Raw genomic sequence first — 72,089 nt, forward strand, 5'->3', positions numbered from 1 at the left:
TACCTACTGGGCGTGGCAAGCGTGTCTCACACTGCCATTTGCACATTAAAGGGAACCCATTTTATAATAGCAGTTTGCCACTAAAAACGAAATTCAGAATGTCACAAAGGGAAACCACATTCTCAGATCTAGTGCAATATTTAGAGGCAAAGTTATTTGCACATGGGAATTGGTCTTCGAATAGTACGTTAGAATGGAGTAACCGCATTCAGGGTGAGGTGCAGAAAGAAAAACTAGACAATATTTTTGCAGAAGGCAGCATAATTCAGGTCTGCCTTACAAGATTATTGAATGCAGCCGATAAAAGTGCAGAGAAAGACTGTTTAATACGGCTATGCGGCAAAATATGTTTTATTTTAAACAAATCCCTGCGAATGCAAGAGAATGATACTCAGCTAATTATCAGGTTAAAGACTGAATTAGAGGGGGCAAGTAAAAATCAGGAAATGTTGAGAGCAGAATTGGATGTATGCCAAAAAGACATGCAATTAAAATGCAGAGACTTTGATACTCAGTTATCCAAAAGCAAGAAACAATTTGAAGATAGTGAGCAAGAATTGGCACACTTAAAAGCCTTAGTGGATCACATTAGGCAGGATAAAGATGAGGTTGTTTCAGAAATGCAGATTTTACAAAAAGAACATTGCGAAAAAGAAGGTGATCTCCAGAGTGCAGAACAAGAAATGATTAAAATGATTCAAGAAAGAGACAAAAGAAATAAAGAGTTCAATGAATGCCAAATGCAAATGTGCGACATGCAGGAGGCGATTAATAAAATGAGCGATGAAAATAATTATTTGCAGAATGAAGCAACCAGACTCCTTAAAAAGTGTAAGGACTTAGAACAGCAAATGTGCATTCCCAGGTCCCAAGAGAGGCGGCAGGGTACCACATTCAATGGAGTGGAGGTGAATTCTAGCTCTGCCCAAAGAGCTAGTGCCCCAGTGACTGGGCCGGTGACTGAATTTGGTTGCAGCGCCCTTGGGGGATTTGATACTCCCATTGGGGGCAGTCACCAATCTCATACACCTGAAAACAGGATTGACTCACAAAATAGTGCAATTCCATGCATTGCAACAAGTAGCCCCATAAAAATAATGAAATCCATTAAAGCCCTGATCAAACTATTTAAAAAGGGAGGTGAATGCTGCATTGAGGATCACTTAGAAGCGGTGCATGACATTTTTAAAGCACTCCAGATACCTAGGGAACAGTACAGACAATATTTTCATTTAACTTTAGATGCCCCGACGGCCAGCATCATAAGGGGATTAAATGAACAGCAGAATATGACATGGCTGGAGTTTGAAAAAGAAATTAGGCGTCATTTTTCTCCTTTTCAGTCATTGCAGGAGGCAAAGAAAGTCGCGTACACTATTACTGCTGGACCTAATACATCCCCTCGCCAATTTTTACAAGACTTAAAAAGAGCATTCTCTCGCTTTGATGTATCTTTTGACTCAAATTCCAATGAGTTTAAAACCGCATACTTCTATGGGCTACAGAAAGACATCATATCCCAATTGGTCCGTGAATTTGACCGTGACAAGTCCCTTGAATGGATTGTACATCAAAGCACAAAGCTGTATGAGGTACTCTATTGTCAGGGTAGAGAAAGTGATAAAATGAAAGATACCAGGCCTAAATCTAAAGAACCCTCGGCCACAGTAATGGAAATCAGGTCAGCCAAAATGTCCCTTGAGTCTGCTCAAAGCCAAGGTAAAAATAATGTGACACCTGAACAAAGGGGTAATCAACAAAGATCGCCATTTCCTGTACCAATGTTCCAAACACATGATCCTAGTAATAGAGAGAGCTACATCAGCCCTAGATATTTAGGGGATAGACCCCGGGTAAGATACCGGTCTGATATGGCAGGTATGAACAATAACCAGAGACAAAATCAAGATCAAAGAAATGATGGTCCCTACCAGTCATTGGGGACACAGAGCAGATTTGATCCCAGCACCATGATATATGGTAATCAGGATAGGCCCCGATATGTGGATCGATTTAATGATAATGGAAATCAACATAGGGGCCAGTACCCACAATCTGAGAGACAGGACATGAGGCAAAACGTGAACTACAATCCACGCCAGTACAATGATTCCCCACCAGGGGACTATAATCAAAGGATGGGTGCAACCCGCTCCCCTCCACAAATGAATCAAGAGTTCAGAAACCATCCCAACCGACATCAATCACCTGAGAGGTATCAAAATAGATCCAATCAGGGGGAAAACAACCAATATCGACCTAGGCCACAGAAAGAGGATCCTAGAGAGATGGAAAGGTTCCAGTGCCTTGAGGCCCAAGTGAAAATGTTAGCTGAGCAAATAGGAAAGCTCTATACAGCGCAAAAACAACCTTCCAAAGAGGGGGCTGATGGCCATAGCAATGACCGGGGGGCTTCCGAAAAGTGACTAAGTACTCATGATAATCGCAGTGCCAAAATGACAGATTGCTCTGATATAATTTTGCATAACAACTCTGAGGTGACTAATGGATTAAAAATGAAAGTACCAGTAAATGAAATTGTGATAGAAAGTGCAAATACTTCTAAAAAAGAGATACGGTTTAACTTAGAGCTAAATAAAACAGTAAAGATTTGCACAAATGAAAAAGAAACATTAGGAATTCCAAAAGAACAAAGGGACAGATTTAAGAAAAATGACTCATGCATGGGGAATACCAGTGAACAGGGAGTAAGTGGGGATGCCATAGCTCCTTCCCTGGGCAAGCAAAACAATGACCAAACACAGACAGAAAAAGGAAATACTCACAAGGAGGGTACAAGTCAATCACCTGAAGAATTCTTTGAGCCACATATTCTTGAAGAGGCTGCAAGGGCTGGTATTACACTAAATGATCACAAATGCACAGAATTAAAAAATGACAAATTGCTGAATGATGTTGTTACACATGTTCAGTTGGAAGGTTGTAATGTGGTCTCTGATGTTACCCAGATGGATGGGCGAACAGTGGCCACACTCCAAAAAACCTCTGAACATGGAGAAATGAATAAAATATCTCGCACAGAAATGGGTAAAAAGGAGGGAAAAATGTCTTTTCATTTACCAATGTGCTTAGCCAAAAGTGAAAAAGACCTGAGAAAGGTGAGCCCTGAAATCAGTAAGAATTCACATTTCTTATGTGTATTAGAGGAAGTTGAGGACAGATATTATGCACCCATCACTGTAGAAGAAAAATGCCACACCTTCGCTATGATTGACACTGGCGCACAGGCCACAATTATGTCCAAGGAGCTGGTAAAGAGTATCAATGAAGGGAGGCCTCCACAGAGTCAGATCACAGTGAAGGCAAATCAAGGCCCAGTGCATAACTTTAATGGGGAGGAGGTGCCCATCATAGGTGTAACTGAGGTTGACATAAAAATAGGAAAGCACAGAATGAAACAAGAGGTATTGATCACATCTATTTGTGAAATTCCATTTCTGATGGGGACAGATTGCCTGAAAAGATTGTCTCCTCTCATAGATGGGGTGAATGGAGTGCTGTGGTCCTTAACCAAAAAACCATTCAGGCCTAAGAAACTAAAATCACAAAACAGCAATATAAAAGAATGTCACACCGTTGCCAAAACAAATGATGCTGTGGAGGTATATCTCCAGAATAGCTGCATACCTAGTGTCACTGTTATATTAATGTGTCAAGACAAAATGCAGAGCGACAATGAAAAACTACCTGTACAAATATACTTGGACCCAAGTAAAGATTGGCAGACTGCCATAGATGAGCACACATTACGTTTCTATTTAAAAGAGAAAACATGCAAACAGAATATTGTTCCTAAAACAGATTCAGAAAAACACATTACCACTCTGGCAGAAATACACATGGAAGATGAGCAACCATGGGTTCATGTTGGTATAAATGATTATCTTAAAACAATAAAAGCCACTTTAGCACTTGAACATGAAAGGAGTTTCATTAATGAGAGATTGTTGCAAAAAAATATGGAGAGGGAAGAAATCCCGAAATTTAGGATTAAAAACCAATATGTTTCTGGGTTGGACAGTCCAGACTTTGAAAACCGAATTGCAGGCAGATGCATGCTTAAAATTAGCATTGGGCAGAAAATAATTTACCATAATGTATGGATAGTGAGTGGAGCACAAAATGAATTTTACATGGGCAATGACATCATGCACAGAATGTGTATGGTGTTAGATTTCCTTAATCAAAAAATATGGTCACGCCTAGGTGGTCCGGCACCTGAATTTGAAGACAAAAGAAGGGCTTATCATTGTGCACAACTAGTTCCTTATGCAGTCGAATTACAAATGAGGAAAAATACTATTATTCCTGCATTTACAAAACAGTTTGCAATAACACTGAAATGCAAAAATGGACAGCAGATGAAAGGCTCTGATGCATTTGTATGCCTGAATGAATCCATAAAACAGCAAGGCCTGGATTATGAATACATTCCATTGGTAGACATTGGTGAGGGATCTGTAAAAATCATGGTAAATAATAAAGGTTGTCAGGATATTCATTTAGAGGAAAACTCCCCATTAGGAATGGCCATACAAAAATCACATTATACGGCAGATTTAAATAACATGGTGATTGGGAATATTCCTGAAAAATATGTAGATGCCAAGGGCGAGTTGCCAGAACACCTGGACTCTCAGCCCAAAGGAATATTTAAAATTCATTCTGTGTATCCTTATGATTCAAATGAGACAGTGTGCTGCCATCAAGAGGATTGCATAATATTTAATTTAAATGAAAATGAAACAGGAAATCAGCCCATTGAAGTGGAAGCTGATATGCCAAAATATTTAAAAGTGGCAGCTCTACAAAAAGATACAGCCACACAGTTAGAGGAAAGCGCTGAGATTCCTTTACCAGAAGAGTTTCCAGAATTTTCCAGAATGGTAGAAGAGCAGATCTCCTTAGCGGATGCATGTGACAGCGATGAGGATCGAGACGACCTGAGGGAAATATTTATGGAGTTTAAGGATGTATTTGCAAAAGATGCTTATGATTGTGGTTTAACTGATTTACATGTGGCCACACTACCAGAAGGTTGTAGCAGAAATCCAGTGTTTGTACGCCAGTATAGACTACCGCTGGCATGTTTAGAATCATTGGCAGAGATTATTAAAAATTTGGAATCACAGGGAATAATCAGGCCCATTCATAGCACATCCAATACGCCTATTTTAGGTGTGTTAAAGCCAAATGGTCAATGGCGGCTGTGTGCAGACTTAAGAGAGTTAAATAAAAGAGTACCAGTATCTAGATGGCCACTACCATTCATTGATCAGGGCCTAGCTCAGATACATGGTTCAAAGGTATTTACCACATTAGATCTCACCTCTGGATATTGGTGTGTGCCATTGGCAGAGGAGATACAACACTTATTTTCCTTTACATTTGACAGGACTCAATATGCCTGGCTTAGAGCTCCGTTCGGGTACATCAATAGTGGGAGTGAATTTGGCATATTTTTGAGAAAGGCCATGCCGGATGCAGCGGAAAGAGGAACAATAGTTTATGTGGATGATGTCCTGATAAAAAATGAAAGCCTTAAAAGCCATTTTGATGAAATAAGACATATACTTGGCCAATTGCAGAAAGCAGGCGCCAAAGTATCTTTGCAAAAAGCACAATGGTGCAAGAAAAAAGTGAACTTTCTAGGGCATGAAGTGACTGAACATGGGCTAAATCCACAAAGGAAGAAAATAGAGGCCATACAAAGATTAAAAGATCCTAGAAATGTGAAAGGAGTAAAAAGTTTATTAGGGATGACAGGCTATAACAGAAAGTTCATTGAGAATTATGCAGAAATCACTCAACCATTAACTAAACTGCTTAAACTAAATACTCCCTGGAGATGGGAAAGAGAGCAGTCTGATGCAGTGGATAGATTGAAGGAATGTCTTGTAAAGGCACCATGTTTAGCATACCCCATAAAGGACAGGGATTTCTTTATAGAAATAGGTTTTTCTGAACATTGTATGTCAGCAGTATTATCACAAAAACACGATTTGAATCACAAAACCATTGCATATGCAAGTAAGGCATTTTCTTAAGTTGAAATGAAATTTAATGAATGTGAAAAGGCCCTATTAACCACTGTGTGGGCGCTACAACATTTCCGCCCCATTGTTCAGGGAGAAAAGGTGATTATTGAAACAAATCATCAACCGTTGCAATTTTTAGAGAGTAAAAGAATTAGATCAGGCAATCTAGCGCAATCCAGAATCACTTCATGGACGCTGGCATTACAAGGTTTTCCCGTAGAAGTGAGATATGGACAAAATAAAAAGAGCCCAATTGCTCAAGGGTTAGCTGACTTACATGACTGTGCAGCTGAACAAATACCAAATGAAATGGAAGTGGAAACTAGTTTACAGGAATTTGAACAATCATCACACAAAGCTTTTGATGAAAAAACATGCAAGGATTTGCCAACTGTATATGTGGATGGTTGTGCTTTTCACATTGAAAATGACAGTAATAAACAGTTAGTGGCAGGAATAGGAAATGTCTGGTTGAAATGTGAGGGCGTTCCCAGCATAGGGATGAGGATTGGAGATAGGAGCAGTCAGGTGGCGGAATTGGCAGCCATTTATAAAGCAATTGCTACTGCAGTTGATAAAAAGTTCAGTGAAATTGTCCTGGTGACTGATTCTGACTATGCACGGAATAGCTTTGTGGAGTATTTGCCTGGTTGGAAAGCAAGAGGCATGGTTACATACAACAAAAAGCCACTTAAACATGGAAAAATGATACAAGCCATAGACAAATTGGTGTCAGAAAATAATTTAACAATATACTGGAGAAAAATTCGTGGGCATTTAAAAACACCAGGAGAGGATAAGGAGGGAAATGATAAGGCAGACCATCTGGCTAAGATTGGGGCTGTGATGGGAGAATTGCTACCTATTGATTATTTAATGGGTGAAATACAAATTGATGCAGTCACACGTTCTAAAGCACCAAAGGAGGTAGATCAACCGGTGGTGCAGTGGAGTCATGACACGCCAGACCAAGATTTGATTGAGGCACAAAAGAATGATCAAATTTTGGGAATCTATTATAATCATTTGATAGATCCTGAACAAAATCCTGTAACAGAAAAAGATTGTATGGGAAAAGAAGAGTTGAGGGTGTTATTAAAGAACAAAACACGAATTAGATTACAGGATGGGCTCATGATTAGAGAGTCCATAACAGGGCAAATACAGTGGGTAGTACCCCTTTCATTCAGAGGACTAATGCTACACCATGCACATGATGCCATAACTGCAGGCCATAGAGGTTCACAAAAAACATTAGAAATACTAAAAGATTATGCTTACTGGCCTCATATGTCCCAAGATGTGGAATTATATACTAGAGGATGTCTAGTATGCGCCCAATTTAAACCTGCTTCACCAATGCATAGAGCACCATTGATGAAAAGAGGCCTAACTCTCCCATGGTCAGATTTGCAAATAGACTATGTAGGTCCTTTAAAAAGGTCGAGCAGGGGACACCGTTATATTTTGAGTGTGGTATGTTTGATGTCGAAGTGGATTGAGTGCATTCCTGCACCAGATTGTAGTGCGCAAACAGCAGCCACATTACTGGTGAACCATGTGTTCTCAAGGTTTGGGTTGCCACAAAGAATTGAGTCAGACAGAGGAAGTCATTTTACAAGTACTCTAATGAGCAAGGTATGGCAAATACTAGGTGTGAAAAGGAAACTACATATCGCATATCGGGCGGCGTCTTCAGGTACAGTTGAAAGAAGCAATAGGTCTGTTGTGGATATTTTAAAGAAATTTGTGGCAGAAGCAGGTTCCAGCTGGGATTTGCGTTTACCATTGGTTTTGATGGCAATCAGGTCGACTCCTGCCAAAGCAACAGGTGTTAGCCCCCATGAGGTCTTAACAGGTAGGAAAATGGTGTTACCACAACACCTACTATACAGGACACATGAGCAAACCCTTGTGAGTGCATCCACAGTTCATGAATATATTGATGAACTGAGGAGACATTTGCAACATGCATTTGCTTTTGTGCAGAGAAATCTGGAAAGAGCCGCTGACAGTGCAAAGTCATATTATGATAAAAAGACATCAGTAAAGGAATACAGTGTAGGGGATCAGGTGTACAAGTTTCATTTTGGAAAAAGTAAACAGAAAAATTCTAAATTTCTAGCAGCCTGGCAGGGGCCATTTCGAATTATAGATAAGGTCTCTCCTGTAGTGTATAAAATTTTGAAAAATGAAGGTGAAACAGCAATAGAGCAGTTTGTCCATGTAAATCAAATCAAACCATGCCATCCCAGACAATAAATGGGTGTAATCAGGAGGCAGTGACAAAGAAGTTAAAAAAAAGTTGATTGTTATGATGGCACATAAACACTGTAGTATATGTAAAATATAATATAAAATAAATATAAATAAATAAATAAATAAATAAATGCACATATAATGGAAGTTCATGGTTGGTGTGCAGAGAGAAAGTGTGTTAAATATTGAATATCTGCTTGTTTTCTTTTAACTTGTGTTTAATTTCAGAAAAAAAAAAAAAATGAAATATTTTTACCAAGCATGTTTTATTTTTGGCAAAAGGATGAAGTTAGTATTGTGCTATGTACTTAATCTGTTTATTTTCTATTTTGATTTAGACAATTAACATTATTTGATCGGAGGTTCCGAGATCAGAGCCCACGGGAGAGACGATGGAGTCCTGGAGTCCCCTGGATGAAGACCAAAAGATGCCTGCCTCCAGGTGGAGGTGAAGACAAAATAACCGGAATGCCAAAAGAGATGACTGCTGTGGATTCAAGATTGCCAAGATGAAAGAATACTCGAATGAACCGAATAACATCGCTGGTCGGGACATACCAAAAGAGACAAAACAGAAGTTCCGGCATATGAAGTTCCACGTATTTATTATTTTAATTATTTATTTTAATTTGTTATATTAATTATTTGTTTTAGTTAGTTGTTTTATTTCGTCGTTTTTAATTGACTTGGAAAATTTAAACTTAAAGTAATGCCACTTCCACTGAGAAGACAAATGTGGAACATTTTATGGACTGATGGACTCAGATGAAATATTGATTGCAAATTTTCATTGATGCACATGAATATTCATTTTGTTGGATTGCTATATTGTAAAAAAAAAAAAAGAACAAGTTGTTTTTAGGAATTGGCTTGGATTATAGCCAAGTTCTAAAAACAAAAGGAGGGTATATGTAAGGATATTTGGAGTAGCAAACAGCACAGAGTACAGCACTACTGCACAAGTAGCACATTTTTTTTGCATTACCACCACAAGGGTGCGGTGCATTGCTATATGGGTTAGCAGATTAACAAGGAAAGACAGGCTATTCAGTCAAAAACGATTTTAACATATAAGATGCAAATCTATTTTTACAGTTAAAAGCACACGTGCTCATTTAAAAATGCACACTATTTTTCACCTGAAATGCCTATGGTGCGAGAGACACATTTGAAAATTAACAGCTAACCTATTAACCATTAACCTGACTAATAAAACCTTATTTAATATAACCCACTAATAAAATGTGTTCTCCACTGCAGAATTAGGCATACTCTGAAAACCATTTAAATGTGTGTGCAGATTTTTTTTTTCTTCTCTTCTCTGCCTGATTCTCCGTGTTTTTGTGCACAGTAACTGCAGGAAGAAGGAAGTCAGATTTGCAACAATTGCAAATGTATAAGCGAAGCTATTGTTGAAGAGTAGGAGGATGAGAGATGATGGATTTCATTGGGACACGTCATACAGAGGGCTGAGAGGAAAGTTTTAGTGGGCAGTAACGGGGAAAATTGAGGGCAGACATTTTTCTGCACTACTGGGGAGAAGACCTGGCTGTGGGGCTCCTGACTGAATGCAGATTCCTGTGTCCTGCTGCAGTCGAGATTGGGGAGAGCTGAAAGAAAAACCTTTCCACTGGCTGAGGCATTCCTATCTGAAAAAGCTGAGAATTCCAGGCAATGACCCCGGTTTGAGAAGGAAAGGCGATCCTTTTACTGGGGTTAATCTTCAAGGGAGCTACATTCAGAAAGAGAACAGCTGAAGAAAACTCAGATAAGGTAATAACATAAGCGTGGGAGCCGTGTGTGTGCACGAAAATATGCAGTCAGTGTAGGATTCCTGTGCGTGTCTTAATCAAATACCAATGTTGCAATTTGAGTTCTGTTCTCCGCCACGCTCTTTGCAGTGTGTCATAGACAATGCTTTTACTGTACCATTTTATTTATTTCTGTAAAGAATGAGATCGTGTCTAAATGCAACTTTTATAATACAGAAAATATTTGAAAACAGACGGGTGGTTTATTTTCTATTTACCATTACAATGCCGATGATGTGGGGAGATTTTTAAACAGTGCAATGGTCATTTTAAGACAGATGTGTGCATGTCAGAATCAGTATGAATAATTGTGAGTGACTGTAGCATAGCTTGTTGGAGGTACATGAGCCAACGGGAAGAGAGACTCTCTGAACATAGCTCCCTACCGTATATAAGGTAGTGGAAATTACCACAAGACTACCACATATAGCTCTCTGTCGTAAATAAGTCAGTGAGTTCGCCCATGGTGGCACACCAACACTATCACTGGAAATGTGGTATTCCTAGAATGCAGGTCTGAGGTCTCTCTAGTGATCACACGAAAAATCTAAGCAAAGATAAGGGATTCTGGACATTGGGGCCACAAATAAAACAAGGGAATTATGCTCACCAAAAATACCACCAACCACGTATACCAAATATGCAGGTCTGGGTGCTGAAATAATGCATGTCCATTGTATTATTGTTGCACATGGCCAAATCTGAATACAAAGAGTGATTATTGCTAAGTTATTTTCGGTGGTAATAAAATACCGTCAGGCCCCAAATCTCCACAAAATACCCTACAGGACACGCAAGAGCCTTGCGGGACACCACAAGGGACTGGTGAGGGTTCAGCCGAGTCAGTAGGAGAAAAGACCCTCATGGTTCTGTTAGCCAAGAAGGAGCTGATCCAGGCAGCGGCTGCGTCGGAAAAGTGAGCTGCAGATTTCAGGTGGTGGCAAAGCGTTTGGTGGTTGACCAAGTCAAAAGCTGCTGACAGATTAAGTAATAAGAGCAGTGCTAGTTTGCCATTGTCTTTTAAAATTTGAATCTGAGTAGTGAGATCTATTAGGGCAGTTTCCGTGCCATGTCTAGGCCGGAAGCTGGATTGCCTTAGTCCCAGAAGATTGTTTGTTTCTAGATAAGCCTGTATTTGCAGGTAGGCTGCTCTATATAGTATCGTTAGTAAGAAGCGTAACAGTTGTTATCGGCCTATAGTTAGACGGGTTGGCTGGGTCAAGAGTGGGTTTTTTGATTAGTGGGATGACCCAGGCGTCTTTTAAGTTATCAGGCACTACTTCCAATTTGAAGGAGGCGTTGATAAGGTTAGTAATGAATGGTGCCAGTTCATGAGCTGCTGCTTTGATATTCGGAGCAGGACAAGCGTCGCCTTGGCAATTCGATGGTTTAAGTTTCCTAATGATGTTTTCTACTTCCCAAATTGAGAGGGGTGAGAAACTAAATGGTTTACAGGTTGGCTCAAAGGTAGGTGACTTGTTAGGAAGTTGTTTGTGATCAGGGTCAGCGAGTAACAGGTCTTTTTTCGCATTGGTTTTAGATTGTAAACGGGCTATTTTATCTAGAAGTGCCTTCTGGATGTTACTGCACCATAGTGCATCTGTGACACATTTATCAATAGGGGCAATCGGGGATTCTAATTCTTTTAGAATCTTAAAAAGTTTGTTTGTGTTAGATTCCGCTTGTTCGATCCTTTTGTTATAGGTGACTTTTTTGGCAAGTATAATAGCTTGTTTATAGCTAGAAGTTGCTAGAAATAGTTCATTTTTATTATTTACTGAAGGGCACTTTTTCCAATGTGCTTCTGCCATTCTCTTAGTTTTACGTAGTTCTCTAAGATGCGGCGTGAACCATGTATTCAGGTAACATTGTGGTTTAGGTTTCTGCAATTTCAGGGGGGCGATGGTATTGAAGGATTTCAGTAATGCCTGATTGTAGATGTCTACTAAGACTGTGGGGTCGGAGGTGGCCACGTTGTCAAGAAGGGGAAGTAATAGCGGTAGGGGTTTATCTGGTGTAATGTCTTTCTTATTTCTAGTGCGGGTAGCTGCAGTGATGATAGGAGCAGGGTGTTGTGTGTTGGCTTTGATGGAGAAGGTTATTTTATGATGATCCGACCAAATACATGGATCATTGGATAGAAGATTGATCGAGCAGTTAAGGTTGGTGAGCCAGTCCAATGTTCTTCCTTTGATATGTGTGGGCTCATGAATAATATGGGTATGACCCAAGTCTGATAGGGCGTTAGCTAGATCACGGGCATTATTATTCGTGGGGTCATTAAAACCAAGGTTGAAGTCCCCTAGTAGGATAGTTTGTGAATTAGGTTTAGTGTCGGTGGATACAAGGGATACAATATCCTCTATGAATGAGGAAATGGGTCCTGGTGGTCGGTAGATAAGGTGCACTGTTGCTGTGTGGTTAGGTGATAGTGGCAGTTTGATGGACAGGGATTCGGCAGAGGGAATTTGAGCGTCCTGAATTACTCTAATGTCGTAGGTGTTTCTGAAGATGAGGGCAAGTCTGCCTCCCTTCGCTTGGTTGGTGTTTCTATTGCATCTTATGATAGCATATTCATTTGGTATAGCAAGGGCCAGAGATGGTCCAGAGGCTGCATTAAGCCAGGTTTCTGTAACTGCGAGGAGATCAAGCTTTTCATGAGTTATGAAGTCAGCGATGTCCAGTGCGTGGGCGGATAGGGACCTAGCATTCACCAAGGCTGCTTTGATGAATGTGTCATTTGCAGGAGTTTTTTGCGATGGTGGAGATGGGCCATGTATGGTGATGGGGGCTAGCTTGCTGTCTAAATCAGTGGCCAGATTAGCTAGAGTATTGTTACTGCCCCGAAGTTTGTTGCTCATGCGGGCGATTGGTTGGGGGTTTTTGAATCGCAATCGTGCTCCTAGTCTGGAGTTTCTAATTGAGATGCTTGGGTGGTAAGGGCATGGTAAGGTTGGGGCGTAGTTGTTAGTGATGTTGTTACAGGATAGGGATGAGCTATTATAAAGCTTCAGGTATGGACGTTGTTTTGGTGGGGTGGTTCTAGAATTGAGTCTGAGGTTTCTATTAGTAATAGCGCAAGGTTGATTGGGAGTTGGTCTGGTAGCAAAGTAGCTTATCCAGAGTGCTGGATCATCCAAATTAGGGTTGGCAGTGTCCATAGTAGTAGTCCACAAGGTGTGGGTAATAGCTAACTTAGGTGTGCTAGTGTGTGTGTGTTGGTTAGTATGTAGGTAGGGCTGGCCTGTCCAACGTCTAGTGTAAATGTACATTAGGTGGAGGAGTGTGGTCAGGCACCAATACATAGTGCAAGTAAGCTAAGCCAGTGGGCAGGGATGGAGGACTCAGAGCGTGTAGTGAGTACTATGTCTGAATGCAATGGATAGCATCAGGTACTGGCATAAGGCTAGTGGCACAGGCAGTACATGAGTTCAATTAAGAACACGTAGTACACGTTAAGGCATCAGGTGATAACATCAGGTGATGGCATAAGGCTAGTGGCACAGGCAGTACATGAGTTCAATTAAGAACACGTAGTACACGTTAAGGCATCAGGTGATAACATCAGGTGATGGCATAAGGCTAGTGGCACAGGCAGTACATGAGTTCAATTAAGAACACGTAGTACAGGTTAAGGCATCAGGTAATAACATCAGGTGATGGCATAAGGCTAGTGGCACAGGCAGTACATAAATTTAATTGAGAGCACGTAGTTCCGGTTAGGCAGACTGGCAGGTGTGATGGTGATTTAATACCACAATTTGTTTTGGGTCATCTATAGCATAAATGCCAAAATAGGTTCCAATTTGAAATTATGGTTTAGCTTCACAAGTAGTTTATACTCCTAGATGCTGCTTTAGCAGCAAACATATCTTTGACTCGTATATGGCACTTAAGTGGTAGCAGTATTTTTGGCACACAAATGGTGCGTTAGCCAGACCCTTTTCTTTATCTAATACATAGTGTTTTAGCTCCACAGTTAGTTATGGATAATAGGTGGAGGAGTAGTTGCACAATTACTTTTAGTTCATAGAGAGCACTTTTAGTAATGGAAAATAGTTTGCTCTTTGGCTCCATAATTATTTGTGGCTCATAGGTGGAACATTAAATTATAATTACTTTCAGTTCATAGGTGGCACATTAGTGCCACAATTTGGATTGACTCGTATTAGCTTATTTGTGGTACTTTAGCACTATAATTAGCATTGGCTTACAGATAGTGCTTCATGGCCCCAATTAGCTTTGGCACATATGTGGCATTTTATTGCAGTATAGGCAGTGCTTTATGGTCACAATTATTGGCACAATTATTTTCAATTCATACATCAAGCTTTACAGCCATAGTTTGCTTTGCGTCATGGTTGGTGCTTAAGTGCCACAAATAGTTGGACTCATAGATTACACTTTAGCAAAACATTTATTTTCTGCGTATTCATTAGTCTTTACTGCCACTATTAATTTTAGCTCACATGTTATGTGATGTTACGCTATGTTATTGTGATGTATACTGCAAGCCGCTGCCATTTTCATGGTCTGCATGCATTCTGGCGGATTTGAAAAGGAAGGGATTTGGGAGGGCATAGTTAGTGGGATTGAGGGGGAAAAGCGCAAGAGAGCTTTGATGTGCTGTTGGTAGCTTCAGCTTCTGTCACTGTGTGCTGGTTTCTTTTTAGTTGGTAGATGTTATTTGGTGTTTGGTGCATAATTGTGTACGGGGTGATTTGTGTGCAGTTGGTTTAGTTTCCTGTTGAGTGTTGTGGAGTGTCTGTAGTTTGCAGTGTTTTTTTTTTTTGTTTTTCTCTGCAGCGAGGTATGTGTCTGATTTGATTTGTTCAGTGTTTGAAGAGGACTATGCAGAGGTTTATAGAGTTTTTAGTAGGGTTAGTGTGGAGTCATCTGAGTCCTTTTGTGCAAGGGTATGTTGATCCACTGAGTTAATATTATTCTTTGGTGATTTGCCATAAAATGTTCTATTTCTTTTGGTGGCCCTGTTTCGGCCCATCAGGTTTCTATGGTTTTCAGTGTTTCTATTGTGCTGTGTTGGCGGTTTCCCTTCAATTATATTTCCTATTTCTCTTGGTGTGTTAAAGAGCCATGTTTTTAAAATGTTCTGAACCTTACGTGATCTTTGTTGCTCGGATTCCCTTTGCGAGCGAGTTCCAAAGTCTCGCCGCTATGCAGGAGAATGCTGTTCCCCCAAATGTATGCTTTGAGTATTGCTTAAGTTTGAGGCGAATGTCGTTGCTGGTTTGTAGATGGAGATTGCTGTGGGCTGCTCTGTGTGTTATGCAGAGAGTTTTGAAGAAGTAGCACTTTAACTTCAAAATTAGTTTAGGCGTGTATGAAGGTAGCATTTTAGCCAATTTGGCTCAAAGGTAGTACTTTACTGCCACTATTACATTTGGCTCAAAGATGGGATTTTAACTCTACTTTTAGTCTTGATCATTGGCAGTTCTTCAGCTTCGCACTTAGTTTTGGCTTCTAGGTGATGTTTTAACACCACAGTTAGTTATGGCTCATAACTAGTTTCAGTTCAACGGTGGAACTTCGGGTCCACAATTCATTTTGAATCAAAGCTGCTGCTTTCGCATCACAGTTAGTATTGTTTCACTTGTATTGCTTTAGCGCACACATTTGTTTTGTTCTCGAGGTGGAACTTTACTGACAAGACTCGTTTTTGCTCCTCTATGTTTGGGAGAATTCTCCAGAATAGCTAATTTCCCTTACCTACTGAGTCCCTCAGCAGCATTGCTGGATTTCTAGGATTTTTTTTTTCACCTGTTAAGAGTGTGCACCATTTTTCCCCCTCTTACATGTGTTTGCTATGTGTATTTAACATTTTCTTGTGTTCATGGACTGTGGAGCTTCAACTACTCCATAGGTATCATCTTTTTACTGTGTGTTACACAGCACCTTCAGTGCAGTGACACAGTGTTGTCTTTTAGACTTCCCAACTCAGGCTCCATTTTCTGAGACTGACTACTGTCTCTCAGAAACATGTAAAGTTGCCATTGACTTTATTAGTCTTTTAAATCCACAGACCCAGTACAAACTATCTTACATAGAGTACTGGAAAGGGTTAATACGTATCCCTTTTTGTCTGTTTCTCTTGGAGCATTGTTTCGCTCCCTTTTCATTTAGACTTGGCTTTTGACAGTGGTAACTACCCTATTTTTCCTACCGCGGTTATCTTACATGATATGATATGATATGATATGGCATTTGTAACGCGCCTATACACAAGTGTTTCAAGGCGCGACGAGGCAGGGGGGAGGGGAACAAGGTGAGACAGACAACAATCCTACTAGGCCAGGTGTCATTCAGATTGCGCAAGTGCAAGGGTAGAGGGGACTGGGAAAAATGCAGGGGGAAGGGGAGAGGGGAAAGTGCAGTACATGGTTAGTAGAGTACAAGATAAATAATAGGGCCAGCTGGTGGCAAGTGCAAGGAAAGTGCAGTACATGGTTAGTAGAATACAAGATGAATAATAGGGCCAGCTGGTGGCAAGTGCAAGGTAAGTGCCGGGAGAAAGGGGCTGTAGGATACAGAGACAGTCCCGTAGTGCAGGTAGGTAGGTATACATAACCTTGGTATTGTTTTAGGCTATCTTGGTAGCCTTGAACTTAAACCAACTAGACCATATACGTTTTTATACCGTTTCGGTTGGGGTTATTCGCCATTTCTTTTTGTAAAAGTCTTTCTCGTGTTTTTCTCTGTGCGCCAAACCAGGTTTGGTTCCTTTGTTCACCGTCCTTTTGTGGGCTTCTACACAGAACCCTCCTTAGGCGCCTGTATGTCTGCGGGGGACACGATGGGAGGGAGGAGTTTAGTTCTCTCTGCACAGGGTATCCTTGGAGACCCATGTCGCACTCTGATCTGATTGGCTGAGGTGACTGTCCCGGCGGGACAGCCACCCTGCTGTATGATTGACAGCCAGGCTGTGTGAATGGGGGAAAACTGCATAAAAAGCAGGTCTCTGGGTCTGGAAAGGCAGAGTCACCACTGGAACAAAAGAACCAACGAAGAGCTAACAGAAGAGGGCCCCTGAAACGACTGAACTGCCCGGTGTAGCCCTGCTTCAGGTCCGAATCTTCGGACTCCAACGACAGAGAAGATCTACCAGGAATCTTCTTCCCCTGAGCTGGAGGGACCAACCAGTTCTCCCAAACTGCAAGCCAGGACTCCCTACTCTTTTATTCGTTGCTTTGCTCTGCTGCTGGTTTGTTCCCTGGGCAGTGCAGGCCCCTCCAGTCTTCCTGCTTCATGTCAGTCTGACAGTAGCTTCAGGAACCGTGAGCCTGCAGGACCTGCCAGGAACGTCTGCCTCAGCTACAGCTTCTTCTCCATTTAAAGGTATTGTGTAAATCCGGTTGTTCATTTCGTCCAGCCGCGGTGAAGGTGTGTTAAACCTTTCGCCAATACGAGGGCTTGTCCTTCTCTACTCTTTAAGCTAACTTTTCTGCCGACCAACTACTCCCGGAGCTCTTGGCAAAGACCTAACCGCGAACTACCCTGAACTCTGTGATCTTGAGGAAAAGACGTATGTCCTATTGACTTTGGCCTTAAGCCTTTTTGATTTGATTCCATCACTGTAGTTTCTCTTTCTAGATTGCCCTGCTTACTTACTTGTTGGTGCTGCTCTATTTTTGCCTAATTTTGTCTTTCCCTCCCTTTTAAATTGCTGGAGTGCCATTTAGCTCATACTACATTTCGAGCCTAACTTGTCCAGAATCTATTGTGTTTGGTGTAGTGTATTAAGAGTGTGATTTTTCAACTGCTTTACTTTAGTGAAATGTTTTATAACTGATGTGTAAATAAATGTATATTCTATATAACCTTGAGTCAGTGTTTGTTTGAATCATAGTAATTGCTGTCCTTGTGTAACTATTGAAACTGCTCACTTGCTCTTGAGATAAGTCTGGCTGCTCAGCCATCGCTACCACTTTACTGTGTAGTGCAGAATTGTACCAAAGGTGGATTTGTACTGTCATGTGTAGTCTTAATTGTGTGTGGTGTTCCCAAAGGGTAGTGCATATAATGCTGCCTAACTATGGTGGCAGAGGTGGGATCAAGTATAGTAATTACACTTGGAGTGTTGTTATTACCTTGGATCTACTAACCACAAGGCTAAATATTACTAAAAAGCAATATTAATCATGTCTGATATGGAAAGCTACAGTCAGGCGACCCTCCTTAGTCACACTATGGATTATCTGAAAAATCTGTGTAGAGAAAGGAATCTCTCTGTCAAAGGCAAAAAGTCTGAATTGATTGAAGAGTTGTCAGAGAAACAAAGTCTGGAGGGTAGGTCTGGAATACCTGACCCCTCAGCAAATGTGGACAATAATGAGGATGATAATGTGTCTATTATTAATGAGTTAGAGGAAGTAGATGTACCTCCTAATGTAGGCCTCACTGCTCCCTTACCTGCTCAACAATCTCAACCTTTCTCCACTGCTACCCACCAGGTCCTACACTCAGTCCTGAATTCATTGCTCTAGAAAAGAGGAGTCTTGAATTGGAATTCAAAAGGTTAAATGCTAAAACTGAACAAAAGCATCAAGAACTTAAGCTCAGAGAAATTGAGTTGAATCATGAACTAGAAATTAAAAGATTATCTCTTGAAAATGCTTCTCTCCCAGAGTTTTATAGGTCTTCCAGTCCTAAGAGACCCCGTATGCCTAAATAAATTGTGGTTATCTATGAGGTTAAGCTTGATATTTTGGTTTGGTTGGCAATGTTTGAATATAACCATGGGATTCAAGGTCTTACAGGGAATCAGTTGCTTACCTATCTCTTCTCCAGGCTACCCACTGTTGCATCTGATGTTGTGAGGGAGCTGGGGGAGGTGGATAGGATGGATTATTAGTGTGTGAAGCTAGCTTTAATTGCTAGATTTGGGAAGACCCCTTCCCAGTACTTTAAGAGGCTTAGGACCCTCAAAAAGCATGATGGCACTCCTTGGGCTACCTGGGTATGTGAATGTTTGAAAAACTTAGATGGTTGGTTTAAGGATTAAAGAGTGAACACTTATGAAGGTATGAGAAATCTTGTTCTGTTGGAGTCAATTTATGATGCCTGCTCTCCTGAGCTCAAACAGCAATTGGCTGATTCAAAGGAGATAGAGCCCAAGAAGTTAGGTAAGGTTGCTGACTTGTGGGTTGCCAACGGGGCTACTCACAAGGATTCTGGGGCAACTCAGAAGAAAGATGAGGGAAAGCAGCCAAAGAAAGATAACAAGAAGAATTCTAATACATCCAATCCAAAAGAGGGCCACAAACATCAATATAAGGGTAAACCACAAGGGAAACCGAATCAGGCTGGAGGTCAGGACAAACCCCCATTCCTCAAGACATTTGGGAAATGTTATGTTTGTGGGTCAACTAACCATGTGAAAGGGGATCCCATATGTAAGGGTAAACCTTCATGGGTCCACACTGTCTCCTTAGCCTTCTCCCCAGAGGAAGAAGTACCTATGGCAAGTGGAAACGTTCACCTACTGGCTGATGAACCATGAGAGTCTCAGCTAGTGCTTCTTTAGTGTCCCTGGGCTTGTGGGATCAACAGAATTTAGATGTCTATAATTCCATCCCAGATAATGCTAAAGAGTATTATAAAGATAGTGTTCTTGTTAATGGCCAGGAGACCCCTGCCATCAGCAACAATGGAGCCAGCATAACTGTGGTGGATGAATCATTTTTCAAGGTGGAGGATGTTGCTAAGGCACCCAAATACCTCACCAAGTTAGCTGGAGGCCCTGTGCAAATACTTCCCAGTTACCAGCTCTCATCCAGTGTAATGATATGACTGTCAAGATACCTGTTAGTTTGCAGAGTGAAGTGCCTGGGAGAGTCCTGTTGGGTAATGACCTGAAAACTCTTGGAGAGGCGTCAAGTACCCCAGGCCTCCCAGTAAGAGGAGAAAGGAGCTCACAAGTCCTGCAAGGGAGAGGACCTTGAGGGGCTCTCCAGGGGAGTTTATAGAGGAAACTATCACTACCACTCCACAGGAGTTGCTCATCGCTATTTCTGGAAAGAAAGAGGCAAAGTGGAAACCCAAGACCTCAAGGAAAAAGTCAACTACCAACAAGGACAACCCCAAGGTTGTCCATAGTCACACCTGTGACTCCTCCACCTGCTGAGGCAGAGAGCGTGCAGTTAAAAAGTCGAAAACATTATGTAGAAAGACTTAGGGCCTCATTACACGTTGTGCGGTAAAAACCCCAAAATACCGGCAGGCGCTATCAATGTGTCTGCCCTCGCAAGAGGGCGCTAATAGCGTACCATTACGAGTACGCGGACACGAGCATAGCGCCATGCCGGTAAACCCCCTACCGCCATGGGGGTAAAGACCCAAAAAAGTCACTTACCGCCCTCGACGAAAGTGCGGATTGCACCTCCGCCCTCCTGCTGCATGCAAATAGCGGTCACCGCAATTGCAATTAGCGGTGACCGTTAAATTGCGGAACCGGAAATAGCGTCATCGCACAGGAACGGGAAAAAGCATGGCGGCCATCTTCAAAAACACAATCCATTGCCATCCTCTGCCCCCTGGACCTGTTTGGAGTCGTTAGCTGTTGAAAATCATCCGGGACACCTTCAACATGCCCAAGGCATTCAAAAAAGCACTGACAGGCAGCGCAAAGAAATATTTACAGCAGAGGAGTTGAACATGCTGACCCAGACCCTGGCTGAGAATGCTGAGGTTGTTTTTGCCAATGACATGCGGCGGCCGACACTACTTAAGAAAAAAGCCACCTGGGAAGAAGTTGCAGTGAAAGTCAGTGCAGTGGGCACCAGCACCCGCACTGTGCGTGAGTGCAGGAAAAGGTAGGACGACCTCAGACTGCGGGTGAGGGGCATCCTTGCCGAAAACCACCAAATCGCCAGTGCAGGTGGAGCTGGTTCACCCATCAGACTTAAAGAATGGGAGGAGACCAGTGGAAACCTAATCGCTGTGGAATCCATTGAGGGAGTAGGCACCATGGAGCTAGGCGTGGGTACCACTTCGGATGGAGGTGAGTGTACACATGACAGGATGCTATGTGAATGTACTGTTCCCCCCATATGTGAGCACAGAATCCTCTCATGCATGGACACACATCCACACATGCATCCATCCCTCACCATGTCAGTGTCAGACCCAAACACACACACATGCACACATCACCAGAGACAAGTTCCAAACACAACCATGGATGGATGAGGCACTGAACTGGCACATCACCTGCATCCACAACTACTAAGACCCAATGGCCACAACTGCATCATTGATGTATTCTGCATTAAGTATATTGAAACGCAACCAATGCCATCCCCCTTCTTGTCCCTGACAGGCTCACATACAGATGGTGAGGATGCCGCAAATAGATCCCAGGCAGCAGCTACGAGTAAGAGGCCAAGGGTACAGGACTCAGAGGACACCCCCACAACATCAAGGGGCAAAGGGGGGAAGGTCACACCTGATGAGTGTGAAACATCATAGGAGTGCCACTGCCAGGGCAGAAGTAGCTGCACCACAAACTGCAGCCCCACCACCGGAGGTGAACCCACAGCCACCAATACCAGCCACTGAGGGCCCACCATCAGCTGTGGCAAGCTCCGCTGGAGAGGCAGCCGCCACTGCCCCCCTATCTGATCCTGAGGACACTATAGTTGGCCCAATGGGGATGCACACCCTAAGCCCCCCTAGAACCCCAGAGCCAGCACCATTCCAGACACCTGGGTCTGATGTTACTGTTGAGGACAACTTTCCAGCCATAATGTCCCCCATGGTGGCTTCACCTGCTGCAATGGATGCATCTGAGGGCACAGCATCCAGTACACCATCACCCAGCACTGCCCTCCATCTGCCCACCATCCTGCAGCGTCAACAGGAACTGACTGTGCTGGTTGGCCAGCATGTTGAGGAGGCTGCCCATCTCAGGGAGGATATTGTGGAGACGGCAAGGCATTCCACTGAGAGGATGGACACCTGTGCTGACAGGCTGTGCGACGAGATATCCAGGCTCAGGGAGGTCCTTACTCGCATAGCCGACACAATGGACTGCCACTTCTCACAACCAGGACAGTCTGCCCCATCGTCATCTGCCGGCTCAACACAGACAAGCCCCCTCCGCCGCTCAACAAGCACCACCAGGCGCACGTCTGGCCATCCTCCAAATGCTGCTGCAGACAATGGCTAACAGGGGGTTAATGGCGATTCCTCTGCGTGAATGGGCCAATGCAAACATGGCAGACACATGAGGAACTGTTGTGGGGGTTGGGGGGAAGGGTGTCACGGGTTTGTGTGGGGGTGGGGGGAAGGGTGTTATGGGTATGTTGTGGGGGTGGGGAGAAGGGTGTTATGGGTCTGTTGTGGGGGGTGGGGAGAAGGGTGTTCTGGGTCTGTTGTGGGGGGTGAGGGGAAGGGTGGTGGGATGTTTGGGGACATGCACTTTTTCATCTTTTTGTTACTTAATACACTGGTGTCTAATCAAAACACAGGCTTGGACATCTTCATTGTGTTTGTGTACTTTATTGGAGACAGTGTTCATTGCGTACTTCTAAACATACACCAGTGCATCACTACCCATGTCCATGTGACAGTACCAAAACATGTCCCTCAGAATATTTGGTTGATCAGATGCTGTCTCACAGCACGTCCCTCCTGGACATCCCCTCTTGCATGTCCTGCATCCCCTTCGCCTCCGTCCTCATCAGCTTCATCATCCTCATCAGGTGCTTCTATTTCAACGTCAGGGGGCAGTGGCACATTCCGTCTGATACACATATTGTGCAGCATGACACATGCCATGGTGATCTTGGCCACTTTCTCATGGCCATACAGGAGAGCACCACCAGACCTGCTAATGCATCTAAACCGTGATTTCAAAAGGCCAAAAGTCTGTTCGATCTCAATGCGAGTACGGGTATGTGCACGATTGTATTCCTCTTCGTGCCTGTTCTGTGGGTTCCGTACAGGTGTGAGGAGCCAGCTCTTCAGGGTTTAGCCCGCATCACCTGTATGGGGGAACGAATGGGGTCCTGTTACTGTTCACCTGCAGAGCAGCCTGTTCATATCACACAAATTGACATTGCATAGTGATTCCAGTACACAGTCAATGGCATAAATGCAGATGGTCCGTGTGACAGCAATGTGCAAGGGTGAGCTCGACCCTGCAAGTAGACATGCCCCATCACTGTCTACAACAGTAATTGACATGTCCTGGGTGAGGCGAGGTCTTAGGTGTCCCTGGGCCCAGGCAGATTTTGTTCGTCACTGTTGTTGTACTGCCATTCCAACATAGATGTTGCCATGCAGTGAGGCATCACTTCAGTGGTAGTAAAGGTGCGTGGTGAAATGCAATGTGTATGGCTAGGGCTGATCCTTTTGCATGCATCATATGGCACATTGCATTATTGATGTTGTGCTGGACTGATTCTGGACGACTATCTTCATGGCACGCATGGAATCTGGCCATTTTGTGGCGTACAATGTTGTGCAATGTGTATGTGAATCGATGTTTGATGCTACTAGACCTGGAATTTCTGGTGTGTAGTGTAGCTCATACGTGCATGTCGGTTCATCTCTAGTAAGTAGCGGCCTTCCCAGATGGACATTGGCGTACATCTTTATGTGCATTTCCCAGACAGATGACAAGTTACACCCAGTTGGAGTATGTATCTCTCCCCCCCAATCACACCCAGTTGGAGTATGTATCTCTCCCCCCCCAATCACACCCAGTTGGAGTATGTATCTCCCCCCCCAATCACACCCAGTTGGAGTATGTATCTCTCCCCCCCCCCAATCACACTGCCATGTGCTTGCCCTGCTACTCACCAAGTAGCCACGAACGTTGTGCGGTTTGTCGCTCCATGTAGCGTGGGATAGTTGAGTTCCGCAGGACCATGGAGTCATGGGTTGATCTGGGAAATCGGGCACAGCAATGTGTGATTATCTTGTTGCCGTCACATACCATTTGGACATTGATGGAGTGGAATTGCTTCCTGTTTCGGTAGACCACTTCATTGCGATGTGGGACCACCAATTCCACATGTGTACAGTCGATGACCCCGATGCAACTTGGGATGCCTGCCAGTGAATAGAATCCTACTTTAGTGTTTGCAATCTCCTGGGCATTCCGTGGCATGGATATGTGTTCAGGTGCATGCTTCAGGAGGGCATCAAGTACCTGATTCAGCGTGCGTGAGAATACTGGTTGGGAGATGCCATGCATCTGGGCCACTGTATGCTGGTAGGTGCCTGTGGCCAGGAAGTGGAGCACAGTCACCACCTTGAGTAGAGGGGGGATGGCAGTTTTGATGTCTATGAGGCTCACAATGTCATTGTGTGTCATGTCCACGATGCTGGTGATGGTATCCCGGTCCAGACGGTACAGGGTGTGTATCTGCTCAGGGGTTAGGTTAAATGGACTGGCTCTGATCCTGGGGATTGGTGGGTGCCTCTGTGGTATGATTAGGTGCCGTGGTGGTGCTTGCTGTGCCTGTCTTGCCCTCCTCCTCCCCCTGCGTCTTCTTTGTGCTGCCTGTTGTTGTTGCAGCTGCTCTGCAATCATGCATGTCCTCCAGCCCATGTAATGCTGCTAGTATTGGAACCATCTTGGTGTTGGAAGGGCTGTGTGAAGGGATGTGGTGTGCTCCTTTTGAGCTGCCACAGTCTCCATTGCCTCCACCTGTGCTGATTGTGTCCACCTGTGGCAGGTGGGAACACTGCTCAGTTCTCTTAACGTGTGGTTCGTGATCCCGGTATTTGCGCCATGGCGGTAAGGGGTTTGGGGGCCTTTAGCATGCCGCTATTGGCGTGTCCGCTCAACTTGTGATGCTGTGCTAATAGTGGCATGGCGTAATTTACGGGATGGTGGGTCACGCGCACGCGGACTGCCCGCTATTAGTGGCACCGTACTTAGCGGTGCCGCTAGTAGCGGTGTGTCGGGTCGTGATTCGCATGGGGATTTAACGTTACCGTTATTTCATTACCGGTAACGTTAAATCCCTACCGCCTACCGTGTAATGAGGCCCATAATGTCGAAAACAAAAATTGGAATTTTTATTTTCCAAGGTTGCATTTTTTTATTTATATATTTTTTGGGGGCTTCGTAAGTAAAAAAAAAGGGGTAAAACCAAAAAAAAAAAAAAAGGGGGGGTTGGGGGTAACCCCCCATTTCGAACAAAAAACAAACAAAAAAAACGTGTGAACATTTTTTTTTACTTTTTTTGACATTATGTCTTTCGACATAATGTCATTCGAATTAATCACTATAAACCGAGGCAGAGTGTGAGGTACCATCATGTGGGGCTGAGCCAGTTTCTGAAGAGTCAGATCTGGAAGAAGACACTGTTTTGGTTGGAGATCTTGATCCTGTTGACCATCCTGAGCTGCAGTCTTTACTGGCAGAAGGTGGACCCAACAGGGAAGACTTCAGCAGAGGACAAAGAGAGTGTCCTACTCTCAAAGGTCTTTGACAACAGGCTGCTAATCAACTTGAAGGGAAAGAAGTTGGAAAGTATATGTTAAGCTGGGAAGATGGCCTCTTCTACAGAGAACCGACTGTGTCTTTCCCTGGGGACTGCAAACGAATGGTAATGCCCCTTGCCAACAGACTCCAGTTCCTACAGTAGCCCCATGAGATACCTTTGGCTGGTCATTTGAGTTTCAAAAAGACCAAGGAAAGGCTCTCCTTATACTTCTACTGGCCTAAAATGGGGTCAGAAGTTGACAAATTCTGTAGGAGCTTTCACACTTGCCAAACCTCTGATAAGAGTAGAGCCAAGAATGTGGCACCCCTGGTGCCTCTCCCAGTGGTGGGAGTTCCTTTTGAGAGGGTGGGCATCCCCATTGTTGGTCCCCTTGACCCTCCCACATCTTCAGGGAACAGGTTTATCCTGGTTGTAGTAGACCATGCTACAGGATACCCAGAAGCCATACCTATGAGAACTGTTACGTCTCAGGCTGTGGCTAAGGCTCCTCTTGGTATTTGTACCAGAGTAGGGTTTCCTCAGGAAGTGATATCTGACAGGGGATCCAATTTCATGTCCCACTACATGCAAGCCATGTGGAAAAACTGTGGTGTCACTTACAAGTTCTCTACCACCTACCATGCCCAAACCAATGGGCTGATAGAGAGGTTTAATCGTACTATGAAGAGCATGATAGGTGCTTTAGAGGAACCCCTTAAAAGAAAGTGGGACCTTCTACTGCCATGCCTTCTCTTTGCTTATAGAGAAGTCCCTCAGAGGGGAGTTGGATACAGTCCCTTTGAACTTGTCTATGGCCATCCAGTCAGAGGTCCATTGGCCCTGATTAAGGAGGGGTTAGAGAGTGCTTCTTCCCCCAAGCCAGTCAGAGTGACTGACTATGTGATTGGCCTCCGGAGGAGAATGTCATACATGATGGCAGAAGCTAGTGATAACTTAAAAGCAGGTCAGGCTCTGGTCAAACATTGGCATGACCAGAAAGCCAGCATGGTTGAGTTTGCTCAAGACCAGGTTGTGTTAGTTATGGTGCCAGCAAGGCAGAGGGCCTTTCAAGACAAATGGATAGGACCCTTCAAGGTTGTGGGCAAACTTTGAGAGGTGAACTATTTGGTGGACTTAGGCAGACCTAAGGGGGGCCCCAGAGTCTTTCACACCAACAGTTTGAAGGCATATGTCTTGAGACCAGAAGTGGGAGCTTTGCTTCTAGCTTCAGCTCAATAGGAGGAGGAGAGTGAACCTCTACCTGACCTCCTCAGGGGGCAACCTTTGGATGAGAAAATAGAAGGAGTTAATCTCTCTTCTCAACTGACTTCTGAACAACAGGAGGAGTGCAAAGTTCTGTTAAATCAGTTTGCCTCCCTATTTTCACTATTAACTGGCTTGACCCCCTGGTGCCAGCATGATATTCTCACTGGTGACTGTCTACCTGTGAAAATCCGAGGTTACAGAATGTCAGAACATTTAAGATCCCACATCAAAGGAGAGGTCAACAAGATGCTTGATCTCGAGGTTATATAGCTCTCTACAAGTCCATGGTCTAGTCCAGTTGTTCTAGTACCAAAGGCAGGATCCAAGGAGTTGAGATTCTGTGCGGACTATAGAGCTCTAAATGCAGTCACTAAGACTGATGTCCATCCTTTGCCAAGGACAGATGTACTGGTGGATAGACCTGGTTCAGTCAAGTACCTCAGTACATTTGATCTGACATCAGGCTATTGGTAAATAGCCCTGACAGACCATGCCAAGGACAAAACTGCATTCTCAACTCTAGCAGGCCTCTGCCAGTTTAAGGTTATGCCTTTTGGATTAAATAATGCACCTGCTACATTCCAAAAGATGGTCAATCAAGTTCTAAATGGGATGGAGGACTTCTGCATGGCATACTTGGATGACATTGCAGTGTTCAGTCCTACATGGAAAGAACATATTGTTCACTTAGGATATGTTTTGCAGGCTCTTGTGCAGGCCCATCTGACCATAAAGGCAAGCAAATGTCAAATTGGTCAGAGCAAAGTGGTCTACCTTGGCCATGAGGTAAGAGGAGGTGGAATAAGGCCATTGCCTAGCAAAGTACAAGCTGTACAAAACTGGGCCACCCCTACTACTCAAACCCAAGTGAGAGCTTTCCTAGGTCTCACTGGGTACTACAGGAATTTCATAGAGAACTATGGGACCATAGCTTCTCCCTTGAATGTGATCTCATCTCCAAAATTCCCTAAAAATGTTAGATGGAATAAGGAGTGCACTCAAGCCTTTGAAAACCTGAAGAAAGCCCTTTGTCAACCTCCACTCCTAAGAGCTTTTGATTATCACCAACCCTTCATTGTGCAGACAGATGCCTCCAATACAGGTAAAGGTTCAGTCCTTAGTCAACTGGATGAAAGGTAGGGAGCACCCCATTTGCTTCATCAGTAGGAAACAGAAGGAAACAGAAACAAGGTGGGCAACCATAGAGCGTGAATGTTTTGCCATTGTGTGGTCTCTGAAGAAGTTTAGACCATAATTGTATGGATCTACTTTTGTGATTCAGACATATCACAACCCTTGAGATGGTTAATGCAAATGAAAGGGGAGAACCCAAAACTTCTGAGATGGTCAATCTGCCTGCAAGGGTTTGATTTCACCATTGAGCACAGAGCAGGATGTCACCACCAAAATGCTGATGGTCTCTCTAGGATGTTTTTAACTGACTAGAGGTACAGATTCATCCAGGAGTGGATTAAATCCTCCTGTCCCTTAGTCTGGGGGGGTGGGGCAAGTGATAGGGAGAATTCTCCAGAATAGCCAATTTCCCTTGCCTACTGAGTCCCTCAGCAGCTTTGCTGGATTTCTAGGATTAATTTTTTTCACCTGGTAAGAGCGTGAGCCTTTTTTTCCCCACTCGTACATGTGTTTTTCTGTGTGTATTTAACATTTTCTTGTGTGCATGGACTGTGGAGCCTCACCTATTCCATAGGCATCATCTTTTTACTGTGTTTTACACAGCACCTTTAGTGCAGTGACATAGGGTTGTCTTTTAGACTTCCCAACTCACACTCCATTTTCTGAGACTGACTACTGTCTCTCAGAAACATGTAAAGTTGCCATTTACTTTATTAGTCTTTTAAATCCACAGACCCAGTACAAACTATCTTATATAGAGTACTGGAAAGGGTTAATACTTATCCCTTTTAGTCTGTTTCTCTTGGAGCAATGTTTCGCTCCCTTTTCATTAAGACTTGGCTGGTGGCAGTGGTAACTACCCTATTTTTCCTACTGCGATTATCTTAAATAACCTTGGTATTGTTTTAGGCTATCTTGGCAGCCTCAAACTCAAACCCGCTAGACCATATAAGTTCTTATACGGTTCCGGCTGGGGTTATTTGCCATTTCTTTTTGTAAAAGTTATTCTCATGTGTTTCTCTGCGCGCAAAACCAGGTTTGGTTCCTTTGTTCACCGTCCTTTCGCAGGCTTCTACACAGAAGCCCTCCTTAGGCGCCTGTATGTCTGGGGGGGGACAGGATGTGAGGGAGGGGTTTAGGACTCCCTGCACAGCATCTCCTTGGAGACCCATGTCGCACTCTGATATGATTGGCTGTGGTGACTGTCCCGGCGGGACAGCCACCCTGCTGTGTGATTGACAGCCAGGCTGTGTGCAGTGGGGGAAAACTGCATAAAAAGCAGGTCTCTGGGTCTGGAAAGGCAGAGTCGCCACTGGAATGAAAGAACCAACGAGGAGCTGACAGAAGAGGACCCCTACAATGACTGAACCGCCTGGTGAAGCCCTGCTGCAGGTCCGAATCTTCAGACTAGGAATCTTCTTCCACGGAGCTGGTGGGACCAACCAGTTCACCCAAACTGCAAGCCAGGACTCCCTCCACTGGTCGAATTTGATGCACAGAGCTACAGTGAACCGGATAGCCAGGAAGGTCGGACCCTGCTGGGGTTGTAAGGAGCGCGCCTTTTATTCGTTGCTTTACTCTGCTGCTGGTTTATTCCCTGGGCAGTGCAGGACCCTCCAGTCTTCGTACTTCATGTCAGTCCGACAGTCACTGCAGGAACCGTGAGCATGCAGGACCTGCCAGGAACGTCTGCCTCAGCTACAGCTTCTTCTCCATTTAAAGGTAGTGTGCAAATCCGGTTGTTTATTTCGTCCAGCCGCGGTGAAGGTGTGTGAAACCTTTCGCCAATCCGAGGGCTTGTCCATCTCTACTCTTTAAACTAACTTTTCTGCCGACCAACTATGCCCAGAACTCTCGGCAAAGACCTAACCGCGAACTACCCTGAACTGTGTGATCTTGAGCAAAAGACTTATGTCCTATTGACTTTGGTTCTAAGCCTTTTTGATTTCATTCCATCACTGTAGTTCCTCTTTCTAGATTGCCCTGCTTACTTACCTGTTGGTGCTGCTCTGTTTTTGCCTAACTTTGTCTTTCCCTCCCTTTTAAATTGCTGGAGTGCCATTTTGCTCATACTTCATTTCGAGCCTAACTTGTCCAGAATCTTTTTGGTGTGGTGTAGTGTATTAAGAGTGTGATTTTTCAACTGCTTTACTTTAGTGAAATGTTTTATAACTGATGTGTAAATAAATGTATATTCTATATAACCTTGAGTCAGTGTTTGTTTGAATCATAGTAATTGCTGTCCTTTGTGTAACTATTGATACTGCTCACTTGCTCTTGAGATACGTCTGGCTGTTCAGCGATGGCTACCACTTTACTGTGTAGTGCAGGCTTGTACGAAAGGTGAATTTGTACTGTCACTTGTAGTCTTAATTGTGTGTGGTGTTCCCAAAGGGGTACTGCATATAATTCTGCCTAACACTCTATGGCCCTCATTACGACCCTGGCGGAAATCGAAAAACGACGGCGGAAATGCAATACCGCCATCGAATAGCGCTCGGTGCGATTATGACCCGTCACCGTAAAGTACGATGCCATTAGCGACACCGTAGTGAACGCCAACGCTAACTGCACCAAGTACGCGCGCGCGCGCCATGCCAAACCGTAATTAGCACCATGGCGCAAGGGTACGCGAATTCCGACCCTAGCGGACATGTACTTAACGCCATCAAGCACGGCGGAAAGTACCATTCCGCCATGGTGAGAAGTACGGCATCGCGAATCAACCGTAAACGGCCCCACTGAGTGCCTGTACACCGCTCCCTGGCCACATAGTACAACTCCCCGTAGGTGCAACGAAGTCACAATGCAACCAGTGAAATGTACAAGTCACCCATGCATGCCAACGAACAAAAGAATCACAAGAAGGGCCAATGGGAGCTGCAGGGCACAGATGGCACGAATACAGAAGCTATACCAATGGACATGACCTCAGTCTCCCACCAAGAAACGCACGCAAACACAGGCACCTGTGACCAGCAATATTCCGATAATCACATCATTCCACCAATCCACCTGGCTGACTGGCATCTGTTACACAAAACCTAATCCCCCGCCCCTGAGCATGACATCATTCAAACAGTCATATTGGCAGCCCTCACCCCTGACCTCACTGGGCTTCGTAGGCAAACGCGCCCAGCACAGTTCCACGCAACTATACTCCGAAGCTGGAACCCAATGCAGATCTCCTCACAATACATCGCTCCCCAAATAGGAATATGCCACATCACTTGCAAAGAAGAACGCTACACGGCCCATATCAGAATAGAAATTTAATGCACAACAAATTCACCAAGCCCATACAGCCATTAGGCCATGAACTCCAAAACACATTTCACCATTGTGGGCTGCATCCGCAATAAATGACCAGCTACTTCTTGTGTGACGCCCTGTTCCTTCATGGTACACAGGGGCTACATTCTCGTACGAAAAGGCAACATGGAAGCGCCTAGAACCGCAGGGCCGTCCCAATAGGGAGGCACTAGTCCAGCTGAAAGGCCGAAATGTTGCTCCGAGCCACTAGTACTGCGTAAGGGCATGTGGCCCATTGGCGATCGTCCCATAAGATCGTAATGCTGCTCCACTGATTAACACGAAGCAGCAGGTGTCGGGAGTAAAACCCATCTGCAGGAGTGGCATACAGATGGCAGTGGCAAAAGGGGAGGAGATACCTGTCAACCAAAAGAAAAGAAAAAGAATAGAATGGCCATCAGAACTACATTCGAACAACTCACTTCAATGATCACACTAAATCCACAGCCATATGCATGCTAGCCCACTCCAAAGGATCATCACCACCCCAAAACCACTTGCGACTCATAACTATCCATATCGAGGTGAAAACACCATCACAAACGAGTGTACCTGTGCATGCGTCTGTGAAAACAGAATCCATCAGATGGGATTGGTAACGTGCATGGACACAAGTGTCTGAAGGCGCGTCGAGACAGGGAGGGCTCAACAAGGCCAGATAGACGATGGTCCCACTATGGCAGCCCTGCATCACATAGCGCAGGGGAGGCGGACAGATTCCAAGAAGCCCTGTACATGGCAAACACCGTATCAAATCATCTGTCCGTGCATCCATTCATCATTCCCTCATCCCGTAATGATAACGCCTGTTTCCATACTCACATAACATGTGAGAATTCCATTGAGTCTGTGCGTTATGCAGCCTGCAAAATCCACTGTGCCCCAGCCCGTAATTCCAGTGTTGTGAAGTAACATGTATTTGGGAACGTCCGGCCTCATCATCCACTTCGCTATTGCGCATCCCAAACTATTCATATCAATCATTGCATCCTCGCCATGGCCCCTGTCCCAAGGACACTGAACAATAGAACGTTATATTTGCAGTCAGACCTGTGGGCATCTCCTCGCCGCTAGCTGAAGACCGAAAGCGCCGCCCTTCGAATTCCTCATTTGCAACATCACGTCGAAAAGGCATCTGTGGCCGCTTGAAATCACAAATTAATCCTTCTAGTGCGGCTGTGTGTGAAATTGGCAACTGCCTTCACTCACAAATGGGACGCCCCGCCCGTCGTTGAACCTCGGTGCAGTGATGCATGAGGGTCCACCGTTACTCGAGTACTACGTTCCACTGACCCTTCACAAGTCTGTTCGCGACTGCAAAGAATGCATGTGAAACAATGGGACCATAGCCGAATGAACATATCAACCAATGTTACACGGCCATCGGGTACTAATACATGATTGTAATAGCAAGATGCCATTCCTCGAATTGCAGCGTTGTGTGCGGGACGTGCTCGCCCAAAGGGGAGAGCAGCTTGCACAGGTGGAATGAATCACCACAGGTGGAGGCCATACAGCCTGAAAACACATAAATTGCACACCCACTCTGAAATACTACCGGCAGGCCTCGCGATGTTGGCCCTGGGGGACCTGATAGCACTGCAAGTACTCCAACTCCAAGAAGAAGACGAACACCAACTACAACCGGCCGCACGGAGGAGACGCAGGAGGAGGAGGAGGGCAAGGCAGGGCCAGCAAGGGCTGCCAGCACAGCCACTACCACCATGCAGGCAGCCCGCAATCCCACGCCTCCGAGCACATCCGTTCAACCTCACTGATGAGCAGATCCACACCCTCTACCGTTTGGACCGGGACACCATAGCCGCCATTGTGGACATGACACAGGCTGACCTTGTCAGCATGATAGATAGCCCAACCGCCATCCCACCCCTACTGAAGGTGGTGTCTGTACTCCACTTCCTGGCCACAGGCACCTACCAGCACACAGTCGGACAGTTGCATGGCATTTCTCAGCCACTGTTCTCACGGACACTATTGCAAGTGCTCGATGCCCTCCTGCAGCACGCAGACGACTACATCTCTCTACCACGCTCGGAGCAGGAAATTACCAACACAAAAGTGGGATTCCATGCACTTGGCGGCATACCGGGTTGCCTTGGTGCCATCGACTGCACCCATGTGGAATTGGTCGTCCCACATGCCATGGAGGCCCAGTACCGCAACCGAAAACAATTTCATTCTCTGAATGTACAAATGGTGTGTGACTCCAACAGGATCATTACACATTGTTGTGCCCGATTCCCTGGATCAACCCATGATTCTATGGTCTTGAGGAACTCAACAATACCACGCTACATGGAGCGACACGCAGGGAACAGATCCTGGCTACTCGGTGAGTCTCATTTCATGCATGATGATGTGGGGTATGTGATGCGGCAATGACCTGGCAGGAAGGGGGGGGGTGCGTACGTAGCAATGGCATTCCACATAATTCGTTTATCGTCCACATACAGGTGATGCCGGATATCCACTGAAGAGATGGCTCCTCACACCAGTCCGGAACCCACGGGACCAGCATGAGGAGGACTACAAACATGCCCACTCACGTACCCGTGTAGTCATTGAACAGGCATTCGGCCTACTGAAGACCCGTTTCCGGTGCCTCAGCAGGTCTGGCGGGGCACTCCTGTACCGCCATGAGAAGGTTGCAAAGATGGTGATGGCATGTGTCATGCTACACAACATGTGCGTACGTAGAAATGTGCCCATGCCCCCTGACGCAGAACTGCAAGCACCTGAAGATGGTCATGATGAGGGTGGGGATGTGGCAGCACCTCAAGGAGTCTGCGAGGCACAGGAGGGCCGTGAAATTCGTCAGCATCTCATAGATGCATGCTTCTAGCACTCACGCCTGGTGGCTGATACATGGACACGGGACTCGTGGCACTGTGTGTGTCTGGTACATGCACAATATGGACTGTACGCCTATGATGGCCTAGTACACAAAGATCATTGTCCACACATCTCATTGGTTGATCGTGCATTGTTTATGGCATATGTGATATCATGTTGAACACCCTATCGACCCGCCACCCAAGTGAGCCCAACACACCCCCTCCACCCTCCTACCTCCCCCCCGAACACCAGTGTCCAAAGATGCTCATTGTCAGTGGGCAGTCGCTATTGCAAGCCCCCTCTGCGGGTATCAGGGGCACCCCTGCCTGTGGAGCGCAGGTTCCTCCCAGATCTACGTTGGGGGCTGCCCTGGACGGAACTTGCAACGGATGATGTCTCTGCCTGCTCACGTCCATGCATGTCCCTAAGGGTTTGTGAGAGCTCAGTGAGCACACGGCGCACTGCGGCAAGTTCGGCACATACGTCTTTGGACGTCGCATGCAGTTCCCCCCTGAGGCTCTCGGTGCTTCTCTCCATTTGGACTCTCAGGCTCTCGGTGCTACTCTCCATTTGGACTCTCAGGCTCTCGGTGCTACTCTCCATTTGTGCCCTAAGTGTCTCAGTTGATGTTTCTATGTCTGCCTTAGTGCCCCCACATCCATCGGCATGGTCCTTGAGGAGCGTGGCCAGTTGCTGCTGTTGCACGATTAACTGGTCGAGGGACTGTTGCCTGTGCTGTGCCATGGCCATTTGCGGTGGTGTCACAGAGGGGCTGTTCGCCTCATGTTGCCCTGCCACAGGGCTTGTGGGGGATGGCCAGTCGTCGTCTTGTGGGTGCCCCTGCGTGGTATCCTCATGGTGTACGGGATGGAACAGACAGGGGGATTGGGACAGGTCATGGATGGATCTGACTTCGACATCCCCGTCTTCTGTGTCGGAGCATGCTGCCATTAATGGGGTGTCACCTATGGTGCTGCTGCCACCAGAGGCAGTACCTTCTGTGGCATCCATTGGGGGGACCTGTGGTGGTGCTGTTGTGGGCATGCTGGCTGCTGGGGTGCCTGTTGATGTTCCCTCCTGTGTGCTGCCACTTGATATGTGCTGCTGCCGTGTCTTGATGCGTGCAGCTGAGGTGGAGGGTCTTTGGCCGTCGGTCTTGGCCCTCTTTGCAGGTGTGCTGGTAGGGGTGTCCTGGAGCTCGTCGTTTGGATCGGACCCTGTGGTGGAGTAAAGGAGGGCGAGCGTTATTAATGGGTCTGTGGGAATTGGAATGGCAATGTATCACATGCATTGGGGTGGTACCTGAGGGTGATTTGGGTTTTTTACTTATTTATGTATTTATTGTGAGTTTTAAAGTGCGCTATCAGGCCAATGTGTGTGGACGTTCCCCTGGCCATGTGTTGCTGTTGCGCTATGTGGACACATGTGAATCACATGATTGGACATTGTGGATTTGGCATGGTTTTATTTGGGCCACCTACCTGATTCTCCGGATGTCTGCACTCCTTTCTCCATCCCTCCGACTCCCTCTATGCTCTCCATTCCAATGGTGGAGGCACAGATTTCTTCCCAGGGGGTCAACTTGATGGGTGATTCCGATCCTCCCCCGGTGGCTGTGGCAATGTTGCGGTTGGCAGAAAGTATGCTACGGACGCGTATCCGCAGGTCGTCCCACCGCTTCCTGCATTGCTGTGGGTTGCGGGGTGCGGTCCCCACCGCACTTACCCGCTGTGCCACCAGGGCCCATATGGCCTTCTTGTTCGCAAGTGCCGTCCTGGTCATTTGCGTGGAGAAGACGGCGGCGGCATTCTCCTGGAGGGTCTCTGTAAGCACGGTGAGTTCCTCACGGGAGAAGTGGACCTGCCGCTTGCAGTCGCACGCTTTCTTCGCTACTTTTCCCATTTTTCTTGGTTTCACTAGGGTGGATGACGGGTTGGGATGTGTCTCAGGGTGGTGTTTTTAGTGGTTGTGTGTATTTTGTGGTTTTATAGGTGTACGGCGTGTTGTTGCCCGTTCCGGGCCCATGTTTTTACTTCCGTTTCCGTATATTTACGGTCACCGTACTTTCCGGTTGGCGCTCACTGCGGTGTCCGCTATGATGGGTGGCGGTATTGCACCTAGGGCGCCGTACGGCGGCAGTGTGGGCCGTTTTGGGGTCATTTCCGCCATCGCGGACTTTGCACTTCCGCCATGCCGTGGTGCTCGTGCCCGATGGGTCGGAATGGGCCGCACTTTGCTCCATCGTGCAATGGCGGAAACGCTATTTACGCTGTGGCGGTCCGGTCAGTCACTTTCCGCCAGGGTCGTAATGAGGGCCTATGACACTTTAGCACCAAAATTGGTTTCAGCTCATAAATACTGCTTCAGCTCTACAAAAGCTGAGAAGTGGTACTTTTTTCGCCAAAGGTTATCTCTAGCTTATATATAGCACATTAGCACCAAATCTACATTTGACTCACAATTATTAGTTTAACTCCACAATTTGTTTAGGCTAATGGATAAACGTTTAGCTCCACAGTCAGTACACCTAGATATTGCTTTAAGTTTGCATTTCGTTTTGGCTTATCATTTACACTTCATCACAACTGCTAATTTTGGATCATAGCTTTAAATCCACACTTAGTTTTATTCATAGTTGACACTTTCTTGCCACAATTTGTTTCAACTCATATGCGAAGCTTTTGCGCTAATATTAGTTTAGGCTCTTAAATGGTGCTTTAACGCCACAATTCATTTTTGCTTATAGTAGCATTATAGTGCCACTTTTAGTTTTAGCACACCAACATTTTTTTTGTATTGGTTCATAAGATGGCCTTTATTGCCCTTTATTACCACATTGAATTTCGGTTGATATGGGTCTCTTTACTGCCACAATTAAATTTGGCTCATAGGTGGTGTTTTGGTGCCACAATTAGTTTTGGCACAATAGATTGAACTTTGGAAAAATATTGTTTGGGCTCATAGACTCTACTTTAGGAGCACAATTAGTTTTGGATGTAAGGTAGCTCTTTACTTCCAAAATCAACTCAGGCATAAAAATCACTTCAGCCCCAAAATATGTTTTGACTTAAAAGTGGCACGCTTTGCCAAAAATCGTTTCAGTGCATAGATGGTGTTTTAATGCTTACATTAGTTTGAACTCATTGATTGGATTAGTTTTGGATTATAGGCATCTCTTTAACTATGCAATTAGTTTTGGCTTATATGTGGTGCTTATGCACAACTCATAGTTCTGGTTAACACGTGGCTTTGTAGTGCCAAAATTAGTTTTGGCTAATATTTTTTCACTCTAGTAGCACAATGCTAAATTAGCTATGGTGCTTAATTGGTGCCTTAACCCTGAATGTGGTTTTGGTTAATCAATGGTGCTTTAGCTCCCAAAAGAGTTCTGGAACATGGTTGGCACTTAGGTATTGCCTCTACTTTTTGCGCATAGATGGTGCTTTAGTTCCACAATTAGCTTTGGTTATTGAATGGGAATATGCCACTGAAAATCATGTATGGCACTTTATCTCCACAATTCTCTGTGGCTCATACATGGCTTCTTAACACAACATGTGGTTTTTTAAAGAGATGTCATGTTATGTGTCTTTTATACTGTGCAGATCACCACCATAGTGGTCTTAAAGCACAGAGCCTCATCTATATAGATGTGAAGTGTGACCCTCTCATAGAGTGGTTGCCAGACTGTGGTTTTTGTGGTGTAAATACAGGGAGTAAAGGAGAGCTGGAAAAATGAATAGTGGGAAAAGCCAGGCTGACTAAACATTTACAGACTGAACTCATAATATGCAGGGAAATGAAAATATAAGGGTGATTGATAGGAGACATTCGGATGAATGTATAGTTTCTAATGTTTAGACCAGAATACAATGTAATCATGTAATCAGAAGAAATTAGGAGAGCTTCCCTTATTGGCCGGAAGAACTTTCATGGAGGCAGTTAGTAATGTGGTGGTAATATTACCTTAAGTCCTTAGTTTGGTTCAGAGACTCTCTGTCGCTTCCCACCTAGAAAGCTTGATGCAGACTTTACTAGGGCATGCTATGTGCTGGCTGGGCACCGGTTCTGGAGCTGCCGAAGGGAGGGCCTGTTTGAAGGAACTCTGATTAGTATGCAAAGATGCCACCAGCAGAGCTCACAAAAGGGAAGGGCAGATTCATTGAGCCTTTGTTAGTTAATTATGCTGGCCATGGCAGGAGGAAGGTTTTGCCCCCCCCTTCTGAGATGTCTTGATGTACTCTTGGCTGCCATATCCCAACTAAATATGACAAGGTGATGGCGCCTGTAAGCTTTGTCCAGCAAGAGTACACGTGTCTATGTGTCGTGCGGTGAGCATAGGAAAATGTGTGCAGATTAGCCCCACACATTTTCCAGAGGTTCATCTACCATCATTTCATTTCTTTTAAAAGTTAAAAAGCCCAGGCAAGCGCACACCCACCGAGCGGATGGTCGAATTCCTCACAGACACTTTAGTTTCAAAATTAAATTTGGATTATAGATGGAGATATAGTTCCAACATATTTTTCAGTAGATGGCCACCCAAATAACTCCACGTTTAGTTCAGATTTATATGTGGGGCATCAGCATCATAATTAGCTTTCCTCATGAGTGGAACTTTGTTTCCAATATTACTTGTGCATCAAATGTGGGGCTTTAGTGCCACTAATACTTTTGGCTCATTGATGGTGCTTGAGATATAGAAATAGTTTTGGTAGCAGTTAATGCTGTAGTTCCACAATTAATTTAGGGTTTATAGTTGTTACTGCAACTCCACAATTAGGTTTAGATCATAGGTGTCGCTTTATGTCAAAATACATTTTGAATTATAGATGTCACTTTGTAAGACACAGTTTTGGCACGCTGGACTTTTAACTCAATAAAAATGTTTGAATGCTAAGTAGATCATTACTGCCCCAGCTAGTTTAGGCTTATAAGTGTTGTTTACCACCACAACTATATTTCACTCCTATGTTGCCCTTTAGCTTCACAATTAGTTTAGACTCGGGGTGCGCTTTAATGCCTTAAATGACTTAGGGCCTCATTACACGGACGGCGGTAAGGGTTAACGGTCACCGTTAATGGCAACGGTGACCGTTAACCCTTACCGCCGTACTACGAGGTCCCTTAGCGGGTTGGTGCTCTAACGCCTGCTTTTTGCAGGCGTTAAAAACCAACCCGCTAAGGGACCTCGGAGCTAATTACGGCACCGCAAAATTGCGGTGCCGTAATTAGCGCCTTCCCCATTCCCATAGAGACCTATGGAGCAGAAATGGGAATGGGGAAGGGCAATGGCGGAAGGGGGATTTACCGCCCCACCGACCTTGGAATGGGGCGGTAAATCCCCTTACCGCCAAGGCGGTGCCGGTAATTTACCGGCATGGTCCAGGGTGCTAATAGCACCCTGGATCACCGCCTTCCGTGTAATGAGGCCCTTAGGCTCATTGATCACAGTTTAGCGCAATTATTAGTTATGCCTCACAGATCGTGCGGTAGCTTCACAATTTACTTTCAGCCTCGTTTGACATAAAACGTCAATTGCAAGCAGGGGGCCACCAATGTATATTTTTTTGTTTTATTGATTTAAAATGATTTCACATTTTTTTACAATATCTGTCTGAATTCCAGATCCATCTCATAATGTTTTACTACATTTAAAAGTAAGTAAAATAACATATCAGGAAGTCCCTCCCCACACTCCACATGAACAAGAGGGACAAACAAAAGAAACATCAGATGAGTAAGCTAAAATAGGGGTCAGGAGAAAACACAGACAAGTAAGGTAGGCAGCCCAAAAAGGCAGGCGAGAAAACCTTGAATGGATACATCAGCTGAGTCAAAAACTCCATCTTCGATTTATGATTTTGCAAGATCGATATGATGCAGGAATTGGGTCACTGCAATAGTTTCACTTGTCTTTTCACCCTCCATTAAGCGTTTCGACCAGTCCTCTTCTCCGTAAGAATGAAGATCCTTAAATAGGTGAATCATATGGATAGTTCTTTCTTTCGTAAGGCCCATACAGTTCAAAATGAGATGTCTTAAAGTTTCCTTAAGGTCAATCCTTCCACAGAATCTGCATCCATTTATAGTTGAGGTTCCTCTGATTGCCCTTATTTCATTCGTTGTCAAAATATTGAGATGTGCTCTCATAAAAGTTTGTCAATATTGTTTGTTTGGGGAGATCCTCAGATATTGCCTTGTATTATTTAGTTTCCTGCTTACTGAAATTATATGGGATGCCAACTTATATGACCCAGCTATATATTATGTCTTGATCCAGTCTAAGGTTTCCAATTGTGTGGCCACTTTTGTTGGATTATTCGTAAGTCCAGTTTCTGAGGATCCTATTTCCTCCAATGTTGAAATAATTTTCTGTCACCAAACATTTAGTGCTTTAGAATTTGAGTCAAAGATTTCTTTATGAATGATATTAAAGATGTTTGAACGCTCGGGGGCAATCACTTTTCTGAAGAGCATCAGTCTATTCCTCTCGACAATAGCTTGTAATGATCCAGAAACACAATTCCCTTTTTATTAGAGCCATTGGCGTTGAAGATGGTAAGTTTAATAACTGTCTCCAAAAATAACTTCCCAGTTTCAGCCAGAGGCCCTCCGATAAATTTAGAAAAGCCTCAGCCCTGTATGTTAACGAGGGAATCACCTTTGTCCAACAGTATTGGAAAATTGCTTTCAGTGAGTACCGACAGAATTTCCTCTAAATAGCTTTAGCTTGAGATGTCAGCTTCTTAACTTTGTCCCATAGATGTTGTTGCATGTTTGATTCTGTTGGGTCATTACTCATAATGACTCCCAGATATTAACTATCTGGATTCTCACACCCTCCAAATGCCACATAAATGCCATTTGGTCTAGTGGTTTTTAGAGAGACATTAATGGGCCTCATTATAACTATTGCGGAATGGGTTAACGGGCGCCGCTAATGGTGGCGGCGTCGTTAAACCCATTCCGCAATATTACAAGGTTCCCTCGCGGGACCCGATGTGGACGTCTGGTTTTACCAGACGTCCAGAGCGGGTCCCGCGAGGGGCCCAGGGAGCTAACAACGGCCCGGTCGTAATTGGCCCGTTGTTAGCTCCCACACCCATTCCCATTGAGCCCTATGGGGGCTCAAATAGGAATGGGGAAGGTCCGGGCCCTCCAATCTCAGAATGGCCTGGTAATTCCCCATTCAGGGAACCCGGACCCGATTTTGGAGGCAGCCATGCCCTTAATAAGGGCATGGCTGCCTCCAAAGTCGTAATGAGGCCCATTATATTTGTTTTAGTTGTGTTAATTTCCAGATTGTTCTTTCCGATGTACAGGCTCAAGATGTCCAGCTGTCTTTGCAGACCTAGTGTTTGGTCTGATATGCATACAGCAAGCGGGATATCACCTTCCTCTCATTTTTGGTGGATATGATCTCACTAAGTTCTCTGAGTCCTTAAAGTCCCATAAGTAAGCATTAAACAGGCTGGGAGCCAGAGGGCACCCCTGCTGGACCCCTCTTGATGTCTGTATGGGCATCGACAGGGTGCCCTGCTGATTTAGGCGTACTGACATGGACGTCTTGGTATGTAAAGCTTGAATTTGTTCTAGTATGGTTCTAGGACAGTCTTTACCTTCCAGTTTCTCCCATAAGCGCTCCCGGTTGACCTGGTCTAAGGCTTGGACCAGGTTAATAAAAGCCATATAGAGGCCCGGTCTTCCTTCCTCAGTCCTACATTTTAAGATGTTAATCAAGAGTATATTAGCCAAAGTTCCTGCGTTCTTTACAAAACCAGACTGAAACGGGTCCATGAGGTCTTTTTCTGTCACCCACTTTTGGAACAGCTCCAATGGAATTGAGCCATAGACTTTGCCAATAACATCTAATAATGCTATAGGGCGGTAGTTCTTCAGGTGTTCTCTGGGTCCGTTTTTATAAATCGGGACTATGGTGGCTTTGTTCCAAGAACAAGGAATTTTTTTTGTTTTGATGATGGTACTAAGTACTTTGCTGATAAATAACGCCCATTCCTCTGGTGCTTGTTTTAAGTGGGCGTTCGTCTAGCCATCGGGCCCCGGGGCACTGGAACTGTTCAGTTTTTTGATTTTCGATATGATAGATGTTATGTCAGTGGGCAGATCCCATTTTACTTTAGTCAGATCGTGCGGTTTTATGGTCCCTGTGTTCGGGTTTTTGAAAAGAGTTTTGAAGTGATCTTTCCACTTCTCTTCTCCTACATAGTTGTGAAGGACATTAGGTGAAGTGTTCGATAGCGTCTTAATCACTGACCAGAATTCTCTTGAGTTTTGTCCATTTGTTAACCTTACCATATGTTCTGCATCAGCTTGGTACATACAGGCCTTACGAGATCTTAGCCAGTTCTTGTGCGATTTTTCTTATCCCAAGTGCTGCTTCCATATCCTTTTTGTCCAGGGTTTTGTTTGATAATCGCACTGCCTTTCTCATTTTCTTTCTTTCTTTGACCAGAGTTTTGTCATAGATGTGGTTGTTTCCATTAGGGTTTCTCATTGGGATCTTGGCCTTATGTCGATAAATATTTAGGTATTGGTCGTAATCGGCCACCATCTCACTTTGAGTTGTAATTTCCTTAGTGTATGTCTCGGTTAGCATCTTAACATCTTCTGGGTTATCTCTGAGTCTTATTCTTCCACCTGCTTCTTCGATCTCCGTTCTCATAATTTTTCATATTTCATGGTGGGCTTTCCAATCAAATTCAAGCAGATTGTGATCACTATTCTTAGTCCCGAAAACCTGAAATTTCGTAATGTTCATAAGAAATTCACGTGCTACAAAGATGTGTCTAAAGTAGTTGAAAGGGAGTGCTTTTCCCAGTTCGGTATAAGATTGTCGTTGTCATCTTTCAAGAGGTGGAGGTTATGTACGTCTCTTGCTTTCATTACTTTTGCCCATTTTATACCTCTTTTTATTACGGTAGTCTTTGGAGTAGAGCTCATATTACTCCATTGTACTTTTGGGTATTCTAAGTTTAAGTCTCCACATATTATCAAGTGACAAAGTTGATGATCTGATGAGATTTTATTCATGATGTCATTTGCTTGTTTTAAGAACTGCTCGTCACTTCAGATTCCAATAGGTGTTGATTATTATCAGATCTTCTGATTTTGATTTTTTTGGTTCTTGCTGACTCCCTTCCCATTTAAGTTGTAGGACTTGAAAGTATAGAGAAGATTCTATCACCTTTGTTACTCGTAGTTCTTTATTTTTTTTATTTTATTTTATTTGTTATAGCTGGTAAACCAACTTTTCAAATATTCCGTTCATTTTCATAAAACATAATCAGACATCTATACTTACAAATGGCTTAAACCTAATTGTACAAAATTGAGACAACAAATATGCATACATAATCTCTCTCAACTTACATATCACATGTTGGTTACTCTTCACAGTTATCAAGTTTTAGTTTCAGGAAATATTATATTTAAAAATTGTACAATTGCAATCTGTATAGTTATTCTCGGGTTAGAGAATAAAAGATTCCAAATTTGTGTATGATCTGTAATACTCTGAACAGACAATTTTTTCCCAAAACATTTAACTCTCATATCATGTAATGCAGTGCACTCAATTACAAGATGTTGTAACGTTTCCCTTTGGTCCTTACTTTGACAATATCGACATAAGTTCTGTTCCTTTGATATTACTTTCCTTCTAAACAAGATGTCATTTATTTCATAATGATTTAGTCTAAATCTTAGATATTTCTGTCGGCATGCATGTGACGGAAATTTCAACAGATACTCAGATATAACACCAAGGGGCTGATTCATGGAAATAGGTGCACCGGAAAACGGGCTTTATGCGACATTCTGCCCGCAAATCCCCATTTGTTAAACAGGGATTTGCGGGCAGAATGGCGCGCAAATCGCCGTTTTTCGGCGCAAATAATTCCATGAATCAGCCTCCATATCTTTTAATACCAAATGCATCATAATTGAAATCTTTAAGTCTTGTACAAAGTTCCATGTTACCAATCCAATCAGCTTGATAGATTTTACTGATTGCGCAATCAGGATTGGTCAGAAGGAGCTCAATCGATACCGAGGCATCGGATGCCGCATTTAGAATGTGATTTCTCCACTTCGTTGGTATGCCATTTTTTGCTGTTAATAGATTTTGGGCCAGTACATTCAAGAAGATGGGCTTCCCTAAACCATCCAGCATTTTTCGTAAAAGGGCACACTGCTTCCATACCAAGTGAGCATACAGAGACACCAATCCCAATTCGAATCGTAATATTGCCAATGGTGTTCCAGGCGAAAGTGATAGGACAGCTTTCCAATATCTAGCTTCTAAGCTGTCCCAAAACTTGTGATTTTGCGGCACAAACGCCTCAACTCCATACAAAATAATCGGTATTACCTTGGACTTATAAAAAGACACAATGGGCCTCATTAGGACCTTGGCGGAGGACCATGGCGCTATTAGCACCATGGTCCATGGCGCTAAATTGCCATCTCCGCCATGGTGGTTGGCGGACTTACCGCCCCATTCCGACCTTGGCGGGGCGGTAAGTCCCCAATCCCCATTTACCCTTCCCCATTCCCATTTTTGCCCCATAGGGCATAATGGGAGTGGGGAAGGCGTTAATTACGCCACCGTAAATTACGGTGGCGTAATGAACAACAAGGTCCCTTAGCGCCATGGATTTTAACACCTACGTGTTAAAACCTCCATGGCGCTAAGGGACCTCCGAATCAGGCGGTAAGGGTCGGCGCTGTTTACGCCGCCGTAAACCCCTTACCGCCTGGGTCCTAATGAGGCCCAATGTGTTTCAATGAGAACTTCCCAAATTTTCTTAGGAGAATTTTCGATTGGGATATCAAGGCACTCAATTTTCCCCTAATTTCACTAGTCATAGTGCTTAAAGTTTTCTTGTGTTCAATGTACACTCCAAGATACTTGTATTTCACAACTTCGGCAAGTTCACAGTTTTGAAGAGACCATTTTAAATGGTATTTTTTAGAGATATTGTTATTGCAAATTAGTATTTGAGATTTAGCTGTATTGATGACTAAGTTATTTGCCACTGCGTAAGAACCTAGTTGGTTTAGCATATTTTGTAAGCCCATAGGTGTACGAGACAGCAAAACCAAATCATCTGCGTATAGTAAATAGGCAACCTTTTGGCGACCTATACGAGGCGCACCTACTACACAGTTCATTAAGGCAGGACCTAAATCAAGGATGAAGAAATTAAACAGGAACGATGCGAGAGCACAACCCTGTTTCACCCCTCTATGTGTAAGGATGGCTGGAGATAATTTTCCTTCCATATTTAGTTTCACTCGCATAGATGTGGTTGAATGTAGTAACATCACTAGATTTACTAGAGATGTGGGACACTGATGTTGCCTAAGTTTAGCTAGGAGCATGGATCTATCTATAGAATCAAAGGCAGATTTAAAATCAATGAACCCTAAGTATAGAGGGAGTCCACCATCAACTTGTTCAGACTGTATCATTGTCAGGGCCAAGATGTTTGGTATCATGCCTCGGGAGGATATCTCAGCGGCAACGTGATCACCTTGGAAGCAAGACGCCACGAAGCAACATGGGTTCGATCCCTGGGTCCGCACTTAGAAACCTCTGGGTATTAAGTGCGTTATAAATAACATATCATATCATATCATGCCCATGCCCTTCACAAAACCAGACTGGAAAGGGTCCCTTAGCCGATTTTCATCCACCCACTTATTAAGCTCTTTTAATATGATTCTACAGAATATCTTAGCAGGAGCATCCAATAAGGAGATTGGACGGTAACTCATCGGAAGTTGACGGTCACCTTTTTTGTAAATAGGAACTGTAATTGCTTCAGTCCACGACTTAGGCAATTTTTGATGTTTATTTATGACAGAAAATATTTTACAAAGAATGCAACTCCACACTTCAGGGTGCTTTTCCATCACAGAGTTTGAGATCCCGTCAGGGCCAACAGTGCGTGAATTACTTGAGGTCGTAATTAGTTGCCTTATTTCATTCTGATGAAAGCGGAGCCAAAAACTCAACTCTTCTTGAGGTTTTAGCATGGACTTCATGTTTGTAGGTAATGCATACAGTTGTTGGAAATGTTCCATCCACTGGTGCACCTCAACTGCTGTTGTTTTTAAATCCAATTGGTGGACGTTGTTCGCTTGATTTAGTAAGGCCCACATTTTTTATATATTTTTCTCAGCTACAGTTGATAACATAATAGCTCCATCTTTTTGGTAGAATGAGGCTCGATGTCCTTTCAGCCAGTTATTATAGGCCAAACGCACTTTTTTAATGAGAACCATTCTGACAGAGAGGGGATGCCTTGATAGACTTCTCACTTCGGCACGACATGCTCTTTTCCTCATATGTATGGCTCTATCGAAAGTATGAAGATGCCTTTCTCTTTGCAAATTAGATATCTTTTGTTGACTGAACGTTTGCATGACATTACTATTGATTAAAGTGCATCAAGGCATTCTCTGTCCATCATAAATGGTTCTTCCCACCATTTACCACTAAACATCCACCCTTTGATGTCTTTGGCTTATTGTCAATGGCTTCTACCACTACTTGGCAACTGGCACACAATATATTATGATCACTTGCCATGGTTGGAGTCACACAAAAACAGTTCTTTATTTGAACAAATCATAATCAATAGACCCGATGAGGGACAGCCAGAAAAGCCTTTCGCTGCCGGAGAGAGTTATGTCTCGTAGCCATCCATAACTGGTTGATCTCTTAACCACGTTTCTTGGAGACACAGTACATCAAAATCTCCTAGGCAGACATCGCTTAGTGATGGTAGGTGTACAAAACCTCTTGTATTCCAAGAGCCAAATTTCAGAGAGATTAATTTCCCTGGGGATTCCTTAGAAAGAACGTCTTTGCCTACCTCTCTCTGGATTTGCTAACTGTGATTACCCTGGTTCAATGCCTTTGAGATCCATCTCCATTTTTGTCCTTCTTTTGATGGATTCTGTTCCTTTTCATTATTTAGGAGGGTGAGTTCTTCTCTCTCATGTTCTTCGGGAGTAAATGTTATCGTTAGTGTCGATAGGAGTCCGCCCCACCCCAAGAAGTCTTTAAAGGTTCTCCTTGTATCTTTCTGTGATGATAAAGGCGAGACATCTTTTTGACTTTTGTCAAATTCGTGTGTACGTCCCATCCCATCAGTCTCCTTACTAGGGTTTACTTCCACAGAGTTTTCAAGTTGGAGGTCTTCTCGAGTTCTATCTTCTTTGTCGATTGTTTCTCTTTCACTTATTCTTGTTTTTGTTTGTTCTTTCCTCAGCAATTCACCTGATTTTATCACATTACTTCTATCTCTGAGTTTCTCCTCCAACTTCCGATTTGCATCCCGATAATATGATAGTTCGTAGCCCAAAATTAGAAAACTTTTGACAGCTTGTGCTATCATCACCCTCACAACAGGGGAAGGGACGTTTAGGTAAACACTATCTAGTTTTCCTCTTACTGCGAATTCAACAATTTTGGTATCATCTGTTTTGATTGATCTTAGAGTGGGTATACATTGAAACAGTGTCATCACATTCTTCCTGTTCAAAATTGTTCCGTCTGACTTTCTTATTATTTCGAGACAGAAATTTCTGTCACTTTTTATCTTGTCCTTGTAGGTGACTCTTTCATCCCTTTTTAGATTTTTCTCTCAGTTCTGGCTTTCTAGAAGCTTGTGAGTGTCTCGAATTTTCTTGACCGTTAATTTATCTTTTTTACTGTGTTGCTCTATTGACTTTTCTGTCTCTATAGTGCGTTCTTCTGTTTTTATAGTCCTGCTTATTTAATTGTCCATTTGTAGCATGTATGGTTCTTAGTTTTCTCTGAGCGGGACTCCCCTGTGGTTTCTTGCAGTGGGGGCGCCCCCTTCGATCGTTTTAAGTCTTTTCCTGTCTGTCGTCCAAGGACATAAACAGTGGTGATTGACCATTTAAAGTTCCACTGCTGTTCTTAATGCAAGTGTTTTGCAGCTGTTGGCTATTTTCTTCAATACAAATGAGGTCTGAGTCTACCTCCTCTGTGGAGTATTGAGATCAGATCAATCTTTTCTCCAGAGTCGACAATCACAATTCTCTGTTTCGTAGATGGACTTTGCTGTTTGAGAGCTTCAACTCTAACTACCAGTTCTTGAGAGGTATGCTTGTGAGACACCCTTTGGGCTAGCACAGAAGGTGCTGCTTCCTCGTCTGTCTCTTCTTCAAAACCTGTGTTTACCTCTGACTGAGGTTCTGCTCCTTCAAATGTTACCCTCCTTTTCTCATTGGTTTTCTTGGCTGTTGGTTGAACAAACACTGAGTATATGTCTTACCTAGGATTTAGAGAGAGTCGGCGTTGCAGAGGCACTGGTTCTTGATGAATCCTCTTCTCAATTTCTGTGTGGAGTTCCATGACTACACATCCGTTTGTGGATTTCTTTGCTGTCACTTGCTGGTTAGAGTTCTTTCCCTTTTCCACCCTTTTAGTTTTTTCTTGAACCTGATTCACAGCTTGAGTAGGTTGCTTTTGACATAGATTAGGGATGGTTGTTGCCATCTCCTTTTGGCCTTTCTTTTTTAAGGGACCCTCTTCAACCTGAGGACTATTGAGTGAGCCTAATATGTCTTTTTGCCCTCCTTTCAACTGAGATGTTTGAGAACTAAAATGTAGTACTTCTAATTTTGTTGTTTCCGTACTTTGATCCTTTAAATATAATTTGTGATCAGTTTTTTTCTGTAGAGGGCTGGATTCCTGTGACTCCTTCAATTTAGGTGCCGCACTCATGAAACCCTCCAGAAAAGTCATCTTGGTATACATCATGGCGAGCAATGAGGTATGGCCTTTAAGTGTGTCATTTAGCGCCTCGTAAAGTTTTGAGAAGGGCGCTAGCGCAATTGTTATAGTAGACATGATTGCCATCAGGTCTGGTTTTTTTGCAGGTGTATCCTTTTGCAAGCTTTTCATGCATCTTGTTGACCTTCGTCTTCTTACAGGTGAGTAAAATGGGAACTGTTCCGGTTCCTTAACATCTGGACCCTTTGAACTTGTTGACGTTTTCTTTCTCACAGGTGAGTGAAAAGGAATATGTTCCAGTTCCCTGTTAACTGTATCCTTTAGACTTATATCATTTAATTTGATAACAGATAGTAAGTTCTTGTTGTTATTTGCCGGTGTTGGAGTTAAGTCACAATAAGTGCTCAAGGCCTTTAGGTTTTGCTCGGTGACTGGGCACTCTTGACAGACGTATTTCCGGGTTTATACTTTTCACAAGTGCATCCAAAACCGCATTTGGTGTATACTCGGGTCAGCCTCTCAGCTGTTCTTCGGTTAAGCTGCTTCCCCCATCAGGTCCCCGCTCTTGGGTTTGGAGTATTGACTTAGAGTCTCTGCCTTGTTCCTGTACTGTGTTCACGTTATCTCTTTGGGAATCACAGCCTCCTACCTCTGGAGGTATTCTTGTGAGAGGCATCTCCTCCTCAATATGTGTCATCCTGTTGGGTTCACCCTTACCTTCATTCAAGGTGGGCAATGTCAAGCCCATTACTTGAAGGTCCGTACTCTCACACTGGTGGCGAGGGTCCCGCTCGGCCCATTGTTTGTTTTCATCTGAAGACAGGCCGGCCCATGCGAACACTCAGTGCCCTGGGACCTGTATCAATGGGGCTATGCCCGCCCCTTGCAGAATTTCTGCATCCAACAGATCACCCAGGGTAGAGTTCGTTTTGTGTTGCTTTTTGAAGAAGAAATGTGAGAAGATGGATTGGCTTGATGTGCCGGTTTTATTCACTGAGTTGATCTTTATATATTTTCATTTTGTTTTGTCATCCTTGCCATTTAGTTTCTGAAGAACCCCTTTTTTCTTTGAAAATATCAAAGGATGCATCGAGGCATTCTTTTTCAATAGTTTTGAGGTCTTCTTTTATTTTAGTTTCGGTTTCTTTTGAGTAATGGCTTTGTCTTTTGGCTCTTTTAAGTTAAGTTGTTGTTCCTCAAGGTCCGTTGAATTTAGTGGAGTTTCCCTTTCTTTCGTTTGATCTAAGTCTTCGTCGGCGCCAAAACACTGTCTATGACGTTCAGTGCTTCCATTTGAAATTGTGGGAGCCTCGACGATTTTTCGTTTAGGGAGTTGTTCTTATTAGCTTGTGAGGGCGGGCTTCGAAGATTTTCAAGTTCTGGTCTCAGGTGGATGTCTATTTCAATTTTCCGATTGTTGCCCGTAGGGGTTTCCATTTCTACTTCCAATGTGAGTGTAGATAAAGCTTTCCACTCAGTAGGGACCCTTTGAGTTTGGTCCCACTCTTCATTTATTAGAGGGGTCTGTTTTAGTTTGTTTGAAATTCCTCCACCCACCCTACAGTTCATGGATAGGTTCAGCTAGGGCACAAGTTCACAGCTCTGCCCTGCCTCTGTACCCACTAAGTGAGTGTCCAGAAACCCTGTGACCCCACCAACAACCGGGCTCCCAGTGCCGCGGTCCTCCATTCCTCTGCCCCCCCTCGGTCTCTCCGTGGCCGAACTCCTGTCCGGCCGTGGGTGACAGAGGAGCCTCATGCAGCGGACACGCTCAGCAATTAAAATTTATATCCGTGGTATGCGTGTCATTTTCAGTTCGTTGGATCGATTCTTGGGGCACAGGGAGGGACAAAGGGAGCCACTGATCATGCCGTTCAGTCGGCAAGGAAAGTTCATCAGTAGAGGTCTTACCTCTTTTCGTGGCGTTTCCACTCTGGACTACTTGCTTCAACAGACTGCGATGTTCCAATCCTTTTTCATCTACACGGTGGCGCTGACTCCGTAGGCATCTTCCTTCCTCTTCAAAAGTACATCCTGTTGTCATCTCCCGCCGTAGACTGCCATAGACTGCCAACTCTTCTGCCAAACTCTGTGCCCGCTCCGCAGCGGCAGGCAGGTTTTAAAGTCTGGCTCCTCCTCACAGTCAAAGACACAAAGAACAGACCTCAACAGCAAATTAGGTCAATTCAAAGGCAGACTGCCATAGACTGCCAACTCCCTTGTCAAACACCGTGGCTGCTCGGCGGCGGCAGGCAGGTTTTAAAGTTTGGCTCCTCCTCACAGTCAAAGACACAAAGAACAGACCTCAACAGCAAACGAGGTAAATTCACAGGCAGACTGCGTAGTCTGCCAACTCTCCTGCAAGCCACCAATATATTGCACTTAGTTGCTGTTAGGTCCCTACATGCAATTTTAAACATTCTTGAAACAGAGGGGAAAATGAAAGAGTAAAAGTGAAGCAAACTCACTTTCACTCTTCCATATTCCTCTCCATCTGTTGAACAGGTACATGTTGTCTGCAAACTATGCTTTTTAGAAGGCGTTTACTAATTAATTCTTATGGAACCTCCATGGTTTTGAGCAGGGGCATATCCGAGTCAGATTCCACAGGAATCTGTTTGTTTTACACCTGCATGAAACTCTCATGTAGACATAAAACAAAGTGCTTACACGAGATGGCGGAGGAAAGCATGGCAGAGATCTTATCTCCATACCAAGACCCTGCTCCAACTTGTGTTAGAACTCCTCCATTCAACACACACTGTGCACTTTAAAATGAGGATCAGAAGTGGTGCTTTTGTGCCACAATGTGTTTCAGCTCATGGGTGGGGCTTTAGCAGCACAATTAGTTTTATCTCATAGTCTCTGAGAGGATAGCTCAGGGGCAACACCCTCACGTTTTAAGCAAGACACCTCAGTGCAACACAGGTTCGATCGCCGTCTGTGCTTATAAATCTCTGGCTATTAAGCATTATACATTTCCAATAATACAATATAGGTGGCATGTTAGCAATAGCTGGCCCTATACTGGCACTTTGTTTTCGAGTGGAGTTCGGGGCCTGTTTTCCAGAATTCTGCTTTATTCCTATCGCTGTCTTTTCTTGACTTCCCATTGCTAACCATGATTCCATCTTAGTTCAGACCTTGTTTGTTTACCTACACTGACGTCTGGCAACTGTGTCGATCGCTTCTGGTTTTAGATGATTAAGGATGGTGTTTGTTGAATTGGTGCCTGTTGCAAGGACTGCATGACTCACATAAAAGACAAGGCCCCGGAGCTTGTGGAACAACCATCTTGCTTTATTTAATCTTAACTATGTACTGATCTTCTCACAACTCCACCCCTTCCTCTTTCCTTTCCCTTGCTCCCACCAGACTCGCGTCTCTCCCTTAAAGGGGCAGAGACGTGTAACATCACCCCCAGACAAATGTTCAGATGTCTGGTTTAACATTCTTCAACTAGGCGAGTGGGTTTTCTGATCATGCGCTGGGGTCATGCACTTCTCTCGCCAGGTCCTTCCGAGCCCCATACTTCGAATGTCTCCGGCACCCGATGTTGGGCCTTTTCTGGAGGAGTCCATGGGTCATCTCGCAGCTCCCTTAGTTCGGGGTCAGGCTAGTTCGCAATCCTCTCTTTTGATGAAATGTTTGAACTGCAAACTGTTTCTTGTGACTTTGCGGTCCGCATTCTGAGCAGTCACCATGGTTCCTTTGATGGCGACAGTGTTCAGTGGTTTCTGTGCATATCTTGCATCTGTCTTCCTTGTCATGGCTCGTTGGACGAGGACGTCATCTCCCATGTGGAAGTCTTTAGGCACAGCTCTTCTTCTCATGTCTGAGTCCGCCTTTTCCCGTTCTTTCCTTTCAGTGTCTCTTCTCATGATTTCTGTGTCCCCTTCCTCTTGGGCAGTGGGATGTCTCACGATGCGGGTGTGTACCTCATAGCGTATAATTAGTTCTGTCAGTGTCTTTTTGGTGGCTTCATATGCCGTGTTACGATAGTCTCGTAATAGCCTGCATAGAGCTTGATGTGGGTTGGTGCCTTCTATGCAGGCTCTTTGGATTGTCTTCTTGATGGATGCCATGAAGCGTTCAGCCATTCCGTTATCTTGTGGCTATCTGGGGGTAATCCTTTAGTATGTGAACCCCATATGTTTTGCGAAGGCTGAAAACTTGTGGCTGTTGAATGGGGGCCTGTTATCTGATTTGATGGACCTTGGGATGCCCCACTCACTGAGTACTTCGTCAAACCTTCCGGCCACTTGGGAATATGCAGTATTTGTCATTTTCTTGACAGTAGGGAATCTTGAATATTAGTCGATAAACAGCAGAAGATATTCACCCGACTCCATCGGCCCGTAGAAATCGACTGCTACTCTGTCCCTTGGTCAAGATGGAATGCGCGTCGGCTGCAGTGGGATGGGGGGCTTTCCACTCTTGCTGTACACTGGCATGCCACGCAGTTCTTGACCCAGCTGCCGACCAGTGAGTCCATGAAGGGGAACCATACATGGCACTGCAGCTGCCTTTTTGTGTTGTATGCTCCTCGGTGTACTTTATGCACTGTTTTAATGACCTCTGCTCTGAGCGTCGCAGAGATGATTAGCCAACACCCTCTTAGTAGAATGACTTGGTTTTTGACTGCCAGTTCTGTGTGTATTCTTGCCAACCTCTCTATCTCTTCTTTGCACACCGCCGGGTGGTTTAGAACTGCATGACGGTAATCTTTCCACTTGTTGTTGCACATCAAATGGATGGCCAGCACCATGGATGGGTAAGCTGCGGATGCGCTGCAACTGCCTCGACCGATAGTGCTGGAGGAAGTGCATTTGCGGCCACGTAGTTGATGTATTCTGTGTCACCTGCTCGTGTGATCGGCATACTTGCTGGATGGAAAGATAACTAGTCAGCTGGATTTTGATCCCCGACTGGCCTGTTGATTATGTCATAGTCGTATTCCTGCGATCTGATGCCCCATCTCTCTATACTGGGTAGCATCTTAGTGAGCAACGCCTGGTGGTCCATGATGAGTGTGAATTTTTTTCCAATTATGAAGTATGAATTTATTGAAATGTTCACAGGCCCAGACTGCTGCCAGGCTCTCCTTTGTGGCCAGTGAGTATGCAGATTCAGGGTCTGACAGGGCTCTGCTTGCATAGGCAGCAATGTGCCTGGGGTGTGTATCAGCCCTGCTCGCCTGCGCCAGGATGCCCCAGAGTCCTACAGGGCTTGCATCCACAATTTTTTATGTGTGTGAGTTGGGGTCAAAGTAAGCCAGGTGGTGTGGTTCTGCCAGGGCTTTCTTGATGGATTCGAACACCTCCTGGCAAGCTGTGAACCAGATGAATGCTGACTCATTCTGCAGCAGTCTACGTATCGGTTCAGTGAGGGACGTGTAATGAGGGATATAGCATGCAAAATAGCCGGCCATCTGCAGGAATGATCAGATATCTGCTACTTGCGTTGGATCCCGTAGGTTGGTGATGGTAGTGAATTTGTCGGGGTCAGGTGTCATGTCATCGGAGGAGAAAATGTGACCAAAAAATGTCAGTTTCTTCTTGCTGAAATTACACTTTTCAATGTTGAGTGTTAGGCTGGCCTTCTGTATCGTTGTACATGTCGCTAACAGGGCTTCATCATGGTCCTCCCATGATGTACCGAACACAAGTATATCATCGCTGTAATTCAGCGCACCCTTGATGGGTCTGATCACCTGTCTTATGGCCTCCTGGAAGGTTTCAGCCGCAGAGGAAATGTGGAAATTCAGGCGTCTGTGCTGAAATAAACCTTCAAGGGTGGTGAATGCGGGGATGCCGCTTTATTCAGGGTGCAGTTCCAGCTGGTGGTACCCTTGAATTAGGTTGAGTTCACAGAACATCACAGACTTGTTCAGCTGGGCGATCATATCTTCTATGCCTGGCCCAGGATGGCGCTCTCTTTGTATGGCAGTGTTCGCCATCCTCATGTCCACAAACAAACGTAATCGTCCACCTTCCTTGGGTACGATGACCAGAGGGGACACCCACGTGGTGGGGCCCGTCGATGGCTTGATGATACCATTGCTACGTAGTTGGTTAAGTTCTCTTGAGACAGCCTCTTGTAGATTGAAGGCCACACTTCTGGGGTCCTGGAGGATGGGACTGACAGATTCATCTATGTGTAATTTACAGGAGCTCCTTTGCGCTTCCGGATTCCTGTGCATAGCTGTGGAAACATCATCAGGGTCTTTTCCTTAGTGATGACGGTCTGCCCTGGGGAGACGGTATTGATTGTGTAAACCATTTCAGTCCTGTTGCTTCTCAGTGCGGTCAAGTGGATCATTTCCCCTTCGCAAAAGTGAATGTCAATGAGGCCTAGCCAAGATGCCATATGGTAGCTCAGAAGGCAACAACCTTTTGTCGGGCTCCGGATGACATGGATGGTGGTGTCCACTGTCAAACCCTTATGCATGAGTTGTCGCTTGAGGTGTCCAATGGAGTGAAGGGGTAACATCGGCCCCCATTGGAATATCTTTGAGTTTGTCTTCTCAAGCGTTGGCCTCTCGGGAATCTGCTGAAATTCCTGTTCCGCCATGATATTGACTGTGGTGCCAGAATCGACCAGAAAGAAAAACTGCCTGTTTCCGATCTTGACTGCCATTCTAGGCATCTCTATCACTTCCCGGTCATCCTGGATGAGGTTGACATATTCATCCTAGTATGCTTGGTCGTAGTCAACCCTTTCACGGTGCAAACTGTTGTTGTTCATTGTAGTCCTGATAAGTGTGTGGGGGTTCATCACACTCGTCCTCAAATAGGAGGGGGCTGATCAAAGTAATTGTAGTTGTGGGCAAGGTCTGGTGGGTGGTACTCTTCTACTGCTCTGACGTATCGCTGTTGTTCTGGATGGTAGTGTTAGGGTTACTCCGGGGGTCCGCGGACCTACAGTTAATGGAAGGCCCTAACTCCTCTCCTTGTCCCAAAGAAGTCGAGGTCCACACAAGAAGCAAGTGGTACTGCAGTTTAATAAAGTAAACAAACAGGGATCATGTACATGGAGCAATCCAGGCAAAATCACACATAAACTGGCTCGCAGGCCAGATTTGTAGACAAGTGACGTTACTATCTGCGTCACTCAGCAATATCCATCCCCATACATAATACCACACAGGATTGGCTCCCTGAGTGGTAGGTCTCTTATGGGAACGTCTAGTGTGCAACATTAGTGAAGGCTGCTGGGTCAGGTGGTGTGCTCGGATCATCCCTAAAAATTGCTACTCTGAAACTGTGACATTGGCGAACCCTGTGATTGCCTGGTAATTTCTGCCACCTGTCCGTAGCCCTCAGAGTTCTGATTGGTCAGGCCGCGGGCCCCCAAGCCTGGGACCAACTCTGTTCCCAACCCGCAAGACACCTGGCCATGTATAATGTGTTTCAGAAATGTGTGACTATGTGGCAGAGAATAACAATGGTGGGTGCATACTACTGCCATGAGAGCGTTCCAGTCCCAGTGTATAATGTTGCTGATATGTTGCGATTTGTTGCAAGCATGGTCTTAGTCGTGGGCTACGGAGCTTTCCCAGCCACTAGGTCTTGGCATCATGTCAGCTTTGACCGAGTCACGTGTGAGGCCACTGTGTGTGAGGCTGAGTTACTTCGATTTGTTTTGTATTTTGCATGGACTAGTCTCCTCTGCGGCCAGTGTCATCTTGGCTCGGTGTATATGGAATGCCATTTTGCAACATCGTGGACTTGGCTGCCGTTGCTTCTGCATAGCTATTCTGCTTGCACAGCATCTTACTGCTCGAGATTTCTGTGAGACGCTCCTGGCTGGTTGGATTTTCCTAAGGCCTACTCCGGCTCTGAATATGTATTCTGCATACGGTACATAGGTTAAGATGAGTCATGGTCGGTCAGGTCCCTCGAGTGCTCCTGTCCTGCCATAGGGTTAATAGCAAGTAGCATCTGCAAGCTTGTCCATGATTTCTTCTGGCATATTGCGTTTCTGCGGTGCTGTAGCGGCCTAAGTGGCAAAATAACAAACGTGCAGGCAATATGTATATATTACCGTCCTCTATCTCATAGAACTGTACGCATGTGGTCTTTGTGTAGGTTGATGTGTGAATGTTCCGAATGTGCGGAATGTATGTGTGCTTCCTGTCTAACTTAGCTATGTCATCATGACGTCTCTGACGACTTGCAGTATGGCTTTTGTGGTGTTGTAAGTCGATTCTGTCCATGTAGTCGTCTCCAGCTCAGTCTTGTCTCTCCTTGCTCACTTTGGGTAGGGTTCGTACCACCGCAGGGTTGTATGGTCGGCTGGCCGGGTATCTTTCGTGGTGCATGCCGATGGTGAGAACAGTGGGGATCGGTGCAAATTTATACGGGCGGTGGTTGTTTTGTCATGGATACTTCTTCTGGTTGGGGGGGTCCATTGGGAGGGAGGGTATATTCAGATTTTCCCTCTTCAGTCCCCCCTCTGGTCGACTTGTCGACCACAAAATTATTATTCCTCTTGTCATCTCTCAGCCGCCACACCTCAGTGATCCCAACTAGGTGTCCGTAGTGGTTGACATGATCTTCAAACGACCAATACATATATACACACCCTCCTCTGGGCTTACAGTAGACCCATTTCCCAACATACTTCTTCAGATTCTTTGGATTTTCTAATTTCATTGACAGTGGGTACAGGTCTGATTCGGTTAGATGTTGGTGCAGTCTCTCTCGTTCTCTAAGTATGACGTCCATCTGTTGTTCATCATGCATGGGCATTTGTACGTTTTTCAACCACCTCCTCCGCTGTTGGTTTAGATTTCGCCATGCATTCTTTCATTCCGCCAATGAGGCCAAACCCAGGATCAGTGCTCCTGCCAGTACCTTCAGGCCGTCTGACAGCCAGTACGGCATCCAGGGCCAGATACACGAGAACCAGCTTCCGTCCTTCTTTGTACCTTTAGATTCTTCTTCCATTTTAGCATGCATTTTGGCCAGTTGTGCTACTGCTTCTGACAGCATCCCGTTGTCTTCGTCGTTTGCTGGTATGATGTCACAACCACGGGTCCTAGTAACATGGGCCTGGTTTCCTGCCCCAGCTCTAGTGCACCAGTACCATGGGAGACACACAACCTGAGGGTTTCAAAATACCACTGGGGGCCCTGGGCCAGGTTACAAGCAGGGACAAGGTGGGTTCAAGGTGGGTTCAAGCATGGCGTGATTGGCGCCATGTAGCATTCATGGGTTGATATGGATGCTCCTATTCATGGAATTATAAACTCACAGGAGCAGGCACTCATGGGTTAATGGGAATGCTTCTATGTACATTCAATGGCAGCCATTTCCATTTTCAGCCCCTCCAACATGAAGGTATTGGATTGTGCAGCATCCCTTGTTGCAGGTTAGTCGTTTGGGTGTGGCTCGGTGTGGCTATTTAAGCCCCAACCAAGCCAAGATCCTCGCTTCGTGCCATTCTGCTTATGCAGCGTGATGCTCCCGGCATCACTCCTGAAAGAAGAACAGAACAGCTGGTGAGAATCATCAACACAAACCGGAACCTTCAATTCCCAGCAGCACTCACTGTATAGTATCCAGTTCTTCACTGCTGCAGCTTCCAGGAATCCCCAACTCCACGCATCATTGCTCCGGCAGACAGCTGACTCCAGGCATCTCCATGCCACGTTCCTCCGCTTCGACGAGCAGTCACTACAAGGATCACCAACGCCACGCTTCTCTTCTTCACCGACAGCTGACTTCAGGAATTCTCACACCCTGGTCCGCCGCTTCAACAGACGGCAACTCTTCAGTTTCTTGTCATCGCCCCTGAAAAAGAAACAAGAAAGAAGTTTAGTGATCAAGCAACGCTGTAAGGATACCACGTCTGGTATAACGGCGCCGTTCAAGGCACTATAAGGCGCAATCTATATTAAGAATAAAGCGCATTAAGAATAAAGTGCATTAAGAATAAGGACATTAAGAACAATAAAGTGCATTAAGAATACACATTAAGAATAAGGACATTAAGAATAATAAAGCACATTAAGAATAAGGACATTAAGAATAAGAACACTCAGGACAATAAAGAACATACCATTAAGACAATCAAAAGCGCAAGATCAGGCACTACTTCTGTGGCGCTCTATGGAACATTACTATCAGCAAAGTGCCAGGAATAATTGAACTAAAGCACACCCACAAGAAGGTATTGTCAAGTGTGCACACTTACCCAACAGGCACGCAAAGAACATTATTCATGCCACAGCGGGTCTGGGCGGAACTCCTACAGCCAGTGACGTAACTTGCTTCATCCAAAACACACCCCTGTTAAGGATGTAACAGGATGGATAGCTTCATTTTTCACTAAAGCAGGTGAGAAAAGTCCCCGGAGGTTGGGAGGCTGGGGGTACTGGGTGGGAGATGGTTTCTACTCCCCACCATCTGCTTACACATCCTTGTGCATTCTCCTTAGACGTACGCCCAGAAGCCCAGCTCCTCCAGTACATCCAAGAAGAGATTGCCAGCAGACAAGGTCTTCCAGGTGCCCCTGCAGAGCTAAGGTGAGCATTACATATGAATGTGCAACAGGAACTTCCAATTTTAGCGCAAACTCCTTCTTCCATCACTGTGAGGAGGTCCAGGACATATCTATTTTTTAGTGTCACAAGTCGTATTGCTCGGAGCTCTTCTTTTATTGCATTGAATCCGTTCACTGTTGAGTTTGTCATCATTAGTTCCCATTGGGTAATTTGAAGCCATTTGGCATTGGTGTATGTTTGAAATCCTGAATGTATCAGTGCTGAGAAAAACATGGCAGTTCTTCTGAACATCCTGTGTGATGGTGGTATTTCCGCGAGAGCCATTTCAGACTTGCCCCAGAAGTAATTTCCTTGTTGTTTTACTCTCCTTAGTTTTCCATCCTTGGCAGTGATGTTACTTGGGAGACGTTTTGCTAGTGATATCGATCTCTTCCTTCTACTGCTGCCTTCATCCATTTTTGGAAAATCGGCTATTTTGATGTGTTTCTTTGGTACTACCAGTGAAGGTACGTTGATATGTGCCAGGGAGTATATTCCTCCCCAATTTGGTGGTAGCTTGTCATATGCTTTTGAACCACAGTCACAATAGTGGTCCATGAGCACTGCAGTACCTGTCCCCATCTCAGCAAGTTTCTCAGTCCTTTTGCACCCCTCATTGCTCCCCACTTGAATGTCCCCATTGTATTAGTAGCATAAGGTTGGTGTTGTCAGGGGAATCATTGTTAGTGGTCCATCTTCTTTATCCAACCAAGTAAACAAGCTTGCGCTCCTGGTGTTATGCTCACCTGGTCTCTGTGGGGACATTGAGGCACGGTTGCAGCCCTCCCAGGAAGTGGAACCCCCCTGTTTGCTTTCTCCCACTGCAAATAGGCAGTGGGCTGCTGCAATGAATTGGAACACTGCTCCTGCGTAGATAGGAGAGGACGTAAGTGTGCTGGCCTGTGAGTGAATTCCCACTCAAACCCTTCTTCCCATAGCGTGGTTTCTGTGAGCATGCATCGACCCATTAAGGCTTACCTGTGGATTATTAATGGTGAGCTCTCCATCCTGCTACTTCTGACAGGGGCACTTTTAGGATGAGGACAGAGTTCCTTCACTAGTCCTTCATACGTGGTGTCAAGTCCAGCTGCAACTATTCCATGCCTTTCTGATAAGAGTCTTTCAGTTTTCTCTTTGTCTTGAAGTATTTATATTGTCTTTCTCACAGCCTGTTGTCAGCTCTTTAATAATATCTATCTTTCTCCCAAATAGGTGTGATTGCGGCCCAGCAGAGCTACAGAGCACGAGGCGGCTCCAGATGAGGAGCGGAGGATCCCGCGGCAGTCCGGCAGCAGGTAAGTGAACCTTTAAGGGTAAGCGTGAATAATTTAGCAAGCGCAACCTGAAAGTTTGTTATGTATAACCTTGCCTTTTGACCTTTTACAGGGTCTGCCTTTGTGGATGAAGAAGATGTCGTGCTGCGGTGCCCAGAGCTGAAAGCTGAAGTCCTGCATGCCGAAGGATATAGAAGATGTCATGATGTGGTGCCCAAAGCTCCAGTCCTGCGTTCCGGAGGATGAAGAAGATGTCATGCTGCGGTGCCCAGAGCTGAAGTCCTGCATTCCAGAGGATGAAGACTGGATGCCAGGCTCAGCAGTGAAGAATGCAGGTGAATGCTAACTCCAGAAGGTAAGCGTACGGGCAGGAGACTGGATTCCCAAAGGTAAGTGCTGCTTTATCCGAGGCGGCGGTGAGCATTACGCTTCATGTGAATGCAGATTAACGCAAAGCATGCGCCTTGGGGTTGGGTTGGCTTTTATAGCTGAGCTCTCAAGGCCACGCCTTGAAGTTGAACGTGCAGCTTATAGATGGAAATTTGCACGTGCAGCTCAAGATCGAAAGCCATACCTGGACTGACTGCACACACGTGGAAAGTTCCTGGAAAGCACTCCTGCCCATAATAAAGAGTCTTGTTTATGTTTCTCCATGAGCCTGGCACCAAAGGCACCAGGACTGAGTCCAACTGGGCCCCCTGTGTATAAACGTCCCAGAGGGACGTGCCTGAATCATGCTACCCCTTGCTCCCACAACCTGATGGTGCAGCTCCTGTGATCCAGGGCAAGTGGCCATGAAACCTGGCCCATTCTTTAAGGCACTTGTCATTTTCTTCCTGAACTTTGTTAACTGCAGCTTTTGCCAATGTCAGTGGCTTGCTCCCTACCACTCCATCTACCCATCCGTCTTCCATATATCAATATCTGTGGTCATTCCCAGCAGCCAGGTTCTCCTCCTGTTTCTTTTACATTCCACTTGCAACGTAAGTAGTCCAATGTTACTTCTTTTGTCTTGCCCTTTTCTGGCACGTCAGTTATGTATCGTAGCGCTTCATTATGTTGTCAGTAATTGTCGAACATTGGTAGTGTTTTGATGAAATTATCTTCATAAGGGTATGTTGCCTTGGATCTCCATCTGAGTGTTGTTGTTTTCCCTTGGAATCTGCCTCGTGTTTTGAACAGTGCAAGATACAGGAAGCACTGCGCTGTTGATGCTGGTACTTCTGTTCCTACGAAGGTCCTGAATGCACTCATGGCATATGGGATCAATGAGCAAACATAGCAGCTGTCCCTTGATGTGTTCTTACCTATTTTCAACATTTGTTTATACCACTTGTTATTTGTTATGTGTGCCGTGCCAGTGAGGTAAGTTTCTACTCCATTAACATCTGTGCCAACACTGCGCTTATCTTTCCTCACATTTTCAGCAGTGTTGTCTGTACCACCTGACACAGTGCTCCTTGCAGCTTGGGTAGGGGAAATATTAGTATTGAGTGTTGCTGTCATGACCCTTATCCCTGACCCCCTCAGTTGCAACGGCCCCCTGACAGCAGTGAGGTTACAGCCCCCCACAGTAACTCCAAGGGGCTCAAGAACCTTCAACAGCAAACCTGTTGAAAGTCCTAGCGCTTTTGGCGCCAGGATCATTATCAAGAATAAGGCAAGCCCACTTTGGGCCTTAATCCAACATGGAGGCCCTTCCTGCAACTCAGTTCCATGAACTGAAGCATGCAGGCTAGTGTTTTGGGTGTGGTCGAATCTTCAGGTGTGGCTGGCTGTATAAGCCACGCCCAAACTGGGAATCACGCTTTGCATTATTCTGCACTCCTGCAGTGTAACGCTCACTGTGTCCAGCTCCAGCCCATCTGCTTCTCCTGCGGCTTGAATCTGCAGCATCACTCCTGGATTTCACCGGCAACCTGCAAGAATAAGAACAGCATTATCAAGAAACACTTACCTGTGAGTAGCAGCTCCAACATTCATCCGCGCATCAGTCCACGCTCAGTGGCTCACCCATCTCTGGAGCGCTCCGCGGCCTGCAAGAACAAGAGCAGCATTAGCGAGGAACAATTACCTGTGAGTAATAGCTTCTTCATCCATCCGCGCTCAGTAGCTTCACCATCTCCAGAGTGCTCTGCAACCTGCAAAGTAAAGGACAACATTAACAGCGGGTTCTAACATCGCGCTGCGCTAATCTGTAACAGTGACTGTAAAAACATGCAAAACACCATTAACCACTTACCTGCATACCCAGTCACCGAATAAACTGCATTCTGGATCATCAGTGCACTGTCTCCTGCGAAAAGGAGAGAAAGGAATACAGGTTAGCAAACTGGCTCACGCTGTGCAGCGCTGCGCTTTGCGCTAAACTACTTACTTCAGCCTTAACCATCCGGCGCTGCGGCTCCGTGACAGCAACAATCTCTGTGAAGACAGAAAGAGACATTAAGAGCAAAGAAGGGAAAAAGAACACCGAAAAGCACAGGAAACAAAAAGAAGATAGGAGAAGGAACAAAGACTAAAAATACTCACCTGAGCACATTAATCAGGTCGGTGTCACAGCCGGACTGGACCCGACACAAGGGCACAGGACCAGTGAAGTAACTAGGCCCTCAGAACTCCCACAACTAACATGCGCCCCTGCACTGAGACGCAGGATGGAAAGCTCCACGCACAAGAAAATAAGGTGAGGCATAACCCTAAGGGCAGGGACTTGGTCAGTGGGAGGTGGGAACCTCCATCACAGGCTCAGTATCTAAACCCCATTCTCCTGTCATAGGACCTGTCCACCAGCCAACATACAACCAAGTAGAAAGGGGTCCAGGACAGCGCACAGCCTCCATCCAGCATTGTGTGGCATCCCGTGGATATTAGGTGAGCGTAACAGTTGCAGAGACATGCAAAGCCATGTAAAGCTGCCAAAAGGCAACAGCTAGCAGTCCGGTCATCGAGATAAACCACACAGTTGTCATAACAAATGTTATTATTATAACCATTTATGTATTACTTACGCTGCCATTCAGCGGTTGATGAGTCGATAAAGTTGCTCGCCTGAAAATCACGATAAAAAGCGTTATTGGGTTAGTATTTGCAAGTATTTTAAGACCCGTGAACTAAGTAATCGTTTAATGCCCAAACAGACATTTCCTCCGAAATCTTTCATATGGATCGATTTCTAAGGGCCTCATTACGACTCAGGCGGTAAGGGGTTTACGGCGGCGTAAACAGCGCCGACCCTTACCGCCTGATTCCGAGGTCCCTTAGCGCCATGGAGCTTTTAACACCTGCTTTTAGCAGGTGTTAAAATCCATGGCGCTAAGGGATCTTGATATTAATTACGCCACCGTAATTTACGGTGGCGTAATTAACGCATTCCCCACTCTCATTATGCCCTATGGGGCAAAAATGGGAATGGGGAAGGGTAAATGGGGATTGGGGACTTACCGCCCCGCCAACCTCGGAATGGGGCGGTAAGTCCGCCAACCACCATGGCGTAAACGTCGTTTACGCCATGGTGGTAAAGGTACGACCCAGGTGGTAACTTACCGCCTGGGTCGTAATGAGGCCCTAAGTGTGGGCAGGATGTGGTGAAGTTGTGGGTATGTTTGGGCTATATACTGTACAAATGCTTAATAGTAAATCCGTGGTGGCCTTGGTCTGGAATGTATGGGCCTTCGTATAGCGTGGATGTATTGATGAGACAATGCTTCAGGGTAGTCAGTAGAGGGCAACATCTAAGTTAAATATCACAGCCGACTTCTTACATTTATTCATATACAGTTATCAGACGCAGAACCTTGCATGTGCGAATAAAAAGAATGTTAAGACAGTGTTTACAAATTATAATGACCATTAGGAGCTCATATTTCATTGGGTAAATTGGCCGGGGGTCTAATACATTTTGCTATCTTTAGTTTGGTACAGTGGTGGAACGATTGTACAGGATAACTGTAGTATTGTTTCAGGAGCTAATGTTCAGGGAACTGATTAATATTCAAGGAAATGATGACGATAGTTCCTTCACTCATCAATTTGCACCAGTGTTGCAGTGGGTATTTCAGATGTTTGGGAGCATCTGACCATTGGATGACCAGTACCTTCTTGGTCACTTTGTCTGGGGAGGAGGTGTCAAGTTCCCTGGCTATTGAATTTGGGGTGGTATTGTCTGATTTTCCGATGTTTATCACTGCAGCGTTTGTTCTGTTGATCTCTGTGGTGTCGCGTTGGGGCGAGTCCGGTGCTTTGTAATATATTACGTCATGGGAGTGGTTCCAGATGGGTTTACCTACTATTTTCACAGTTCTGTCTGTAACTGCCTCAACTATATGAGGCCTGTGACTCGAGGTGCATTCCAGCGCCTCGTAAAGTTCCTCAGGCGAACTGTGTCTCCTATTTTGACTGGGGGTTCCTTCGTTACTTCGGGGGCGATGTGGTTTTCTCCTGCACCTTCTTCTTACCTCCCCTTTGTTCATTGTATCTGTTGAGAGATAAAAGATGCGCTAGAAACAAGTGAAGTCACGTATGTATACATTTCATCACCAAGAACATTTGCTATTGATTCACAGTCCATCACAGCCCTCGTGTATGGAGCCAAAGGGAGGTGCATGCGTCACCCAGTTACCACCTCGTGGGTTGTTAAATGGTGGTCAGACCCGGGCTTATTTCTCATTTCGAACAGAGACAGGGTAGGCAATGGAGCCAATTCTTTTTGGTGTTCTGAAGAGTTTTTGCTATGCTCTCTTTCAGGAGGCTGTTGAGGCGTTCACGGACACCATTTGCTTGTCGGTGATATGCACATGTAAACTTGTGCTTGATCCCTAACATTGCTGTTATGTGCTTGAACAGCTCTTTTGAGAAGTAAGGCCCGTTGGCAGACTGCAGGACCTCACAAACACCCCATCTTGGGAATACTTCTCATACCAGATATTTTGCTGCTCTGAGGGCATCAGCATGGGAGCATGGCCCCGCCTGTATCCATCTTGAAAAGGGGCACACCAATCAGTAGCCTTGACATACGTTGATCATGTCCATATAGTCAAAATGTAGGTGTAAAAGTGGTCCTTCTGGTCTGGGGATTGTTCCCTGTATTACTCTTAGTGTGTGTCCAGCGGTAAACTGCTGGCACGTCAGGCAATTGCTGATAAAGTTTGTGACGTGTGCGTTTAGGTCAGGCAGAACCATGATTCTCCAATGCGTGCTGCAATGACCTCCTTGTGGGATAATGTAATTGTGCCAGTGCTATTTTCAATAATGTTAGTGCCATGACTACTTTTCTAGTGTTGTTTTGTCACCATAGGGCGTCAGTGGGGGACATTGAACCACCCTCTTTTTTTATAGGCCCAGTCAATCTTTGCCTTGCCCAGGAGTTTCGCCATCAGTTGCCCCACGCTAGAATGTTCATAGGGTTGCCGCCCTAGATGGTGAGCCCCCCAGGGTATTGGGAAGTTCTTGTAATTCAGGATCGGTCTCCGGTTCTATGTCCCCGGAGGCATAGCTCCTAAAGGCTGCCCAATAGTCCTTGGGTTTGCTATTAGGTGGAAATGTTAAATTATACTGCATCTCCCTCCGTTCACAACTCAGCATAAGGTTAAACCAATGCTGAAATGTGGGAGCCCTGATTTCCCCCCCAGTTTCATGCCACCAGTGATCTCGCCACCACTGAGGCCATACCGATCAGATGTTTCTCGCTCCGGGAGTCTGACTCGACCAGGACCAGCAGCCAAATTTCAGGGGAGAGCGGCATGGGTTTGCCAATCATCTCTGATATCGCCTCCGCGACCCCCACTTACAATGGATGAACCTGTGGACAGAGCCAGGCAATGTGGAGGAAATCTGCTGTTGACACCTCCTAGAATCGAGGGTCTGTGTGGGAGCAGTTTATGTAGACTGAGGGGTGAGTAATACAATTGACGTAAGAATTTAAAGTGGATCAGGCAAAATCTATTGTTATTGGATATGGATTTGGTCTGCGTGCATTCCTGGTTCCCCTGACCATCTGACAGTGTGTTTTCCAAGCATCCCTCCCATTGGGCCATACTTCGGTCAGGATCTGGGGGTTTGAGTTATCGGGCCATTCCGTATAGAGTATAGATCAACATTTTGGTTGAGGTTGGCCCAGTGGTGGACATCATCAGTGGTGATATGGGGGAAGCATTTGGAAAGTCCAACCATTTGGTCCTCATCACCTCCCGAAGCCGGAAGTATACAGCTGCGTGATAGGATTCCACACCACCTTAGATTTGAGGTCATCCCATGTGATAAATTTACCCTCAGGTGCAATGTCTCCTATCGTGTGTATCTGCATATTCATGTGTTGTATGAAGATTGGTTTGTGCGTGAGAGGGATGCCCCAGACACGACATATGGTCATGGCGGGGGAGTACCATTGTCCTAGCCCTATCCATTTTCCCAAGCAGTTCCATGCTCTAATTGTGATATCCAATGGTTGTACCTCCATCCTTGTATGATGCTCTCGTGTGGCCCATAAAAGCCCTTTGAGATCCCCTGGTCGGGTAATCGCTCTTTCCAGGTGCGTGTGTGGTAGATTGTCCATGTGGGACCACCACCAGATCCCGTAGTGAGCTTGGGCTATCAGGTAAAATAGGAAGAGGTCAGGGACATCCAGTCCTTCTTGAGAGATTGGGCGACACAGCGCGTCTAATGAGACACAGGCCTGTTTCCCAGCCCAGATCAGCCTGTTCATCTTGCTCCCCACGCGGTTCCAAAATGTAACAGGGGGCCATATTGGGACGTTATTGAAGACGTACAACAATTTTGGTAGGATCACCATCTTAGAAAGTGAGATACAGGTCACCTGGCAGATGGTGAGGTGCGCCCAGTTGTCGACCCTGCATCCCTGGTATTGTAATGCCGCAATGTCGTTTTCCTCATAAAACCTAACCGGGGATGTGGACACCCGAATGCTCAGGTAGTGGATGCCTTGCGGACACCAGGCAAATGCATAACCAATGTCGTGTGGGGAGACCATAGCGGTGAGTGGGAGTACCTCCGATCTCAACCGATTAAAACATAGATCTGATAGGGCTCCAAATATAGTGATCTCTTGTACAACTGGGTTCAGATTGATTTGCAGGTTTTTGACATATATCAACATATCATTGGCATATAGCAAGATGATGGACTTGTACTTGCCATGTGTTACCCCTCTCTGGACATGATATTCCCTTAGTGCGCACGCCACCGGCTCTATTGCCAGGGCAAACAGGATAGGGGAAAATGGGTAGCCCTGTCTGGTGCCCCGGGACAAGTGAATAGGACCGCACTGTCTACCATTAGTGTATACCAGGGCCCGACAGGCCGTATATAGCATTTGGACCCAGTGTAAAAATGAGGTACCGAGGCCCGCTCGATGAAGAACCTCGAACAGAAAAGGCCACTCGATGGAATCGAAGGCCTTTTCGATATTCAATGCAGTGTCAGGTGTCTTGACCCACGTTTGAATCATTATGCTACAACATTTGGTGCTGTGGGCTTAGAAAATCCAAGATGGCTGAAAAGCCCACATTTGCGCCATAATCCAGGAAAACTGTGCAGTTTTGCACACACCAAAATGGTCGCCTGACCTGCCACTAACCAGTGCCAGCATGATGGGCCAGATGCGCCATGAGTGAAACGTGGTGCCAAAGGAAAAACAGCAGTGCCGGTTAGCTCAAAAGTGCCTTGAAATCACCTTTGTTTCTCTGAAACGCAAGCTCAAGATGCCTATTCCAAACATTGCAAGATATTCAAAAATCTCATTGAACACCAGCAGACATTTGGCAGAATGTAGTCTTGTGTGCATACAAAATCTGGAAAGATGAAGAGCCTAAAATAATGTTCATAACACAACTGGCTGAGCGGTGGATGTCAGCAGCTTAAGTGAAATTGGATTTAAAGCCACTAAAATCGAATGGTTTAAAAAAAATGAGTGATTTACTTTGGAGTGTCACATGGGTTGCAACTGTTTAAATGTCATAGTTTTGAACTTAGAATCAGCGTTCTAGCTGCATGTGTCAAAACTGTAAGTTTGATTTGAATGAAGAAAACTGGAACAAAAGTGACATTTAGCTGAAGACTGGCTTGAAGAGATTGAATTCTGCCCGGCAACTACCCCCGACAGGAGTTGAAACTTGCCCAGCAACTGCATTCACAGGCTGGCTGCTTTCTGCTGTTCCCACCAAAAGGAGTTTACACCTCTCTGATTGAATCAGGGGAGGAGCACCTGGGGCTGCAGGAAACAGAACAATGAGCTTTCCTTGGCTCAGGCAAATGTTAAATTAGGGGGGTCATAAATGGCTTCCTCTTGGAAGAAACTGGGTGGAGCACTGCTTCTGGGAGCCACCTGAGTTGGAGGCGGGGACAGACAGTAATCCCCCCATGTGCTTTGGAACCTAAACCACACCCATCTGGGCCAGAGCATAATTTTAAAAAGATGGATAATTCATAGTACGAAATTGTCAAAATTATATAATAATATCATTTATTCTTGTGATTTTTCTGTGCACATTTTATGAGGTGTTAAGACTCTGTGGTATATTCTGAGGGGTAGTAGCGGAAAATAAGGTATTACTCCAAATCTCTGTATGTTAAAAATCTCACACTTTATCATCTGATGGCCATATTCCTTGCGCATGTTTGTGTAAATTCTGGAAATGTTTAGAGGTTGTGTTCTTGATGAAAAGGGCAGAATTCTGTCAGAAGTGGACACGACATCTTACAAAGACAGGGATCGGATGATTTGGTGCTATAGAAAATAAGTTAACTGGACATGTAATATTAGAAAAATTGTACATAGATAAATATGTATTTGGATCAAAAATAGATTTGTGTGCAAATTGACAAGGGGAGGATCCTCTGACCCATAAACCTACCTCATCACGATGACACTTCATTTTCTTCCCCAATCAGAGGACGGCAGATTCTCTCACCTAACAGGATCCTCAGAGGGCTGGGCATAGAAAGTCAGCCTTCCCACCCACTTTCAAAAGACATAAAAAGAGCCACTAAAACCCAGGAAGGGACATTCACTTTTCCATTTCAAACTGATTTCTTGCGAAGCATTTTGCCGGACCAGAGAATATCCAGAAGACTTCAGATCCAGAACGTAGACTCCAGACTCCAGAACTTTAAGCAGAGAGGCCTGAACTACAAGCTGAATCCTTTTCAGCAGGCCTCAAAATCTTTTGCAACCTGACTCTTCAACAGCCGGGCTGTGCTGTTTGATTCTGGCTAGAACCCTATGCCAGAACCCAGAAAGCAATGCTGTATCCAGACCAGACCGCTGTGCAGTGCCAAGAACTTTTGCCAGAACCAGAGATCCAGACCAGCAGAGCAGAGCAGACCCAGATCGCTGTGAGCAGAACCGGTACCAGAGACTGTCCGTGGCGAGAGAACCGCAACAAAACCTGTTGACCAGATCTGTGACGGAGGCCCATTCCTTCCAAGACTAGGAGTGAGTATCCTGAAAACTGTGCAAGAACCAATCTCTTAGTCTAAAATAATCTGACTCAAACCATTTTAACCTGTCCAGAACTGCATCCTAGAAATCGTGTCCATTCTCTGATTTTAAAGCTGTGAAAGTGTCATTTGCCATTCTGAATCATTATTTCATTTAAGAAAATCTACCTCCACGAAATCATCCGTATCTTTGCATTGCTGAAATCCGTTTTCAACTTAATAATCACTCATGAATCACTGATAGTGTTGACCTGAACTAATTCAAAGTAGCTGTCACCTACCCGGAATTGCCCATAGGGAATTAAAATCATTTTTAGCATATTTTCACTTCTTTGCAAATCACATTTAAGTATTTTGCCTGTGTTTTAAAATCATCCCTGTGTTCTAAGCTTGCCAGGGGGAACTGAATTATATTGCATTTGATTGTATTCCTGAAAATTGTGTGCTCCCCTTCCATCTTTTTATATTGCATAGGGGGGGAGTGAATTGCCACAAAAGAAAAAGTGATTATGTTCTCTCTTGTTGAAACCATATTAGTTTATTTCTGTGCTGCATTCTTTCCATCATTGTTTTTCCTTGAAACCATAAAAGCATTCTCAGCTACCTTATCCTTTCTATCCCAACTCCTAAGTGATTACAAATGTATGCTAGTGTAATATTATCCATTGTTGATCACTGTCATATTCATAAGTGTGCGATCAAATATTAATTTATTATAAAAGTGTGATATATATATATTGTTTAATTTGTAAAATAAATCTTTTAATTTGCAAAACAAACCTACTTCTTGGCTCAGTGAGGTCAGGGGGATTCCAAGAAAGGGGCGTTATATAAGGGTTTATCTTCCAGATTATAACTTGTCATAAAAATATATAAATAAGGGCTTCCCTTGGGCATCCCAGACTCGGCATTGACTTAGTGGGAGTGCTGAATTGAAGTCGCTTAACAGAGTGGGGGCTCGAGCCGGGACATCTGGATTAGAACTACCACTTGTGCAGCTTGATACAGTGTGCTAACTGATAGGATACATAAATCCTGTTGGATCACCACGCTGTATTACACTGTAAAAACACTCCTCAAAGGAACGCTCTAAGGAAATGGTCTGTTTTGAAAAATAAAATACTAACTTCTGTAAGTCAGGAAGAAAATCAATTTCCAGAATGACAACCTTGGTAGATATCAAAATAGCCAGAGAGCACCTCTTACATAAGCTATTTGTGAGAGGCGAATGGACGGAACAGGACCAGAATGTGTGGTTGCAGGCAATTGCGCAACAGGTCACTGTAACTGAGTCAGATACATGGAGAGATCAGGGTCCCTTACATGTGGCCCTGAGTGAACTATATATGGCCCCTAAGGCCAAGGATGCCAGGGTAGCGGCATATTTATATTTATATATGGGAGCCATGCAAGACAAATGTGCTGAAGGCCAACATCTGGCAAATAGGCAACTGATGGCATTAGAGAAGGCCCAATCTGATCTGGTCTCTTCTGAGCAGAGGCTGCAGAGGAGCCAGGAGTCAGAAATGATAGTAGGCAGTATATCATTAAGATAAAAGAGCATATGGGTATCATGCAACAGGAAAAGTCTGACCAGGATACCAGATTTCTGGCCTTGCAGAAGGAGTACCAAGAAGGTTTGGACGCCCTAGTGCAGAGCCAGAAAAAGCTGGAGCAACAACTGGACTTCAATAGGGCATGCACAGAGCAGGTAGTCACCCTGCAAAGCCACCTAGATAGGGAGAAGGCAGAGAGCAACAAACTGATTCTGAAAGACCTGGATACCCAGACAGAATTTGAAGAAGAGCGCCAGAAAGCTGCGGCCCTTAAAAGGCAGAGGGACGACCTGGCGGCACAG

Source organism: Ambystoma mexicanum, chromosome 12, assembly GCF_040938575.1.
Source record: "Ambystoma mexicanum isolate Mex_15411 chromosome 12, UKY_AmexF1_1, whole genome shotgun sequence".
NCBI classification, from domain to species: domain Eukaryota; kingdom Metazoa; phylum Chordata; class Amphibia; order Caudata; family Ambystomatidae; genus Ambystoma; species Ambystoma mexicanum.